Source organism: Felis catus, chromosome B3 (assembly GCF_018350175.1).
Source record: "Felis catus isolate Fca126 chromosome B3, F.catus_Fca126_mat1.0, whole genome shotgun sequence".
Taxonomy (NCBI): Eukaryota; Metazoa; Chordata; class Mammalia; order Carnivora; family Felidae; genus Felis; species Felis catus.
In genome coordinates, this window is record NC_058373.1 from 72628034 (window position 1) to 72700122 (window position 72089).

At 40.9% G+C, this 72089-nt stretch overlaps 1 protein-coding gene and 2 gene segments (V, D, J or C); 2 read left to right on the plus strand and 1 right to left on the minus strand.

The window, feature by feature from the left end:
• Window positions 1-6297: 6297 nt before the first annotated feature.
• LOC105260635 lies at window positions 6298-7870 on the plus strand. The segment is given in 2 exon segments: window positions 6298-6594; window positions 6727-7870. Coding segments are annotated over 2 exon segments (600 nt in total).
• A 21302-nt stretch (window positions 7871-29172) lies between these two features.
• On the minus strand, window positions 29173-31401 carry LOC123386004. 2 transcript variants are annotated; one of them, XR_006599387.1, is made up of 3 exons: window positions 31288-31401; window positions 30332-31029; window positions 29173-30126 (listed from the first exon to the last, which is right to left on the minus strand). XR_006599387.1 is itself a non-coding variant. In XM_045059664.1 (2 exons), exons 1-2 carry the CDS (start codon window positions 31399-31401, stop codon window positions 30532-30534), a joined length of 612 nt encoding a protein of 203 aa, XP_044915599.1. In that variant the 3' UTR covers window positions 29175-30531. The 2 variants fall into 2 exon arrangements, 1 of the variants encoding a protein (XP_044915599.1); XM_045059664.1 differs by having other exon boundaries at window positions 29175-31029.
• Window positions 31402-31514: 113 nt separating this feature from the next.
• On the plus strand, window positions 31515-48850 carry LOC109500744. The segment is given in 4 exon segments: window positions 31515-31652; window positions 34851-35030; window positions 35293-35381; window positions 47999-48850. Coding segments are annotated over 3 exon segments (579 nt in total).
• Window positions 48851-72089: the final 23239 nt, after the last annotated feature.

Genomic DNA, 72089 nt, shown 5'->3' on the forward strand with positions numbered 1-72089 from the left:
TGAGGGACAAAGTCTTCTTGTTAAGTTGAAAATGTACCAGAAAGTCAGGGAAGGAAATGTAAACAGCAGAGAGTGAACATACAGTGACTAATGTCTGGCATTTGGCTTTCTGTTTCTGCCTAGGGGTGAACAGCCAACAGGAACAGGATCATCAGACCCTAAGTATCCAGGAGGGTGAAAAGGCCACCATGAACTGCAGTTATAAAACTAGTATAAACTACTTACAGTGGTATAAACAAGACTCGGGTAGAGGCCTTGTCCTACTGATTTTAATACGTTTAAATGAAAGAGAGAAAAACAGTGGAAGACTACGAGTCACGCTGAACACCTCCCTCAAAAGCAGTTCATTGTCCATCACGGCTTCCCAGACAGCAGACACTGCCACATACTTCTGTGCAACGGACGCACAGTGTTCACCAAGCACCTGCAGCCTCTCCACAAACTCCCCCAGAGCTGCCTTTTAGCAGCCCTATAGTGGGTAGCATTAGTGGTTATGTCTTCCCAAGAAGGAGAGTCTACAAAGAGCAGCCCTATAGTGGGTAGCATTAGTGGTTATGTCTTCCCAAGGAGGAGAGTCTACAAAGAGCAGGCAAGATGCAAGGTGAACCCTCTCACATTCATGATTTTTTGGGAGGGAAACATTTTGTACCAGGGCAAAGGGTATGAAGTTTAGAATGAGAAACTGAAATGCCAGGTTCAGATCTGCCAATCCAGGCTATATGGCTTTGGGCACATCATCGGCGTAGCAGCCTTCAATTTCCTTTACTTGAAAAGAAGGATTTGGATAGATGAGCCCAAAAGACCCTTCAAGTTCCAATTTTATTAGGGAAAAAGCTAAGCACTGCACACTTGTGGAGGATGAAGAAGGACTTCTCAGTATTAGAAGGTCTTATACGGGCAACCTCCTGGTGACAAAGCTAAGCACTGCACACTTGTGGAGGATGAAGAAGGACTTCTCAGTATTAGAAGGTCTTATATGGGCAACCTCCTGGTGACCTACATGGGTGTTTGAGATGCGTGAGATGATTTTTACATTCCTCTAATTCCTGCAGAGAAAAGAGAATCAGAAAGGATCTTAGAACTCTTTCAGCCAAACTTTTCATTTTAAAGCTGAGGACTGATAGAGACAAAGATCCAAATCTCATTCTGCCATTTATTAGTTGTGTGATTTCCAAGCTTCAATCTCTCCATTAATAAAATGAGAACATATAAGAAAGTCATAATTTTTCCCCATCCAAGTGAGAGATGTATGTTCAGGCTCTGAAATTTTGTTTTTAAAAAGTATCAAAAATACACAGTAGCTTTTCATTCATTTATATCTTGTTCCTAGAAAGGTAAAGAAATGTTGAATATAGTTTTCAAGTACAATTCAAGTACAGGAACATACAGTGTTGCATTAGTTTCAGGTGTACAATATAGTAATTCAGTGATTCTATGCATAACTTAGTGCTTATCATGATAAGGGTACTCTTAATCCCCTCCACCTATTTCCTCCATTACCCCACCCTCCTCCTCTCTGGTAACCATCAGTTTGTTCTCTATAGTTAAATATGGTTTTATTTATCTATTTTTTCTTCATTTGTTTTCTTTTGAAAATTCCAAATATGAGTGAAATCATATGGTATTTGTCTTTCTCTGACTGACTTATTTCACTTAGCACAATACCCTCTAGATCCATCCATGGTATTGCAAATGGCAAGATTTCATTCTTTTTTATGGCTGAGTAATATTCCATTGTGTATATTTATATCTCTATCTATAGGTACACATCTATATCACATCTTCTTTATCCACTCATCAATTGATGGACACTTGGGCTGCTTCTATATTTTAGCTATCGTAAATAATGCCACTGTAAACATAAGGTGCATGTATCTTTTCAAATTAGTGTTTTCTTTTCCTTTGGGTGAATACCCAGTAATGGAAGTACGGGATCATATGGTGTGAATGTAGTTTTCTTAATGAAGTTTGATACTGCTGAAAATGTGTTTGTGGGGACTATTGGGGCATTTGTACTTGTATACATGTTTGGTGAAAAAGGTGGGGGATGGTAGGGGAAAAGTTATACAAGGCAGTGGTTCTCAAATGCCACACCTTAAACTACTAACACCACCTGTATCAGAATCATCTAGAGCACCTCTGAAGATCTGCATTATTGGCTCTATCCCGGCTTACTCACTCAATCTGAAAAAACAATGAATTTGTATTTTTAATGAACATGATCTGGATTAGTTTAGGGATTGGTTACAGAAAATTCAAATTATCATCTTTTTAACAGGATGGAATTTATTGCCTCTTATAGAAAGAAGCTCTAGTATATGAAAGGTTGGCATGCTAGCTTCATCATGTTGTGAAGGACCGAGGGTCTTTGTAGCTCACTGTCTCTCATCCTTAAGGTGTCACTGTTGGTTTTATACTTTAAAGAAACTGTTAGGAATCTGTCCACTCTATACATCTTCCACGCAGAAACAAAGAGAAAGTCAATAGGGTAAATGGGCACATGATGGCCGAGTCAGCGTTTTCCAGAAACTACAGCCAATGGCTTCTACTTGCATTTCATTTACCTCAGTGTTATTTAATGTCTCAACCTCTCTCCCACCTGCAAATGAGGCTGAGATATCGGGGCTATTTTTTATCTTAACATGTTGCCACCCTTGTTAAAATTGGGATTCTATTAGTAAGAAAGAGGAGACAATGGGCATCATATTGGGACCTAGCAGTTTCTGCCACACCCTCACTTTAGGGTATATTAGAACTCACATGCTTTTAAACTATTCACTGTTATTTATTTTTGAAATACCAAATCCAATCTATCTCCCAGGTCTGTTGAATTTGGCTCCTCAAAGTCTTCCAGAAGACATCACAATGCCCACAACCCAGTTTACAGCCGCAATCCTAATGGAAAATCCACCTTAGGGGTGACTTGGTGACTCAGTCAGTTAAGTGTCTGACTCTCGCTTTGATCTCAGATGGCTCCTGGGTTTGAGCTCCCACTGGGCTCTGGGCTGATGGCATGGAGCCTGCTCTGCTCTCTCCTCTCTCTCTGCGCCTCCCCTACTTTCTCTTTCTCTCAAAATAAGTAAACAAACTTAAAAAAAATCCACCTTAATCCCTTGCTCCTCTGCTTCTGGCACATTTGACGTTTGACCTCATGACTCAATGCAGTCCTTTGTCCTATCTTGTCAGAGCGAAAATTTGACCGTGTCAATCACCTGGAACCCCATTTGCTCCTAGAGTAAAGAAAAATTCTTTATTCTTGACAAGACCTACAAAACCTTGCATAACTTAGGATCTTGCTACCTCTCCAGCCTCATTCCACAATATGCTCTCATCTCTCTCCCTTCCTTTCATACTCTCTCTCTTTTTCTGTCTGTCTCTGTCTTCACGAATACTTGTCTTATTTAAGTCCCATAAAAGCACTTTGTTTCTCCTCTATGACCCTTCCAAAGCAATTTTGGGTGATACTCTTATTCTTTTTACCTTTCTTAAAATTCTTTTCCCTCCCTTCAAAAGAGTAAAAACCAGCACATGCCTGCTCTTTCTTGTACATCTACCGAAGGGTCATTACCTGAGGAAAGCTCAATGTGTACTTTCAGAATCACAGTCCTCTGACTTTACAGACTTGCAGTTTTTCCTTTATTTCTTTGATTAGTTGATTAAAAGCCATTTCCACGACTACTCCATGAGGTCCTTAACAGCAGGGGCCATAGCTGTGTTTCTCACTCCTGAATCTGCAGCACCAAAACATCTTAGGCATCAAGGTCATCAACTCTCCTTCGTCCTCCTTTCTATCCATTAACTTATTTAATATTCTTCCTTTATTTTAAGCCTCCTCAAAGATAATATTGATAATATTGCAGTGAAGGCACAAATAAGAACATGTGGCTGAGTGTTTCAGACTGTAATCCGTGGATCTTTGCAAGTTTATGGGTAAATGCCTGGGATGTAGCAGGGGTTGGCATAGCCCATGGGTCAAAGCTGTCTACCACCTGTCTTTGTAAATGAAGTTTTATTGGAAAAACAGCCATGCCCACTTATGTATGCATTGGCTATGGCTGTTTGTACTAGAACAGCAAAGTTGAGCTGAGATATGACTTCAAAGCCTAAAGTAGTTACTATTTGACCCTTTACAGGAAGAAGTTTGCCAACCCCTGGGAGATAGGAGTTACGTGAGAATTTTTAGATTTCGAGATCTCTGTTTGATGAAAACAAAACAATAATGGCATATTTCTAATAATCTGTGTGACCAGCTTAGAATACTCCCTTTGGTTTTGATACTTTTGTGCTCTTTATGTCACTTGCACTACATGAAAGACAAATGGACTAATGGCATTCTACAAATAAAGGCACCACAGTTGTTTAAATGGAGAAAACTATTTAGGAAAGTTTGGTTATGATATGGCACATGGTACTGCAGACAGGCCCAACTCCCAAGAACCTGTTCCCACAGTTACGGCAATGTTTCCATTGGAAGAGGCTGTATCAGTCACATTTCTTGTTTAGATGTATCAACACACAATACAGTAGATGTAAGAGTAGCAGTAAATGCAAATATTTTTTTTTCAGCGCTGATTTTTTGGGGGTGTTTTATTACATTCAGTCATTTTACATTGGTAAAATGGCAGGTTAAACGGATATTTTGAATAGAAAAGTAAATATACTAGTAATATCTAAACATAATAATTTAGACAATAGTATATTAAGCTCCAAATCATTTCAATCAAGTAAGTTATTGAACTACACAATCTATAGTATTCTTTTAATCAGCCTCCAGCAACCCTTTAGTTTTGGGCAAATATGATCCTTCACATTCTTTTAATTTGAATTTGATCAATTGTATATTTTGCTTGCATTTTTTTTTGTTTGGTGTTGTAATCGTGAGACCTAGGAGCCTAAAACATTTGTATTTAATTTAATTTTGCTTTATATTAAGCCATCCTAATATTAAAAAAATAGTATAAGAGTGGTTCCTTAAATTTTTTTTTTCAACGTTTATTTATTTTTGGGACAGAGAGAGACAGAGCATGAACAGGCGAGGGGCAGAGAGAGAGGGAGACACAGAATCGGAAACAGGCTCCAGGCTCTGAGCCATCAGCCCAGAGCCCGACGCGGGGCTCGAACCCATGGACACCAAGATCGTGACGTGGCTGAAGTCAGACGCTTAACCGACTGTGCCACCCAGGCGCCCCAAGAGTGGTTCCTTATATGAAAAACTGTACTTTACTCAACGTTGAGAAATACTGAGAACCTGTTTTTCAGGTCTGGGGTCTGACTCTGGAAGAAGCTGATCACACCAGAGGACTGAGTCATATGCCCTCATAGAGACTATACTTCATAGTAAAGTGTATCTCCCGAACATATCCACACATTCATTTATTCGTTCGTTCTTCAGATATTTTTTGAGCATCTCCTAATGGCCTGTATAGTTTGAGAAACTGGCTGCTGAGACTAATAAGATTAAGTTCGTGACCTCAGGAGCACCAAGTCTAGTTTGAAAAAAAAAAAAAAAACACGCAAATGATTCTAATCTGGTGCAGTAATGACAGTGTAGATATGTGTGCAAGGTACAGTGGGAAAAGAAGGGGGCACTAAGAGTGCCCTAGCAGATCCAGGGGAGTCCTTTCCCGGGGAGATGGTGTGTAAATTGGTTCTTTAAAAAAAAACTTAAAATCCATTTTAAAAAAATTCATTTTTGAGGGAGAGAGAGAGAGAGACAGAGGGGGAGACACAGAATCTGTAGCAGGCTCCAGGCTCTGAGCTGTCAGCCTGCCACGGGGCTCAAACTCACAGACCGTGAGATCATGACCTGAATCAAAGTCGGATGCTTAACCTACTGAGCTACCCACCCCTCCCTGTGAACTGGTTCTTAAAGAATGAATAGAAGTTACTTACGCAAAGGTAGGAGAGAGAAGGGAGGACATGCTCGGCTGAGAATCCCTTGGTTCGAGGGGAACAGCGGAGGAATATGTCAAGCAAACATCTCAAATCATGCTCTTTTATATGCTTTCAGGATACCCTAAACCTGGCTTAATACTCAGCAAGAACAGACATTAGATGCTGGGATTAGGGAGATTTAAGGAGCCATATTGCCCTGTGTCTTAAAGAGGGTGACAGAGGATTACCCACTGTCTCAGACTCAGGCACCACCTTGAAGTCTACAAAAAGTGTTTGGTGTTTGCTTCCTGGAGGCCTACCCCTCACCCCAGACACCTATTTCCCTTCTATGCCTGCAGCTCAAACTCCATTCCAGGGTAAATACCAGTTCAGCTGTAAAGCAGCCTGCAGGGTCAGAGAGGAACCACAGGGAGGCGCTGCTCCCTTCAGTTAGTCATTTGACACAAATTCATCACACATTCGTCGTGTGTTTCTGAGTACGTATGTCTTTCCTTAGAGCCTGTGATATGACCTTGCAGGGCCGTTTGGCTTGCTTCACACGAGAGTCAAGATTTCCTAGGCGATTCCACCAAAGGATCAAGAAACTGGAGGAACAACCCTCTCAGCTTTGGGTGTATTCCCAAATGAAACCTTCCACTGCTTCTCCACAGGCCATGCCGTCTGCTTCCTACTTAGGACTTTCACTCTTGCTGATATTGAGTAAGTAACATTTATTCAAAATTCCTAAGATGTTCTAGTCCTTGATTATAGGATGACTTTTAACCCCTGCCAAACTGGAGACTATCCTTACATTATCAATATAACAAAGTCTTTAACTTTTTTTTTTTCCAGGAGGGATCAATGGAGACTCAGTGACCCAGACAGAAGGTTCTGTTACCCTCTTTGAGGGGACACCTTTGACCCTGAATTGCACTTACCAGAGTAGCTACACAGTTTTTGTTTTCTGGTATGTCCAGTACCAAAACAAAGCTCCTCAATTGCTCCTGAAAAGCTTATCAGAAAACCAGAGGGCAGAGCATCACGGTTTTCACGCCAGTCTTGTTAAGAGCGACGGCTCCTTCCACCTGCAGAAACGCTCCGTGAGAATGTCAGACTCCGCTGTGTACTACTGCGTCCTAGGAGGCACAGTGAGATCGCCTGCAGGGGGAGCCGAGCACAAACCCAGAGGGGGGCAGGAGGGCCCTGGATGTGAGCAGCCTGGGAGGGGAGAATGATGATTTCTCTCTAGTTAGAGTCTTGTGCTGGGCGCGGGCCCCCAGGGAACAGATACCTGATGCCTCCGCCCTCAGGCACCCCGAGTTTTACTTCGAGCTAGGAATGGAAGGAGGCAATGGAGGTGAAAACTTAGATTATCATTATGCCTATACATAGAATCCTATAGTCAATGGCCTTTTGTGTCTGGTTTCTTTCACACAGCATCACCTTTTCAAGGTGTATCCAGGTATCAGTACTTTAGTACTTCTGTGGCTGCGCAATAATCCATTGTATGGATACCCTATATTTTCTTTGTCCATTCATCAGTTGATGGGCATTTTGGTTGTTTCCACTTTTTGTGAAAACACTCATGTACAGGAGCTCTGCTCTTTCAAACTTGAATATATTTTAAGTTAGAGATTTCTGGGTATTTTTTCGTTTTGTTTTTTGCTTTATTTGGGACTAACGTTTCTTTGTGGATATGCAATTGAATAAATATGAGAAAATGCTCCTTACAAATAATGACTTATACTAAAGTAAGATATTATTCTGAGCTATATATATATTCATTCAAGAAAATTTGGCACCTACTCATATGTGCCAGTCATTTTAATAAGTATTGGGAATATATTTTAGGTAACAGAGTCTCCTCCTTTAGGATTTTATAACATAGTGCATTAAAATACCACACAAGTCTTAAAATTATGCTTTTTTTTTTTTAACAAATCATTTTATTCATTTATTGAACTGTGTTTGTTCCTAAATATTTGTGGTGCTTACAGTTTTGCTTTTTGGGTTTTTGTTGGTGGTGGTGTTGTTGCTGTTGTTGTTTTTTAGGGCAAGAGTGACTGGGGGAGAGAGACACAAAGAGAGAGAGAAAGAGAAAGAGAGAGAGAGAGAGAGAGAGAGAGAGAGGAATCTTAAGCAGTCTCCACACTTAGTGCAGAGCCTGACATGGGGCTCAATCTCATGACCCTGGGATCATGACCTGAGCCAAAATCAAGAGTCGGTCACTCAGCCAACTGAGCTGCCCAAGCGCCCCTATGGTGCTTATAGTTTTATGGGCACTGGGCTAAGCACTTTAAATTCCCCCCTCCTAGATATTACCAAATTCTCATTTGACAGATGACGAAATTGAGGTTTAGTGATGTTAAGTGACTTATTCAAGGTTACATAACCAGCTGGGAGCAGAAGTTGGCCAGACCCAAATCTGACGTGTGACCAATATTTTAACTATTTGGTTGAACATTCTAGAAATCTGTCTTCTTTTTTTTACCAGAATTCAACTGTAATCTTAGATTTCATAATTGTTGATGTTTTCATTTGAAGAACCCAATGCAATATTAAAAGCTGCAGTTTACTCATTTGGCAACCACAGAAGTCTCTCTCTCTCTCTCTCTCTCTCTCTCTCTCTCTCTCTATATATATATATATATATATATATATATATATATATATATATCTACATATTGAAGCCAAAAAACCCAGTCACCATCTTTTATGTTCTTGAACCCTGAAGTTGCTCATATGCTCTCTGATTGAATACAGCTCTCATATTTGAAGAGCCACAGCTGAGCCCCAGTGGCTGTTTCAGGAGACATACAGGTACTTGCCATCGAAATGGGGATTATATTTTCCAAATACAAACAAAAATTTTTCATATAGCAAATATGTCTACTCACTGAGAGTGCAGGACACAACATTTTTGGTTTTGCTACAGCATATATCTCATTAAAACAAACTCTTTTCATGTATTTAGTAAATACCAGTATAATGTCAATATGATGTGGAAGTTTTATTTATTCTCATGGATTTTTCTAAGCACCTTAATAATAATTTCAAATCAAAGAACTATTGGGGACAAATTTCTCACTATAAAAAAAGCCTCAGCTCTACTTTAGTGTTAGCCGAGTTTGTTTTAGTGGCTTCAAGAATTTCTAGGGTTTTCAAGGTAAAGCTACCTGATGACACTGAGAGTGAGGATAAAAAGATTATGCGGCTGTCTTTGCCTCTCCTGCTGATTTATGAAGAATAATGGCATTAAAAATATTGGTGAACCTGATCTTACCGGCAACACATGTTCTCATGGACCTATATCTAGAGAGGCAAAACACAAGTCCCAATATTTAAGGCTTCAAAGAATTTCCTGAGTGTGATGAAAAGGGCAAGTGCTAACGGGTACTGCACTCTGCTGGTATTTTTTTAATGGGATTCCTATTGTTTTGGGTAATGCTTTGACTAGAGTTGTACTTTTTAGGGTTTTCCCTATTTCCACCGTAATTAATGTATGTGGTTTGGAAGAGCAGGAGGTATTTCAGAAATATGTGTATTGAGTCACAACGGAAATTCCTATACTTAGGGACTGAGTAGAACTTTCTGGACAGTAGCTCCTATGTCTACTCAGGGGTAGGCAGGGCCACTTTATCCCCCTACCTAAACAATTTCAGGTATATTTTGTCGCATTTGCTGACACCCAAAGAAGAAATTCTGTAAGACATGAGCAATAGTCACACCAGCCTTCAAACTGATTTGGTTTCAACCTTGAGAGCTACTGGAATGAACAGCCAGAAAACTTCCACATGTCAAGATAAAAGCTAACAAGAAAATGGCATTTTTTTCCTCTGAGCAAATATGCAGCTAACAGATAAGTTGTGAGGCACTAAATCTCTACAGGTTGTGGTGGGTTTTTTTCCCCCTCTTATTTTAAGAGTATGTAAATACCTTTTGATATACCTAAAATATGACTGGTGGATGAATTTTCCCTGAGATGAGGTCATTGTTAGCAAACAGGATGCTCTCATCCTGTATCCAGTTAAAATGCAAGCTTTCTTGAGAGCGGGATGAGCTTTCTAATCTGCTCCAAGAAACTAGGAGAAAGTATCACCCACTCCCAAAGCACGAGACACCCTTTTTCTCCTCTGCTCATCAACAGGAATATGGATGCTACTTTGGTCACTGATCCATTGTTGCAATTGCACAGGGCATCTGCTCTGCATCTCTGTGGCTGGCAACCTGGCTATACCTCCTGTGATCATATTTTCTGGAAGGAAAATGGGGAGCACAGCAGGTGAGAAAGAGATCTATTTTGCTGCTGGGAGATGTGGCCTAGGCACCGAGTCATTGCTATTTCATAATTTCTCAGCACGATTATTAAAATGTAGAGTGGTCCTGGAGAATATATAGTCATCATTCTGAACTTACAAGGCCTTGCTCTCCTACCAAACACAATAGATGTAATCTCTCCTCTAAACTTTCCAGTCACTCTTTAACCCTTCCTGGCTCTTGCCACTTGATACCTTGTGTTGTGGTCCTGAAAATTCATACCTATAACAACACCAGACAACAGAATGGGTAAAATGAAGAAGACAGATGACACCAAGTGTCTGTAAGAACGTGGGGCAACGTTCTCAGGTACCACCAGAGGCCATGTAAATTGGTGAACTGAAAACATTTGGCAATAGCTCCTAAAGCTGAGCATATGCATAACCTAAGGTCCAGCAATTATACTTGCAGGTATATACCCCCGCCCAAAATGTGACCCCTGCGCATTCACAAGGAATGTACAAGAGTAAGAACATGTATAGCATCAGGAATTGTAATACCCTAAAGGTAGAAAGCAACCCAAATATCCATCCTCAATTTCAAGGATAAATTCTGATAACAGACTACACAGCAAGAGAATGAATAAACTTGCCATATTCGCTGTATAGAAGGAATCCCACAAATACGACTGAGTGAAATATGGCAGACACAAAAGGAGTTCAAAAATAAATAAGACTAATCTATGAAATCCTAAATTGAGAGAGAGTAGAGATAGTGGTTATCTTTACGAGTAGATAGTGACGGGAGATTGAACAAGGGAGATTTCTGGGATGTTGATAATGCTCTATTTCTCAATGAAGGTGCTAGTAATATGGGTGAGTTCACTTTGAGAGAATTCACCAAGTTCTACACTTAATTTTTATATATTTATGTGTATCATACCTTAATAAGGTTTTAAAAATTATACATTATTTACCCCATTAACTGAATTCTGAGAACACAACTCACAATCTATTTTCATATCCCCATTGTCCCTCACACTGTGCCCTCATTTAACAGAGTCTTCATAAATATTTGCTCAATAAAGGACTTAGCTATTTCTGATACATAATTGCAATATTCTCTGCTCCCGGTTCCAGGAATACAACATGCTACCAGGTGGCCTTGAACGTCCTTCTAGTGCTTGCTTCTCTCTACAACTGCCCCAAGATGAGACCCTCAGCGTCTCACATCTGGTTTTCTGTAACAGCCTTTTAACTAGCCTCCTTACTACCAACGTCTCCTCTCTGGATCCTACTCCATACCCCAGTGAAGAATTTCTTTAAAACAAAACAAAACAAAAACAGCATCAATCACATCAATCCACTGTTTAACAACCTTCAGTGACCACCCTTTGTTTATGGTAATAAGGTTAAAGCTCTTTTTGTGGATCTCAATGGCCTCTACAGTTTTCTCAGGAACTTTCTGCTTCAGCAGATTAAGTCTGACTCAAGAATGAAGTTGGGCGGGCATCTGGGTGGCTCAGTCGGTTAAGTGTCCGGTCAAGTGTCCGACTTCGGCTCAGGTCATGATCTCACAGTTTGTGAGTTCGAGCCCCGCATTGGGCTCTGTGCTGACAGCTCAGAGCCTGGAGCCTGCTTCACATTCTGTGTCTACCTCTCTCTCTGCCCCTTCCCTGCTCATGCTGTGTCTCTCTCTGTCTCAAAAATAAATAAACATTAAAAAAAAAAATTTTAAGAATGAAGTTGGGGAGGAATCGCTGTCCTCCTTAAATAGCCCTGCCTACAGCCCGTTGCTCCCATAATCACCTCGACCTGAGTACTTAGCGTCATTTCTCCTCCCAATCCTGGAGACCATCTCAGACCATTCCTCCTGAAGAATGTCCTGGTCATTCCAGCCCACAGTGATCTCTCCCTTTCTGTGAAAAGCCCCGCCACTAATTATTGCCTTTGATAAGTTACCTAACATTTTTCAAAGTATTTCAGTTGTACCACCTAATTTTGCAATGCACTTTCATATGCGTTATCCCATTTGCTCCTCATCATCATGTGAGCAAGCCAAGATACAGAGAGTTAATCTCACTTCATAGATGAAAACCCCAAAGGTTCAGAGAGGTGAGGTGACTTAAACCAGTGCACTTGGCAAAGGGTACAGCCCAGGCTCATCCAAGCTTTCTACACAGAATTAATTATCTGGCTATGAGGAATGGCTATATTACCACCCCCCAAAAGATTATACATTTTTAAAATGTGCTTACACTTTGTATCCCTCAAGTACTGGACAAGGTGTTTAGGGCACTCTGCAAAGCTAAGTTATTTTATTTCTACATTGTCCCCACTCAGCTCAAGGACTGATAAAGGCATATTACTTTGGCTCTATGAGACTCCTGTAGTAAAAGCTGAAGAAACACATCACTTCACCTCCAAACTTTACCTTGGGGAGTAGGGAGAAAAGAGCCCTTCCAAGGCCAGGGCGGCCTTAATTTGACCTTCATACCCTAGCCTCAAAATTGAAAAAAAAAGACAAAAAGAAAAAAAGGTTCAAAGGAAGCCAGCAGAGGCAGTGGCAATGAGCTTCAAGAACCTCCATTTAATTAATCACAGTAAAATAAATTTCAATTTGGTCACATTCCAGAGATCATTTCTCAAATAACTCAAATGTCAGGCAAAATGGAGAACTTTTTGATTCTGAAACTCAGTGTATAAGATTTAAGACATATCAATAAAGAACTTAATTTTATTTATTCCAAGGCTAGATAATACTAAATCTTTCTTGAAGCAAGTCAGAGAACTAATGTGATGAAATGAGAAAGGAGAAAGTTCTAGGCGAATGTCTGGACACCCAACCCTGAAGGTAAATACTGCCTTCTTCCTTAACATTTTGGACTCCTTCACACCGGGTGTTAGATACCTGAGCAGTGCAGGTTAAACATCTCGATAAACAGGTCTAAGAAAGGGAGAGGGAGATGGAACAGCAAAAATAAATCTAAACACTAGAAATAAGATATTCAAACAGGGTTTATTTGCTCAATGATAAATGCCTCAGCTATCTATTTCCTGTCTGATTCCTAATTCCACCTGCCTGGGCCTGGGCTACAGGGAGTACAGGCAGGAAATGGAATTTGCTCCACTTATCTGATCCTTGCCAACTGAAAGCAATTTGAGATAGAAATCATATCTTGTTTTGGTTTATGTGCTTTTTACAGAGTTTTGCACATCATAGATAACTGTAGATTTCCAGAATGACTGCTTGAGCTTAGGGATTCCTGAACATGCCCAGTAGTTTAAGGGCAGCTAGGTAATGTGCTTAGCTGGAGAACCTTGCCAGCCTATCTCTACTCAAGACGCTAATTTTAATAAGAGTTAAAACAAAGTTCGTTGCAATAGGTGGGAAAATCTATTCAAGGTGACTTTGTGTCATCAGAAGATGATTCTTGTGTTCAGCTGATTTGGTCATAGCAATTGTCACTGTATTGAAGACACTATCCTTCAGAGCCTACATAAGAAAATGTCACAGCTGTCTGTAATAACAACATCCCAACGCTTTAAAATTATAACGTTTTGACTTCTTACTACAACACAATCTTACTTTGCATAAAGTAAACCCAATCTAGACAAACAGAGAAATAACAAGCTATGGAAATGACCCTTTTACATCTGTGCTGTTTCACCAGCACAAATAATTACAAAGGAAACTAGACAAACAAGCCAACCAACACGGAACCCTTAACTGAGATTCCTGAATTCTCTAATAAAACAATACAACAGGAGGCAGCTAAATACCAACATGCCTCTGGAATGAAGAGAACCTGGCTAAGCATGTTAAGCATCTAAATCTGGCTTTCTAGAAGAAAATACTTAGCTGGATTAAAACAATGATGTGACAAGAATTAGAAGGGTGGTATTTCAGGAACCAAGTTACATAAATAAGTGTGCCTTTTGTGGAACATGTGACTCTTGATCTCAGGGTCATGAGTTCAAGCCCCCACACTGGGTGTGGAACTCACTTAAAAAAATATATCTTCCAAATCTGCACAAATCCAAATTAAAAAAAAACATTATTTTACTATCACATCACTCTCACATTGTTATAAAAAATATGAATTGTATTATGGAATAATAACAATATTTCCTAGTTATTAAACTTTCTAAGCACTAACACATACCAGGCACGTGCCCTTATATTTTTCTGTTATAGTACTGCCTTACGGCAAGTACTACTATTATTCTCATGAAAACTGAGATTTGGAGAGGCCGTTGATGGTTAATATTAGATTAGAAATTTGATCCCTCTGATTTAAAAAAAAGTAAAACTTGTTATTAATGTAAAATACATATGTGAATCTCTGCTTCCAATTAGCTTAAAACAAATAACTGTCAGAAAGTTGAGGATGCAAAGAAACCTAAATGAACTCAATTCCAGAAAGTGGCAACTGTCATCACTGTTGAAATAGCGGAAGAAGAAGGAATCTTTTATAGAGAGGGACAAGGGGAAATTAGTCAAATGTTTAAGGAACCTCTAAGGGCCATGTGGTGGCTGCTAAGACATATCAGAATTCTGAAGAGCCCCAGCTACTGCTAAGTGTACACCCATCCACCAATCCTTCTCCATGGGTCTTCACAGGGTGCATAGGTAACGTGCTGAAGCCATGGGAAAAAGCTGAGAGTGGGGAGAAAATCCTCTGAGACGTTTTGGGCTTTTATATAGTATAGATCAAGAGCTCTCTGAAGACTGGAACAGGCAGCAGGGGAGAAAGAATTTGCTCAGGGAGCAAAAAGCCAAGTCCAGGGCTGGGAATCAGTAAGAAGTCCCTAGGGGCACCTGGGTGGCTCAGTCAGTTAAGCATCTGACTTCAGGCTATGACTGAGTGCAGCATCGAGCTCTGCACTGTCAGTGCAGCGCCTGCCTAGGATTCTCCCTCTCTCTCCCCCTCTCTTTCTGCCCCTCCCCATCTCAAAATAAGTAAACAAACAAACAAACAAACAAACATAAAGAACTCCCTGGTGACTCAAAAGCAGGCCCCCAGACTATAAAGCAAGAAAGAGACTTCCAATAGGTGAGAAAGTAGGCAGATCTGGTAGGAAAGCATGAAGAGATATCTGGAATTTTTCCAGTGTGCTGATACCAAACCCTTTGATGGAAAGTCCTGACCTTACCCTGAATGAAACTAATGCTGCAACAAATACCAAACCTGAAGCTACAAAAGTTTTCAAACATAAGTTGGATTCTATTTTCTTTAAGACTCTGAACCATAAATCAGATTGATTCAGACTCTACCCCTACCACACATACACCTTAACAGCAGGAAGAAGAAGGGCATGAATTTGGGGGGAGAAATTTTATTTATTTCAGTTTCTATTTCTAGTTTATATAAATCATCTGGAATATAATAAAATATTATGAGATACCCAAAGAAGCAGCAAATAAACATATAAACAAACAATAATGTGACCCATGGTCAAAAAGATAATAGTTAATAGAAGCAGACACAAAAAGACGACCCAGGTGTTGGAATTGTCAGACATGTACTATAAAATACTATGGTAAAAATGCCAAAGGACTTAACAGAAAATGTAAACAATATGCATGCCAAGATGTAGAAGTTTAGGAGAGATTAGGGAACTTATATATATAATGTATTATATAATTAAGTTTTATATATATATATATATATATATATACACACACACACACTTATATATAACTTTTATATATATAAATTATATATAATTTTATAAAGATTATATATAAAATTATATTTAAAATTTTATAAAAATTTTATATATACAAGTTATATATATAAGTTATATATATAATATATATAAGTTATATATATATATATATATATATATATATATATATATATATATATGTAAAGGAAGTGATAAAAATAAGCTAAAGAGAAACCTGGTGATAATAGAGGAAAAGATCAGTGAAGCTGAAGGCAGGTCAACAGAATTATCTCAACTTCAATAAAAGAGGTAAAATGGTAAGAATAAACAAACAGAACAAGTTTTTGAGATCTGAGGGACAATAACAAATGGTCTAACATATTAATGATTGAAAATTCCCATAAGGAAGGGGAAAAATGGATATATATATATATATATATATATATATATATATATGGTGTATATACACACACACACGCACATATATCTATATACACACACAAAAAGAGATAATGGCTAAGAACTTTCACATTTGAAGAAAATTCTTAATGGACAGATTAAACAAGTTCAGAGAATCCCAAGGATGATAAACACAAAGGAGGCCCCATCTAGTCACGTCACAGTCAAAATTCTGAAAAAAAAAAAAAATTAAATAAAGATCAGCTTTTAAAAAGTGGTCCAAGGAGGGGCGCCTGGGTGGCGCAGTCGGTTAAGCGTCCGACTTCAGCCAGGTCACGATCACACGGTCCGTGAGTTCGAGCCCCAGGTCAGGCTCTGGGCTGATGGCTCAGAGCCTGGAGCCTGTTTCCGATTCTGTGTCCCCCTCTCTCTCTGGCCCTCCCCCGTTCATGCTCTGTCTCTCTCTGTCCCAAAAATAAATTAAAAAAAAAAAAAAAAGTTGAAAAAAAAAAAAAGCGGTCCAAGGAAAGGGCTCCTGGGTGGCTTAGTCAGTTAAGTATCCAACTCTAGATTTTGGTTCGGGTCACAATCTCAGAGTTTGTAAGTTCAAACCCTACATCAGTCTCCACACTGGCAGTGTGGAGCCTGCTTGGGATTCTTCCTCTCTCCCTCTCTCTGCCCCTCCCCAGATTGCTCTCTCTCTCTGTCTCTCTCTCTCTCTAAGTAAATACATAAACTTAATTTAAAAAATTTTAAAAAGCAGTCAAAGGAAAAAGATAGCCACACTACATGCACGCAGGAATAAAAATACAAATGATAACTGACTTACTACCAAAAACAGTAGTAAGAAGAAGACAATAAAACACTTTCAAAATACTGAAAGAACAAAAATATGACAACCTAGCATTCCATCACTTGCCAAAATACCCTTAAATAAAAGCAATATAAATATATTTTCTTTAAAAAATTTTTTGTAATGTTTATTTACTTTTTTTGAGAGAGGAAGAGAGGCAAAGCACTAGTGGGTAAGGGGCAGAGAGAGAGGGAGACACAGAATCCGAAGCAGGTTCCAGGCTCTGAGCTGTCAGCACAGAGCCCGATGCGGGACTTGAATTCACAAACCATAAGATCATGACCTGAGCTTAAGTCGGACACTTAACTGACTGACCCGCCCAGGTGCCCCTAAATATATTTTCAAAGAGACAAAATCAAAGATTATTTGTCTCCACCTGACTTGCAGTACAAGAGATGCTGAAAGTCTTCATGCTATCGGGAAATAATATCACATAGAAACTCAGATTCACAAAAAGACACAAAGAATACCAGAAAGGGTAGATGCCTGAGTGGACATTTTTAAGTTTTGTTAGTAATTTTAATAACTTCACTTACTTTAAAAAGCCACTGTTTCTTTAAGGCAACATAAAAACAATGTGTTGTGGTATTACAGCATATCCAGATGCAATAAAAAACATTTTCTTCATAAAGGGAAATAATATTATTTGAAATCAAGCTAGGATAAATTAAGATGCTTAATTTAATTTCAGATGCTACTACTAAAAATAGCCCAAAACAGTGGAGAATATCTTTGAGACCTCAGAGTAGGAAGAGAGTTCTTGACATGGTACAAAATGTACTAACCATAAAAGAAAATTAATAAATAGGACATGAGCAACATTTAAGATTTCTACTCATCAAAAAACAATTTTAAGAAAACCAATAAGCAATCTTGGGGCACCTGGGTGGCTCACCTGGTTAACTGTCCAACTTTGGCTCAGGTCATGAACTCACATTTCCTGAGTTCGAGCCCGGAGCCTGCTTCAGATTCTGTGTCTCCCTCTTTCTCTGCCCCTCCCTTGCTCACGCTCTGTCTCTCTCAAAAATAAATAAACATTAAAAAAAGAAAGAAAGAAAATCAATAAGCAATCTAAAGTCTAGGCAGAAGTATGCTAGAAAGGAATATTTGGAAAAGGATTGTTTCCAGAAAATATAAAGAACTCTCATAAGCCAACAATAGAAAGATAAAACAATAATAAAATACTTAAATAGGATGACTAATAAGTATATAAAATACACTCAACACTATTAATCATTAGGGAGATGCTAATTAAATTCACATTCAGATGTCATTCACCTCCACTAGAAGGCCTACAAACAAATCAGGTAACAACCTCAAATATCGGCAAATACATGGAGCAACTGGACCTTCCGTGCCCTGCTGGTAAAAGGGAAACTGGTGCCATCACTTTGGGAAACTGCTGTGGCCTACCAAGTCCATGAATAGGTATTTACCGAAGAGAAATGAAAATACAGACCCACAAATGACACACAAACATGTTTGTAGCAGGTGTACTCATATTTACCACAAACTGGAAACGACCCAAAATGTCCACAAACGGGAGAGTATGTAAATAATTAATGGTATATAAGGAATATCACTCTGCAATCAAAAGGAACGAACCACCAACCAATATGTACAATAATAGGATGGATCTCTAAAATCTCTGGTAACTGACAGAAGCCAGACCCTTCCTGCCAAATGCAGTATGATTTCATTAGTATGAAATTCAAGAACAGAAAAAACTAAGCTTAGTTAAAAGTAGAAAGGGTTCCTTCTGGGGACGAAGATTTGACTGGAGAGGGTCACAAGGGGACTCCTGGGGTTAGGTAAATGTTCTTGATTTTGTTTGGGTGGTGATTACACAAGTACATAAAATACTTAAGCTCACTGAAATGAACATATAGGGACCCTGCATTGTATTGCAGATAAATTATACTTCAATAAAAAGGAACCAAAATAAATGAAATAACTTACAGGTAGAGAATGTGGACCTGAATAATTACAGAGCTAGATGAACTGCCACATATTGGAGCCAGCACCCACATTGAAAAGCAGGACATTACCCCTGTGCCAGGCCACTCTTGTACCTGCTTCCTGTGTCTACCACCCCCAGTAATCACTATGCTGACATCAACTCACAGAATAGTTTTCTCTGCTTTTGTACTGTATGTAAACGGAATCATTTAGCATGTACTTTCGTAGCTGGTTTCTTTTAGACAATCTTACCTTTGCGAGATTTATTCGTAAAATTATGTGTAGCTGTGTGGACCTTGATTCTGAGAGCTGTATGGTATTCCATTTTGTTTAATCATTTCTTTTGTGTATATTTAGCCTCTCAGCATATTAATGTCCCGCTAGTCTTTGTTGCTTCCTGGTCTCAAGTGGTTGTCAGAAGGGTTGGAATTGGGCTGTGATCACAGCAGACTACAGCTCTTCCGTAGCAATTAAAAAGTATAAATAAATTTCTGCAACACCTACAGAAAGCTGGACGAATTAATTTTCTCTGTATATTTTATTTTATTGTGGTTCACTTTTTTATTGAGGTATCATTTTTTTCTACAATGAAATGCAAGATCTTACATGTTCTGTTCAGTGTGTCTTGAAATTATCCTTCACCTCAGAAGTCCCCTCGTGCCTCTTTCCAGTCAAATCCCTCCTCTTAGAGACAACATTTTTCTGATAGTTGAACCATCCTGGACTTCTAAAAAATTCTGTTTTCTCATTATATAACATGGACGTCAGATGCCAGTAAATTGATATATTCACTTAGGGATGAGAAAATAAATAGGCAATTAAAAGCTGCAGTCAACTGAATCACAGTCATAAATCAGCACATTGATGCCAAGCAAATCAGACACCAACTTCCGTGTTGCTAAGTCATGAAGCTATTGAGGGACTGAGTCCAGTGAGAGCCTCTGAGCCACAGCTGCTGCAACAGAGAGAAGTGATATTTGCAATTTTTGAAAGGCTACACTTTTGATATAAGAAAATAAGAATGCATGACCTGGTGAATTTGACCTTATTATGACTGGAGGGGGCAATATTCAAAAGCAAGATTTTTCTTTTTTTTCTTTTAAAAAAATGGTTATTTATTTTTGAGAGAGATAGAAAGAGAGAGAGAGAGAGAGAGAGAGAGAGAGAACAAGTGGGAGAGGGGCAGAAAGAGGGAGACAGAATCTGAAGCAGGCTCCAGGCTCTGAGCTGTCACCACCAACCCTGAGATCATGACCTGAGCCGAAGTCAAGACCGTGACCTTAGCTGAAATCAGATGCTTAACCGATTGAGCCACCCAGGCACCTCCAAAGCAAGAGTTTTCTAACAGACTTACTATTGATTGCTATTAGGCATGTGCAGTTAGCCAAATTTTGTCAATCAGGAAACTTGCTGTGGTAGCATTAAACAGACAAAGAGCTTTATCCAATGGAAAATTCCTCAGAAACCAATGCCTTGCAGTGTGAGAAGAAAAGTTATGATGACTGAGAATGAATAGTTTTATCTTCTTGTCCAGAAGAAAAATCTGTGAGTATATTTCACTGTAGATTTTGGCTGGGGACAAAAAGAAGCATACACTGCGCAAAAAGATGGATGACTATTTGCTCTCAGAAGTCACCATAATCATAATAAATTGTATTTCTTTTCAGATTTACCAGTCCATCGTAGATGCATTGGCTGAATATGGCAAATGGTTCTATCATCAGTGTCCTACAATTCAGCTTAACTCCTATACATATCATTGTTGTGAATTAAATTAGAAAAAGACTTAATAGGCAAGTTAGACTTTCCCACCATGTCAACAAAGCCACAGCTCAACACAAGCAAACTGATAGCAAACTACATTTCCTGTTCTGGCACGTTAGCATCTTACAGCTTAGTCACTGTGTGTGTGTGTATGTGTGTGTGTGTGTGTGTGTGTGTGTGTGTGTGTGTGTGTGCGCGCGCTCTCTGAGGCACAGGGCAGGCATTTAGACCTGAATTTGAGACGGAACACGGCACATTTCACTCACAGGAAGAGCCTCCAACATGCTGCTCCCCAGCCTGCTGAGAATAGTCACAGCCTCCATCTGCCTTGGTAGGGCTAGTAAGGACAGCCACAAGCACAGACAGGCTGTGCCGAGTCCCAAGTTCAGGGGTAGACACAGGTTATCATTGTCTGCTGGGGTTTAGGAGAGTAGAATAATGGGCAGGGGAATCAGAACTCTCAGTCCTACCTGAGTTCCCTAAGACCCTAGGGCCACTACCAGGAGAATCAGCCTAATTCTCTCTTCTCTTTTTGCAGGAGCCAGCATGGCACAGAAGGTAACTCAAGCCCAACCTGCAATTTCTATGCCAGAGAAGGAGGCTGTGACCTTGGATTGTGTATACGAAGCCAGTGGTTATACTTATTATCTATTCTGGTACAAACAACCACCAAGTGGGGAAATGATTCTCCTTATTTATCAGGAGTCCTACAGTGAGCAGAATGCAACAGAGGGGCGGTATTCTCTGAACTTCCAGAAACCAGACAGATCCATCAGCCTCACCATCACAGCATTACAACTCACGGACTCAGCAGTGTATTTCTGTGCTCTGAGAGACACCACAGTGATGCGGCACCTGTGGGAGCCCCACAAAAACCTCAGATCTCAGGCATCCCCCAGCTATGGACACCAGGGAGAGCGGCGGTGTGGAAGGAAGAAGCGGGGGGCTGTGCCTGAGGCAGTGGGGGTTTTCAGGTGGATGCTTCACTCTAAGGAAAATGCTATTTCTCTGGCTCAGAGAACATATCAAACAGTGTCATTCATCAAAAGCATCTTTATCTTCAATTCTTTACCTCGCAGTAGACATTTCACAAAAGATTTTTTTTAAGTGGTTTGTGATGATTACATTAAAGCGGAAGACCCAAAATCTAAATGGCTTCCCTGTGTTGACCTGTAGTGCCAAAGTTGCTTCAGCCTGTAGCGTCAAAGCCCAGATCTGTCCTGGTGTAAAAGGGACTCTTAGGAGGCTTCCTTTAAAGGATTTAGTATCTTCCAGAGACTGAAGCTACGTCTGCTGCTCTGTCATGTATGGCCGTCCCGTATGTCCCCTTCTGGTCACTACCTGCTCTTCCGGGGAAACCACAATCCCATAGATAGATTCGTTTTGCCTGTTTGCCTGTTCATTTGTAGTGTTGCATAAATATTCTTTTTTTTAGGTGTATTTATTTATTTTGAGAGAGAGAGAGAGAGAGAGAGAGAGAGAGCACGCACAAATAGGGGAGAGGCAGAAAGAGAGGGAAAGAGAGGATCCCAAGCAGGCTCAGCACTGTCAGCACAGAGCCCGCTGCAGAGCTCGAACCCATGAACCATGGGATCGTGACCTGAGCTGAAATAGTCAGTCGCTCAACCTGCTGAGCCACCCAGGTGCCCTGCATGAATATTCTTATACATGTTCTTTGGTGAATGTAATTATACACTGCTATTGTGCTTATCCATTGGAATTTCTGGATTAAAGAGTATAGATCGATCTGGCTTGAATTCCTCCACTAGTTAAGCCCTCAAAAAGACTACTAATGACCTCTGTGTTGTAGATCAACAGAAATTTTCAGGTATCCCCATAGTTGACCTCTCAGAAACTTTTGACACATTAGTTGTGACCACTTACTCTTAAAGCTCTCTTTTCCTTTCCCCTGATGAGCCACCTTGACTCCTGTGCACACTCTCATCTCCCTTCCAGTCACTAGCTGTTGGAAGTCCTCGAGGGTTAGCTAGCCCTGGGCCAAGTCCTCTCTGTAGCCTCACACTTAAGAGAAAGTTCTCAGACACTTAGACTGAGTGGACACGCAGGACTGCCTCTGGCAGCAAAACAGCAGTAGCAGCAAACCGCACATAGTCTTTGTTTCATGTTCGCCAGGCATAAACATCAAAGAATGTTAAAGCATGGGAGGAATACACAAGGAGCCTCCAGACATAGACCAAACACACATCTGGTGTTTATGGGAAAGCCTGTAGGGAAGATGTACAGTTTCAAGGGCTGCTAAACAGTTACAGTGGGTCTGTTCCCTAACAGGCTCCTGGGAGATCATGGGGTTCTGTTCTCATAGTGCTATCACATTCAACAGTCTTGAGAACAGAACTTCACTGACATTTCAACAATGATTCCATTCACTTTCCTAGGGCTTACTATACCTTCTCTAGAAATAACTCCACACCTCTCCTTATGTTTTTCCTCCTCTCTATATGACATTTTATTCATGCCTATATGACTCACATAGTTATATCTCTGTGCCAGGCCTCACGATCTACTTTCTGTGAGTTTTTTTTTTCTTTCAAGATTTTATTTAAATTCAAGTTAGTTGACATATACTTTTCTTACTTCTACTCAATTAAAAAAGTATGTCACCTGGTGGCCATGTCCATACACAGGTAAAAATAACACAATAGTCAGCATTCGATACATAAACATAGCAAAGTGAGAGAAAGTGTCATGCAACCTAGCGTGATTTCTAACTCCTCCGAACTCCGTGATGCTCACTGCAGACTCTCTGCGCAGACTGGAAACACCACAACACCACAGACTCACTCCTGTGATCTCCAGCTCCTTAGAGAATTTCTCAGTTTTCTCAGATATCTTTATCTCCTATATCTCATGCGTCTGGGTAATAGGCCAAGGAAAGTTTAAAAGTTGGGTTTTATATATGTTTTGTGAGCATCCCCAAGCACGTGTTGTTGTTTCTCTATACATGTTCTTGTGTATTCAGGGCTTTTTCCAAAGACCAAGACAAAAAGAAACAGTGTAACTAATATACTTCTACATATTGACATCTGTATCTATATTTATGTATAATTTTTTTAAAAATGCCTGATATGTCTATAACTGTAAGCTCCACAGGGTCAGGAAACCTGTATGTATTATTCATTACACAGTATTTGGCACACAGTGGTTGCACATTGAATATTTGTTGATTGAAGAATACATTGATAACATCAACAGATACTGAACTTCAATCCTTTGGATGTTGTAAGATAAGTATGGATCAATTATTTCTTGTATTTGCCCTTTCCTCACGACCATGGGAATACTCTTTCTGTTTGCATGTGCCATAGATTCCTTTTCTGTTTCTACAGATTTTCCTTGTATGGTGCTATTTCCAGGTTTGCAATTTAGATGGTGTCTATCTTGTTGGTATAGATGGAGGCATCTTCATCACCTGAGTGAGACTATAAGGTTTATGTCTGATTCAGTTTCTTGTGAATTTGGATGTCCCTCATGTATGTATGCTGATTCCTCTTGGTTTCAGGTACTGATGACATCCCTCTGTTTTATATCTTTTCTGGTTTGATCTCCAGGATTTTTGTCTTAGGATTTGAGCCTCAAGTATTTACTGTGGCTGGAGATATGAATCCTGTAAAGTTAGGGGTGATAATGGCAGAGCGCGAGGTCATCCAGGTTGAAAGAAAATCAGTTAACTGAGTTCTCTCTGTACCCCCACACTTCTCCATTTAATACTAATTTCTGAAACACAAATTAAATGACCTTTACACAGTAGATTTTCTCCATACACTAGATGCTGCCCCTATGTATAGCTGGATACGGTCAAACTATCCATTGCCTTGTGTCTTTACCATTGTCATTGATTGCACTGCTTCTTTGTATCTTTTCCTTCAAGTCCAGTGACTTAGTTGATTTACTTAGCTTTTGGGTAGATATTCCTATTGTTGGAAGTCCTAGCCTGAGACTTAAGGAAAATGAGACTGTTTTTCTAATTTCCTGATTCTAGTTCCAAGGCCTGAATTATTTCAGTCAAGAATCTTTTAAAGCTCCTGGATTCTTAGCCCTTAAGAAAACTTTTAAGTTCAATTTAACTTTTTTAACTAACTTTTTAGTTCAATTTAAAGTTCAGATTTAAAGATTGTGGATGGGAATTTTTCTCAGAGAATTTTAAAGTTTAAAAGAATGTCTGGGGCACCTGGGTGGCTCAGTCGGTTGGGCGGCCAACTTCGGCTCAGGTCATGATCTTGCAGTCCGTGCCCGTCGGGCTCTGTGCTGACCGCTCAGAGCCTGGAGCCTGTTTCAGATTCTGTGTCTCCCTCTCTCTGCCCCTCCCCCGTTCATGCTCTGTCTCTCTCTGTCTCAAAAATAAATAAACGTTAAAAATTTAAAATAAATAAATAAATAAATAAATAAATAAATAAATAAATAAATGTGAATGTTAGGAAATATTACAGTTATCCTTTGTCATAACATAGATGTAATCACTTTGTAAATCTATACTAGAAAACATTCCTGAGACTGATGAGTTGAGAAGATTTTGGTTTGGGTACCATGTTTTTAAATTTACTTTTTAGGTAGAGAAATCACAGTAAGTACAAAAATTTGCAGGCTCACTCCTCTGTAAGAAGTCTTCAGCTTACGTTTTGGTTGTGCTGTTTTGAGCTAGTTACCTGATCACAGCAAATAGGTAAAGCTTAAGACAAAGATAATACACATTCCTCTTTTTAAAAAAAATCTTTAAAGACAATTATAAAAAATTAACTCAACATGAATTGTGGACTTAAACACAAAAAATAAAACTATAAACCTTTTAAAAGAAAACATAGGAGAAAATCTTCATGACCTGGAGCTAAATTTGACACTAAAGTTCTTAGATTTGACACTAAAAGCATTGCACAAGCACAAGCACGCGCGTGCACGTGCGCACACACACACACACACACACACACACACACACACACACACCGGACTACTTCAAAATTAAAAACTTGCCCTCTGCAAAAGACCCTGTTAAAAATGAAAAGATAAGCTTATCTTTCAAATATGCACATGAAAAGATGTTCAATGTGATTATTCATCAGACAAATGCAAATTAAAACCACAATGAAGGGGACCTAGGTGGTTCAGTCAGTTGAGCGTCTGACTCTTGATCTTGGCTCAGGTCATGATCTTACAGTTTGTGAGATCAAGCCTCATGCTGTGCTCTGCACTGACTGTGTGGAGTCTGCTTGGGATTCTCCCACTCCCTTTCTCTCTACCATTCCCCTCTCTTAAAATAAATAAGCATTAAACAAATAAAACCACAATGAAATATCATTACACACCTATCACAATGGCTAAAATAAAAATTAGTGATAATACCAAACGCTGACAAACCTGTGGGGAAACTGGATCATTTACAAATCACAAGTGATGATGTAAAATGGTAAAGCACTTTGGAAAATAGTTTGGTAGTTTCTTAAAAACTAGATATGCCTTACCATATGATCCAGCAATTGCATACTTGGGCACTTATCCTAGAGAAATGAAAGTTTATATTCACACAAAAACCTGTATGTGAATATTCATAGCAGCTTTATTCCTAACAAAGTCTGGAAAGAACCCAAATGTGCTTCAATGAGTGACTGATTAAGCAAACTGTGGCACATCCATACCATGGAATACTACTCAGAAATAAAAAAGAACCAACAGATTATATATATATCCAATAATTTGGAGAGATTTTATGCTTTTGTACTCATGTGGAATGAAAAAAAAAACAATCTCAATATGCTCTCACTATACAATTCTATTTACACAGGATTATTGAAATAAAATAGTAGATATGAAGAACAGATTAGTGATTGTCAGAGCTTAATGATAGCATGCTACAAAGGGGTAGCATGAGGAAGCTTTGGTTTTGCATCTTGATTGTGACAGAGGATCTATACATATAATGCACATGAATTCATGTCTCTGTACATATATAAAATTGCACAGTACACACACACACACACACACACACACACACAAGTACACACAATACCGTGGAAATCTAAGTAGGCTCTGTGGATTGTACCAATGTTAGTTTCCTGATTTAGGTATCATTGGAGTAGACTGGGTAATGAGTATGTGTGACCTCCCTGAAAGGGCGGGCCTACACCGGCAGACTCCATCTTGTTCTGTGTTCTCCACCTTGAGTGACTATGTCCCCGACATGAACCCTTTTCCGGGAAAATCACAGAAACCTCAGACCCGGCCTCCTCCCCTTGAGTAACCTCCTGCTCACCCATTCAAACTTCCTGATCAAAACACGCCCAGCGACCTGCGTAACAGGACTCCAACCCTTCCCTAGCCAATCGGCCGAGGCCACGACCCTTCCCCAGCCAATCGGCTGAGGCCACAGCCATTACCTCACCAACTGCTCCTAGACCCCTATAAAACCTTTGTGCTTTTGCAACTCGCTCTCTCTCCGTGGTATCTCACTGCTGCGACAGTGCAGGTAGGGGATTGAGCTTGAGCTAGCTCGAATAAAGGCTCTTTTGCTTTTGCATTGGACTCTGCTCCCTAGTGGTCTTTGGGGATCGCGAATTCTGGGCATAACACTCCCTATATGTTTTTTTGAAGCTTCCATGAATCTATAATCATTTCAAATTAAAAGTATTTTTAAAATTGAACTCATCAAAGTTAAAATTCTCATCAAACTCACAACTGAGTTGTCTCCTTTGGCTCTGTTACACATCACCAATTCAGCTGCTCCATTCTCGTAGTTCCTTTCCTGCACAGAGCTCCTGCACTAATCTTGCAGTTACCTTTCTCACCTTCTTTCTGAGATACACACACTCAGTGACAGAGAAAAACTGCCTGTGAAATATGATTTATAGCAGTCAGAGTTTGCTAAGTGTGGCTAGAATAAATCATATCAGTAAATAATAAATAGTATACAAGTTAGCACAATGATTTTTAGATCACTGAGAAATTACCTAATTCTCAAAGAAAAAGCCAAAAAGCAATGAACGTTGTACTGTTAGTACTACAAATTCTGGGTAGCTTATATTTTCTGGTTACTATGTAAGAGAATGGATGGAGTAACAACATCAAAGCTGTGCATCTGAGAGTTGATGCTTTTCTTTCTGGGTTGTAGCTAACAGAGAGCAAAGCATGCTGTTTGGACAAGTCTGAGGACAACTCACACAAATGGTGGTAACTCACCAAGGTAAACACATCTTCAATGACAAAATCCAATGGAGTGTCATAGAATCAAACAAATTAGGCAATACTAGTTTTGCCATAGATACCTTACTCTAGTGTTAGTAATTTCAATATCAGTATTGAAATATTATTAGCTACTCTCTAAATTCAATAGCTCTTATTTTTGTAGTAATATGAGACTGTCTATAATATGATACTTTGAAACTTTTACATATTTATTTGTGAAATTTGAAACAAGACATGCTATTTCTAAAATTCAAGTGAAGACAAATATGCAGAAAATCAGAAACAATTTGGAAACAGAAGAATAATGGGAGTGTGGTGACGTCAAAGCTGTATCACACAGCAAATAATGTTACAAAGCTGGAATAATTAAAAACAGTACTAGCAAATGTAGAACAAGAGAGACTATGGAGGAGAAGAGAGAAGACAGAAATAGAAGCAAATTCTGAATGGGAAATTACTATACCACAAAGGTAATTTGTATCAAGTAGAAGACAACGGATCAGCAGATAATGTTGGGGCAATTGACCAGCCATTTGAAAAAAAAACCTGACCCCTAACCTTACTCCCTAGATCAAAGTAATCCCAAGAGGTAGCCTGAAAATAGTAAAATTTAAACATAATAGAAAATTTCAGGACTTTTAAAAAACAATTTTGGCATGAATCAAGACTTTCTAAGCGTGACTCAAATTTCAAATTTCAGGCAAAATGATAAGTAAGCAATAAATAAGAGCACATCAAAGCAAACATTTCTACATGGGAAAAACACCATTAAAAAGCCAAATGCAAATGCCAAAATGGAATAAAAAGATTCAAAAACAGGGAAAATGTAACTTTAAAATATAGAGCTTTTTAAAATCAGTAAGAAGATTAACTTGCCAAAAGAAAATTGCACCAATAATAGCTAATATTAATCAACTATTTGCTATGTTCTAGCTGTTAGGGTCAGGCGTAAGGTAGGGTAAAGATAGGAGTCAGAGGCTAAAAAATTTTAGCAGTCAAAGGCTGTATTTGGGAACTAAGGTCTCAGGCGAGGTTCTATGATTCAGGGAGAGAGAGAGAGAGGAGTCAGGGAAGTCGCCCCCAGGTGTGGTGGGGTGGGGTTTTTAAGTTCCGGGTTTAGGTGCGGGGGGGGGGGGGGGGGGGGGGAGGGGGGGGGGGGGGGGGGGGCCTTTTTTTGTGTCAGGCCGTGCTGTTGCTCGGCGCTTTTCATTGGCTTGACCTAGCAAGATGGCCGTCCCCTCTACTGTGGTTCCAAGGACATCCTAACATTCTAACCTCTTATTGGTGATAATGGGCGATGGATCTGATCTGGCTGCTTCCTGCGGGTGTAAGGGCGACGTCATGGTATGTGGGGTCTGAGGTTGGAATGCGGGAATATGGCTGGAACACCTGGGACACTTCATGAATTTGTTTTTGTACAAAACGGAGAAAACAAGCTAAGAGCATAAGTATTATACAGATAGCAACTAGTGGAGTGACTATGGTGAGGAGCCAAGTTAGGAGGGGTGATTGCCACCAGGAGGTTAGGGGGTCTGAGGATCCTGGGTGGGTGGATAGAGTTTTTTGGATTTCCTTTAGGTGTTCTATATTGGTTTCCACTAAGGCCTGATTCATTGAGGTAGTAGCAACATTCCTCCCTCAGGAACAGGCATGTTCCCCTTTTTTCTGCTGTCAGGAGATCTAGGGCTCGTCGGTTTTGTAGAGTGACCTGTGCTAGGGAGTTGATCTGCCTTTGTAAGGAGGATAGGGAGGTGGCTGAGGCTTCTAATTTATTGAGGATGTCTCAGCCCAACAAGGGGATGGGGCAGGAGGGGATGACTAGGAAGGAGTGGGAGAAGTGGAAGCCATCCAGGCAGCAGGTGAGTACCGGTGTGCATGGGGGAACGGAGGGGGTGCCATTTATGCCCATGACCGAAACGGAGGACGGCGTGGTGGGGCCGGAATAGCTCGGCAGGACGGAATAGGTAACCCCCGTGTCCAACAGAAAGGAGATGGACTTATCCGCTACCTGGAGTTTTACCCTGGGCTCAGCGTGGGTCACCGGAGTTACTGAGTCTGGGCCTCGTCACTCGTCATCCTCCATCTCCAGCAGTTGGAAGGCAGAGTCCAATTGGGGTGAAGCCTCGCCACGTGGGGGCCTTGCGAGTCTGTCGTCCCCTGGGTGAGGACAATCGGATTTCCAATGGCCCATTTGCCGGCACAATGGGCATGGACTGGTAGGCTTTTTGGGATGGGGACACTGACGAGACCAATGGCCTTCTTGGCCACATTTAAAGCATGGCCCCGGAGGGGGCCGTGGTCCGGAGGGCTTTATTGTGGCTGGCCTCAGGGCAGCTACCAAGGCTTGGGTCTGTAATTGTACCTTTTGTTGGAGACCGGCCTGTCGCCCTTGTTCTTGAGCTTCCTCTCGGCCATTAAAAACTTTAAAAGCCATCTTTACCAGGTCGGCCATAGGGGTTTGAGGACCATCTTCGGCCTTTTTTAGTTCTTTTTGAATATCAGGGGCCGATTGGGAAATAAAATAGGTGGCCAATGCTGTGGCCCCGGCGGGGGTGGTAGGGCCTAGTCTGGTATACTGGGTAAGTGCCTCTGTGAGCCGGCTGAGGAAGGCTGCGGGGTTTTCATCGGGGTCCTGCATATTTCTTGAAGTTTGTTAAAATTTACTGATTTGTTTGAGGTTGCCCTCATGCCTGCTAGTAGGCACTGGATCATCTGGTCCCAGCGCCAGTGACCATTGCCTGCAAGTTGGTAGTTCCAGTTGGGGTCGGCCGCCGGGACAGCATCGGCCCCTACAGCCATAGTGGGGTCGGTCATGTGGGTTTGGTCTGCATGTTCCCTGGCTGCGGCCTGGATGCGCTCCCTCTCCTCAGGGGTGAGGGTAGAGGTGAGGATTACATGGATGTCATGCCATGTGAGACTGTAGGCTTGGGCAAGGTATTGGAATTCCTTAGTGTATTGGGTGGGGTCAGCCGAGAATGACCCTAGCCGCTTTTCAATGGCGGATAAGTCTTGGAGGGAGAAGGGGACGTGAACTCGAACTAGGCCTTCAGGTCCTGCCACCTAGGAGAAGGTAAGATGGCCACTGGGGTCTGTTCGCTGGGAGGGGCCTGAGCACGAGTCCAGGATGATATGGGAAGCGAGGGCGGGACAGCTGGGGGTTGGGAGTACGGAGGGGGGCGAGGGCCGGTGGGCGGCGTGGCTAGATCCTCTAAGGGGTTGGAGATCGGGGAAGTTGGTGAGGTGGGGTCGTTGGGGGGTTGTGGGCGGGCAAGGAGCACGCATGCAGAGGGGCAGGAGGACCATAGGTTGGGGCGAGACCTGAGATCCCAAAAGGCCATGACGTAGGGTATTTCTCCCCATCTTCCCAGCTGATAGCAGAAATTGTCCAGATCGGTTAAGATTTGGTATTGTAAAGACCCCTCGGGAGGCCATTGAGGATCATTATCTAATTTGTATCGAGGCGAGACTACAGTGCAAAGGCAGATGAGTCGGTTACAACAAGCTCAGGAACCGGAAGTTTTTTAACAGACATTGGGGGAGGGTAAGAGACCGAGGAGGTTTAGACTCGTTACTCGCCATTGGCGTGGCAGGGCGAGGCGTCCCTCGCGCTGCAATAAGGGCCTATTGGCGTGCAGGCCTTGAGGCGTGCGGAGGAATGGAGACTGACTTGCGAGACGTCTCTCGTGGGTGTCAGCCGTGGTTGGAGGAGGGAAGGAGGGGTCTCTCCTACTTACCGGCTCCTGTAGGCGCTTGAGAGTAGGATGGTTGGCCTCTGGCTTGCCAAGGAGGGAGCTCAGCCAAGGGAGGCGAGCTACTACCTGCCCCCGGGTTTCGGCACCAAATGTTAGGGTCAGGCGTAAGGCAGGGTAAAGAGAGGAGTCAGAGGCTAAAAAATTTTAGCAGTCGAAGGCTTTATTTGGGAACTAAGGTCTCGGGCGAGGTTCCCTGACTGAGAGAGAGAGAGAGAGAGAGAGAGAGAGAGAGAGAGAGAGAGAGAGAGGAGTCAGGGAAGTCGCCCCCAGGTGTGGTGGGGTGGGGTTTTTAAGCTGCAGCGGTTCCGGGTTTAGGTCCAGGTGGGCCTTTTTCACGTCAGGTCGTGCTGTCGCTCCGTGATTGGTTGACCTCCAATTCGTTCTGGCAGCTACTAGGGGCTTTTTGTTGGGTTGCCCTGGCAAGATGGCCATCCCCTCTACTGTGGTTCCAAGGACATCCTAACACTAGCCATTATTTGATTTTATATGTTTATAACTGTATAAACATATATGTAATCTATTTATATCAATGCATATGATACAGCAATTCTAGAAGGTATGACTATTGTTTCTCCATTTTTCAGTTGAGAAAACTAAGTAACAGAGTCAGTAAGAAACGTGTTCAAAATCTCACAGCAAATAAAGCATAGACCTGGAGTTTGATTCCTGTTGTTCTGACTTCAGAAGGAACAAATTTTGACTAGAGTTTTCAAAGTCAGACATGCGAACAGATTTTAAAATTATTTTGAAAATCCCAGTTTCACTAATAATAGAGCAATTAAAGATGGTACTCTGAATTAGCATTTTTCACTTATTAAATTAAGAAAGATAAAACAGTTTAGTTATATAAGGTGCTGGCAAGGGAATGGAGAAACAGATGCTGATACATTGTAACTATGTAAATTACTACTGCTTATTTAAAGGCGTCTTGGCAATACTTACTAAATGAAAGATGCATGGATTTTTTTTCGTAGCTTTTATAACTTTCAATAATTTTTATTGATATACTAGATCATGCTGGCAAACCTCTTTGAGGAAATTCATTTCAGCAAAATCTGTGACAGTAAAAGACTGGAAATCATCTAAACTTGCAAAAATACAAAACTGCTTAAGTAAAATATGATTTGTCTGTGCAAGGGTATGCTACGTAGCCATTTTGCATGGGAGAAAATGCTGGAAGCCGAGCTATCCAACCAGCCTGATGGCAGGGCCCGGGCGGTGGACGGATCGGGACTGCAGGGTGGCCCACGGACAGTGAAGCTTCTTGTACTCCCGCTTTTATGTAACTTGGCCTTAATAAAAGTACCTGGGGAGTTGTCTGTTGGGGAATTGCCCTCGGCAGGCCCCCGGGAAAAGAACCATTGGGGAAAGAAATAAGGTTCCACAAGGAAATTGTGCGGCCCTACATTTAGCCTTTGCCACCCCCTATGAAGACTCCTCTACCTAAAGGAAGGATAGTGTCATATGTTTCCCAGCCAAGGAAGGAACAAATGGATTTGAAAGCCCCACTCTGGTAACTAAGGAGTGTATCTATGGGCACAGGTCACTCCAACCCCTAGGCCCACTTGGCCCCCAGGAGGCATTCCAGATGATGATTGAACCTAGTCAGTTAAGGTACAGAATGGTTCATTAGTTCCTAGGTGCATTGTCTCTCTGAGAATGTATAAGGTATGGGTTTCCAAGGCCCTCTTGGCCCCCTCCTGGAACCTCAGACAGAGGCGAACACTTTTGTTCTTCAAACCACGAATGGTTCAGGGAAACAACTAAGAGGTCATGTCCCTGCAACTGTTCCACTTGAGGTGTTGAGAGATAAATGACCTTTCATGAAAACAGCAAAGCAGATGCTTTATAGATTGTAGATAAAGGTAGGTACATAATGAAAACAATGAGAGAAGTTAATCAATAAGCAAAGGGCAAGAGGGAACATTACAAGAAAACAATCATGTTATTCCTTAATGGGTGATTACACAAAGGAACAATTTTAGAATTAGGCAATGCCAGAAAACATAGATGACACACACTATAAGGAAATTGCTAGCAAATATAATGCCACGTTTGCCAAAATAAAGCAGGCAGTCCAACACACTCGTGTTGTCTGTGTCCATTTTTATTTTTGTTTTAGTTTATTTTCACTTTTTCGCCCACGCTGTTCATCCTTCGGGAAACCCTGGACCTGCTGGAGCTGGACTCCGGCAGGAAAATAAACAAAGCAGGGCATGGAGTATATAGGTTTTTCTAAAAATAGTGAATGCATGTGTATCATAGGAATACCCACCTGTATGGATGAACTGTGGTACTGAAAGATAAGTGAGGAAGGAAGAGTTACTTTTACTGTATGTTATTTACTTATATAAAATGTGCTGTACATAAATAATAGTTACTCTCTCCCAACACACACGCAGTGACTTTCTGATCCCTTTGAGGTCTAGAAGTGGAGAGGTCTTTTTTCCCCATGTTACGCTTTTCCTTCCCACCCTCCAAAGATCTACCATGTTTGTGACCATGAATTTTGGTCACACCTGGTCCCTGTAATTGGGAATAAAGTTATTTGAAGACGTGGATTTCTTATATTCCCCATTTCCATTCAGTGGGGTTTCCAGATGAAGCTACACCCTATTTGATCTCCCTCTTTTCGAGCTCTAGTCCTTTTAAAGTGTCACCTGCTGAGTTTCTTGTGTATGTTAAAGAGAAACACAATCTGTTACATGTAGGACCAACTCTTTTATAACCTCTGGTACCAGTTTAGCTTTAAAGGCCATTCAAGAAACAATGAAACAATTAAAAGTGTAAACAAGAGGAGCGTCTTGAGTGGTTCAGTTGGTTAAGCCACTGGATTCTTGGTTTCAGCTCAGGTCACATTCTCACAGTTCCTGAGTTCAAGCCCTGAGTTGGGCTCCGTGTTGACAGCCTGGAGCCTGCTCGGGATTCTCTCTCAGCCTCTCTCTCTGTCCCTCCCCAACTCTTGTGCTCCCACGCACACGCTCTCTCTCTCTCACAAAATAAATAAAAATAAACATTAAAAAATCTTTTAAAAGTGTAAATAAGAGATGGCTTTTCTGACTATAACTTTGAACCTCATAGACACTATGCCCGTTGAATATAATCTTTCCGTCAATCTTTTCTTTGTAGGGCGGTATGAGGCGGGTACTGTGAGATTCTGTCTGTGACCAGGAGGCGGCGGTGGTTCCATTCTTCTCATTTCCTGAATTCTTGAAACTTCAAAAGCATGAAACTGAGTTTTGATTGGCTAAGCCACCAACAGAAAGGCTCTCTCCTGCATCAAGACCCAGAGACAGCACCTCAGAGAAGGTTTGGAATCGTTACGGATTGTACCAAGACTCAGATAGATGTCAGGATGGGGAACGTGCTGGAGTGTGCATTCATAGTTTTGTGGCTTCAGCTTGGCTGTAAGTTGGAGGGCAAGAGGCGAGAACCACAGGGACACGTTTATCCAAAGCCGGGGGGAAGGGATAGGGGTTCAGTCTCAGCTCACACAGGTGTCTTGTCGGAATTTTTCAAAACTACTGTACCAAAGGCATTGCATCGCTTCTGATTTTGTTTTCCTGAACAGGGTTGCGTGGAGAAGACCGGGTGAAGCAGAGCCCTCAGACCTTGAGACTTCGGGAGGGAGACAGTGTCAGCCTCAACTGCAGTTACACGGTCAGCTTGTTTACAGGGCTCCCATGGCCTAGGCAGAATCCTGGGAAAGGCCCTGAACTCCTCTTCCTCCTGTATTCAGTTAGCGAGAAAAAGCAGAAAGAAAGATTAAAAGCCACAGTATTAAAGCAGGGAAGTTCTCTGCACATCACAGCCTCTAAACCTGAAGCTTCAGCCACTTACCTCTGTGCTGTGGAGACACCATGCTCCCAGGCACCTGCAGCCTGAACCAGAAACCTGCAGTTGGGCTCTGGACAATCAACAACATCTCTGTTGTTTTTCTTCCTCGAAGAAGTACCTACTTAGAACTCACAGCCTTTCCAAGTGGTCCTATGGAGAACAAAATCTCTTGATGTAGCCAGATGGCACAGATGACTGTTCATTCTGTCCTGGTATCCTGGACAGTCCCCTTTGTGTGTTCCTGGGTCTGTCTGCTCTTTATAACAGCCTGAAGCTTCCCTCACATGGATACAGAAGGGACAGCTGTGATATGGATGGCCTTGGTTTCCAGTCTTGGGTCACTTGAAAAGAACCTGCCCAGGAATACACACTCTTCCCCCAAATTAAAAAAAAAAGTTTTATATTCTCTTATAATAATTTGGTCAATCTCTATTAGCGAATCTTTTCCTTTTAGTTTCTTTAAGTTTATTTACTGAGAGATCGAGAGAGAGTGAGAGAGGGAAAGTGCATGTGTATGAGCAGGGGAGGGGCAGAGAGAGGGAGAGAGAATCCCAAGCAGGCTTCTCAATGGCAGCACTGGGCCCCACGCGGAGCTCAAACTCCAGGACCCTGAGATCATGAGCCAAAATCAAAAGTCAAGCATTCAACTGACTGAACCACCCAGGCGCCCCATATCTTTCCCATTTTAATATAGTTTTCTTGAAGGCCACATCTCCACCAGCCACATTTCTACATTTCTCTTCTCCTTAATAACCAACTTAATGGAAAGAATTGTTTGTACTGACTACGTCCATTTCCTCAATGCCAATTCTTCACCTCCACTTGAATCTGGCCTCTGTTAGCATCACTCCAAGAGAAACTCTTGCTTTCATGTCCAAGGCTTTGATATTGATAAAACCAGTGGTTGGTTTCCAGTCCTCATCTTGTCTGAAATTCTCAGCAGTCTCTCTTCCCTTATTTTTAAAAATAAGTGTTATTTTTTTAAACAAAATCATACTTCATATATTTACGAAATCAAAAGCACTCCTCCACATACTTCAGTCCTGCCTCCTTGATGGACCTTTTAATTCTCAAGGGCTGGTACTGACATTTACTTCAATATTTTAAAATGCTGTTACTTTGTTCTCTCTCTCTCTCTCTCTCTCTCTCTCTCTCTCTCTGTAATTGAGGTGTAACACATATAATAAAGTGCACAAAACTCCAACCTATAGCTCAAGGAGACTTTACACTTGTTTATATCTATGTAATACCATCCAGATCTACATATCAAACATTGCTGTTACTCCAGAAGATTTTCACCTGCCCTTTGCAAATTCAACAGCCCTTCTTCCTACTCTCTGCCCTGGGTAACCACTATTCTGTCATCTATTCCTGAACTTCACATGACTCGAATCATACAGCATCATGCAGTATATGTTCTCAAATCTGGTTTCCTTCACTCAACATAATGTCTTTGCAATTCATTGATGTTGCCCTGCGTGCCCAGTTGTTTGTTCTTTTTTATTGATGGGTAGCTTCTTTGTATGAATATACAACAATGTATTTATCCATTCTCCTTGAAATAGACATTCGGGTTGTTTGGACTGTCTATACTTTGGTGCCATTATGAAAAAGTCTGCTAGAAATATTCATTTATTTTTTTAATTTTTAAGTTTTCTTTGTTTTAGAGAGAGAAATAGAGTGAGTGGGGGAGAGGGCAGAAGGAGAATCTTAAGCAGGCTCCATGCTCAGCCTGCAGCCCAATGTGGGACTCGATCCCATGACCCTGGGATTGTGACCTGAGCCAAAATCAATACTCGGATGCTCAACCGACTGAGCCACCCAGGCACACCTAGAAATACTCATTTAAATGTCTTTTGGTGGACATTTGAACTTATTATTTTTGTGTAATTCCACTGGAATGGACTTACTGGGTCATAGAGTAGGCATATAATTAGCTTCAGTGTTGGCAAACATTTTTCCAAAGGACTGAAGCAACTTAAAATCTTATGAGTGAAGTATGAAGTATGAAAGTTCTAGGTTCTCCATATTCTCACCAAGAAGTGGTATGAGTTTTCTTTATATGTTTAATTTAAGTCATTCTGGTGATATATAGTGATATCTCATAAAAATGTGGTTTTAATTTGCTTTTCCTGAAGAATGACGCTAAGCACTTTTTATATGCTCATTGGCCATCTGGATGTTCTTTTCTGTCCAGTATCTATCCAAGTCTTTTGCTCATTTGTATGTTTATTATCCATGTACATGCATTCTTTATATAGTCTGGCTATGAGCTCCTGTCAGAATTATATACCTTGGATTCTCTCCTAACCCACTGCTTGATTATTCACTTTCATAATGATGTCCTTTAATGTACAGAAGTTCCTAATTTCTTTTTTTTTTAATTTTTTTCAACGTTTATTTATTTTTGAGACAGAGAGAGAGAGAGACAGAGCATGAACGGGGGAGGGGCAGAGAGAGAGGGAGACACAGAATCGGAAGCAGGCTCCAGGCTCTGGGCCATCAGCCCAGAGCCCGACGCGGGGCTCGAACTCACGGACCGCGAGATCGTGACCTGAGCTGAAGTCGGACGCTTAACCGACTGAGCCACCCAGGTGCCCCCAGAAGTTCCTAATTTCAATAAAGTCCAGCTAATCATTTTTTCTTATATTGGTTAGTATTTTTTTGTGTGTGCCCTGTTGAAAAATCTTTGCCTATTTCAAGGCATGGACATTTTTTTTAAGTTCATTTATTTATTTTGAGAGACAGAGAGAGAGAGAGAGAGAGAGAGAGAGAGAAGGAGTGGGGGAGGGGCAGAGACAAAGGGAGACAGAGGATCTGAGGTGGGTTCTGTGCTGACACCAGAGAGCCTGATGTGGGGCTCAAACTCACGAACTGTGAGATCATGATCCTAGGCTGAAGTCAGAGGCTTAACCGACTGAGCCACCCAGGTGCCCCTGGACATGTTTTTTTCATTTAGGTACCTATTCCAACTCAAATCAATATTTGTAATAATATGCAATAGGTGTCAAGGTTCCTACTGCTTCATAACCATTAAGTGAAAAGATCATCCTTTCTCTTAATAGAACTGCAGTCGCATTTTTGTCACATATCAAGTGACCATACATGTTTAGGTCTATTCCTGCACTGTCTATCATCATTCTACCTATATGATAATGTGTTTATTAGTGTAGTTTTATGGGAAGATTTGAAGCTCGTTGTGTTTTCCCGTCATCTTTGTTCTTCTCCACATTATTTTATCTATTCTGGGTCCTTTGCAATTCCACACAAACTTTAGAATCAATTCCTATATTCTAACTCCTTTTCAATTTCCACAAAATTTCTGTTGCAATTTTGGTTGGTATTGCATTAAATTCTATGAGATCAATTTGGGGAGAATTGATATCTTAGCCATATTGAGTTTCATGTCATAAATATAGACTATCAATTTATTTTGGTCAACTTCAATTTCTCTAAGCAATGGTTTTAATTTTTAATGCCGTGATCTTGCACTTCCTATGTCAGATTTACACTCAGGTATAAAAGATTCCATGCAATTTAAAAAATTTTATTTTCCAATTGTTGATAATGTATAGAAATACAGCTGGTTTTTATGCATTGACCCTAGATTCACTGAACTTGCTAAATGAAGTAGTTAATTCTAATCATTTCTGAATTTGTTTGGATTTTCTACATCCATAATCATGCTGCCTCCAAGAAGAAAGTTTTCTTTCTTTCTTTCTTTCTTTCTTTCTTTCTTTCTTTCTTTCTTTCTTTCTTTCTTTCTTTCTTTCTTTCTTTTCTTTCTTCTTTCTTTCTTTCTTTCTTTCTTTCTTTCTTTCTTTCTTTCTTTCTTTCTTTCTTTCTTTCTTTCTTTCTTTTACAGTCTTTATTATTTACTTTCCTTGCCTTATTTGCCAGCCTTAGGGGCAGGGCTGGGTTCCTGGGAATACTTACATCTGTTTATTATTACTGGTAGGCAAAGATTTAAAAATGCAAGGGACATAAACAGAATGAGTGGAGTTTGGGGGCCTGCCTTTTAAGTTAGACCGATGATGGGGTGCCTAGGTGGCCCAGTCGCTTGAGTGATTGACTCTTGATTTTGGCTCAGGTCATGATCCCACCAGGGTCATGAGATTGAGCCCCATATCCCACTCCACAGTGAGCATGGAGCCTGCTTAGGATTTTCTCTCTCTCTCTCTCTGCCCCTCTCCCCAATTCACACACTCTCTCTCCCTCTCTCTCTCTCTAAAAATAAAATAAAAATTAAAAAATTAAAAAAAGTAAGCTAGAGCAATGACTAATGTCCTTCTCATAAATGGACCGTGAATGACAGAATTAGCTCCTTTGTGTGGAGGGGATGAGGGAAGGCCCAGAAACAAGGGAGGCAGAAGTGGAAGCTTCCTGATCTAGGGAGACAGAAGTGTTCTTTTATCCACATCACCTGGTTTTGTTCAATTTTAGCCTGAGGTATTTATAGCTTTCCAGTTTGCCCAACGTATTCAGGTAAAGAAATCAGGAAAGTACGACGGGATTCTTGTTTCAACCTGCCCTCATTTTGTCATCCCCATTGTCACCAGCGTCTTAATTATCACTTATTGAATGCTTAACATATGCCAAGTCCATTGCCTAGCACTCTACTTACTCATTTAATAATCCAAAACCCATGAAGTAAAATGAATGCATCCTTGGATGAAGAAACTGAGGCTTAGGTATGTTTAAAGATGAAGAAATTTCTGATATAAAGTAAATGTTTCAGGCCTCATAAAATGAGATGAAAAAATAACAAAGTAAAAGCTCCCTGTTGACCAACTGGACAGTACTTCTCAAATCTTCTGTACATTTAAGAATCACACGGAGACTCTATTTCAAAAATGCAGATCTGGAGGCACGTGGGTGGCTCAGTTGGTTGAGCAGCCGACTCTTGATTTCGGCCCAGGTCATGATCTCTCAGTTCATGCAGATCTGATTCTGATCAATAGATTTGGAGTAAATAGGTCTGGCATGAGGTTGGGGGCCACTTTTTTTAGGGAGTCACAGATGATTTGGGTTCAAATGACTGGAGATCTTGCTTTGAAAAACACTGCAGTTGGGTGACTGCTGGATTTCAGGAGGATCGGTGATGCAGACCTGCAAGTATTGGGGGTTAACTTAGAGGAGAGGTGCTTAGGGAACATCGAACCCCACCTTGGAATGCCTGAATGCAGCTAACACCTTATTTCTGATGAAACCGTATCCTATTTTAGTTAGCAGATCATCTCTTTTTTAATGATAAAAAAAGTAGTAACTTTTTGCAACAACAAAAGGAAATTCATCCATGGTTTGAAAAGCAGCAGAGAAGAGTTAAGAGATAGACAAGCCTTTGGTTGTAGACTCAACCAGAAAAAAAGGCCACAACTTATTCCACTCTCCATCATGGATAAAAGTTTATTCATTCTTTCTTTTTAATTAAAAATTAAAATCCTTCTATATCTTAAAGGCCATAATTCCTTAATATTTTCTCCTTTGTTCCAAAATTTAAATATATTTTATTTATTCTAATCATTTTACTCTCTCAGGATTCTTTACAACATTTTAACTTCTTATTGAAGAAAGCTGGTTACAACACTGATAAAGACATGCTTATTACCAAACATAGCACAATAGTTCTCTAATGTCTGCCTTTCGAGTTCTCCTAACAATTTCCAGTAGAGACCACAAAATGACTCATAATCATTTCATGACCATGTTTAATCTTCTGCTATATCCTCTTAGCCTGGCTTTCCTTTCTGATATTCATGGTGAATTTTGGTTGGTGTGAGGCCTATTATTTAATTTTGTCCCTGAAACTTACCTAATAGTAATGGAACATTCTTACTATTCCTAATATTATTGGAATATATAATATATATTTATATATTTATAATCTATAGGTTAAATATTATATATTTATATAAAATATAATTATAGGACTATATGAGTATATATTTTCATGTTGTCTTTTGAAGAATGAGAAATCTTTATTTGGAGTCACCTATAGAATTAAATATCCTTTTTCCAGTTAGAGGAATGTAGGGCATTCTCCATTGTCACGAATTTGGCAACTAGGACCCAAAACTAAGGACCAAGGGGGGGCACCCAGGTGGCTCAGTCGCTTAAGCATCTGACTTCAGCTTAGGTCATGATCTCATGGCTCATGAGTTCCAGCCCCACATTGGGCTCTGTGCTGACAGCTCAGAGCCTGGAGCCTGCTTCGGATTCTATGTCTCCCTCTCTCTCTGCCCCTCCCCCACTCGCGTTCTGTCTCTCTCTCTTCTTCTCAAAAATAAATAAACATTAAAAAAATTAAACAACAACTAAGGACCAAGAAGCATTGGGGCGCGTGGGTGGCTCAGTCAGTTAAGCGTCCGACTTCGACTCAGGTCATGATCTCACGGTTTGTGAGTTTGAGCCCCGCGTCGGGCTCTGTGCTGACAGCTCAGAGCCTAGAGTTTGCTTCAGATTCTGTGTCTCCCCCTCTCTCTGCCCCTCCCCTGCTCAGGCTCTGTGTCTGTCTGTCTCTCAATAATAAACATTAAAAAAATTAAATTAAAAAAAAGCACTACGCATCCACCACCATTTTCTATTAAGAAAGGCTTGCAGCCATACACTCCCTCTAGGATTTAAGAAGAAAGCGAACGGTCTGTGTACCCTCCAACCCCCAATCTTCCCCCACTTAGCTGATGTGAAGAATGGGAAGAGCCAAGACGAGAAAAAGTGTTCCCCTTTCCCCAAAAGTCACTTGAGGAGTCAAGATCCCCGCCTAAAATGACTTTTAAAAACAAAGTCACCCGAAAAATAAAAAAGAAAAAAGAAAATTGCATGACATTCTGTCTTTGGATATCTGCTTCTGAAGCAGATTGTGATCTATTTTTACACCTGCCTAAATAGAAGATAAGGAAATTGGAGAAAGATGGTGGACTGAGGAGGAGCGTCAATGGGGCTACCTGAGTTTCTCCATTAGGCACGGTAAGGAGGAGTGAGTGTTCTCCTGAGCAAGTAACGCTGCTGAAGGCAGCAGGGCCTGAGCTGTCCTGCCAGTGCTCCAGCCAGGAGAGAAGAGAGAGCAAGAGGCTACTGAGAGCGCCTCTGAGTGGGGACCCTCAGGGAGGGGAGAGCCCCGCCTTGAGGAGGCCCCTCGGGGTTCCCTGGTGCTCTCCATCCAGATGCCTGCCCACCCCCCATGGAGGGCATCTGGAAAAAGCAGGAGGAAGTGAACAGAGCAGGCCAAGCTGACCTTCTGGTAGCCAGGGGTCAAGACTCAAGTTCAGAGAGCAAAGGAGAGATGACAATGGAAGATATAAACAAGGCTGCACTTTGATTTGTTTAATATCTGAAAATGGCCCAGAGGCTTTGCTGGGTTATTTCCATGATGTCTTTAAGGGAATAAGGTCCAGCGTCCCTCCAAAGCACCCGTCCAGATTTAAGCCTCTTTATTAGTCTTTGATACTCTTTCCTCTCCCCTTAGAAAAATGTTTGCTCCACCTAGAAAATGTTGATTTTGTCTCACTAGGTAAACTTGTGTTATATCATCGTATCATCCCCTAAATCTACAGTTGATGCCAGATCCTTTCACATGCCTATAGGGCTGAAACTGTTGCAATTAAGTGGCAAGAAAGGCATCTTTATTTTCTTTTTCCAGCTGTGTGTCCTGTTCTTGACGTGATGAGCCAGTCACCCCACTGCCTGAATGGAGGAAAGATCATGTGGTTTTTTAAAAACGAAAAAAGGCAAAAACTCTGTTAATATTGCAAAAATCGTCCTTTCCCACGTGGAGATCATTCTGAAACCACAAATGACCAAAACTGAAGTTCTTCTGTGACGTCATAAGCACATCTAAGCAATCCTCGTCCACGTCTGTAAAGTGACTTTACTAGAGCAGATTGGTGGACTTGCCCGGCATGGGAAGAAGGCCTTCATGTCTTTAGTCACAAGAGGAGGATGTTCCATTGTCAATAACATCCCTGATCAGTTGGGGCAGAAAGCGGTTGGTTAGCATTCAGTACTGAGGCTCTGCAAAAACTGTGACAAATGATATATTTTATTCTTTTCATTAGAAGCAGAACAGTCTGTGCATAGCCTCCAACGTTCAGCGATTCCTGGCTTTGTCCCAACCCATTATGAAACGTTTTCTTTCCACTCAAAATAGGATGACAGAGGACAGGAAAGTGGCTGTGCCATTTTCAAGCCTAAATAATCTATTTTTGACCATTTTTTACAGTGATAGAGAAAAGTAGAATTTATTTATTTATTTGGTGGGAAGGAAATTATCTTACTCAATCTGTTTCATTCAGTTCTCTTAAAGTTGAGAAGATAACAGGAAAAAGTTATCAAGGTCATTCTCTCCTTTCTTACAGAGCCTTTATTCTTTTTTCTTCTTCCTGTTCTTCTCTGAGGTCAACTCTGTCAGTGACCAGAGACATACACACAGAGAAGGGGGGGGGGGTTGAGCAGGGTTTGTGGAATATAAAGATGGGTGCCATTCCATGTGTCTTGTTTTGTTTATACCAACATGTGAAGTCTCTAAATGCCGCCCCCGCCCCCTACAGATACATGATCCCTGGAAGTATTTGAGGAGACTAGAGAATCAGAAAAGTTGGCTTCTAGATCAGGCTCTGATCTTACACCTGTCCAGTCACTTTGAGCATGTCACTTTCTGCATCAGAGTCTAATTTACTCATTCTTGTCATTTAGATGAACTTTCTCGGTCCTCTCATAACTAGTTATTACTTGGTGGCTTTCCTGAATGTAAAGAAAACTCTTTGAGCTCCCCAGCTCATCAGATCAGTGGTAAAACATACTCTTTCTCTTGGAGTGTGAAAACGCAGTAAGAAAAGCATTCTGGGTGGATGCTGTCCTTACAGTTCTTATTTTCCTCTTTCTGACTCATCCTTTTAGAGTTGAAAATTCATAACTACTTCTCAAGGGAAACCCTGGGTGAGAGTGGATGCCTGTGTCATGTTTTCACCCTTATTCCAGGGACATAACTAAACCAGGGAAGTGTATCAACCAAGCTACTTTCTCACTGGCTGACCAATGGTCTGGGATTCATCAGTGTGACACCTGCTAAGTGTCTGTCCTCCTATCTCCCCCAGTCCAGGTTCCAATACAGAGGCTGAACTCTAGGCCCTGGACTCTCATGTCCGCTTGAAGTTTGAGGATGATGGAGGTGTCTATGCTGCAGATCCTGAACCTAGGAAAGAATGGTCTTTGAAACCAAGGAATTAGAAGAGGGCCTGCCGCCTTCACTTGTCTTCCTGTCCTTCACTCAACCATACTTAGAGCAGGAGTCAGATCACATCTGTATACTCTGTAAGGAAGTCACATCCTTAGTATGAGGGGCTAGGTCATATCAAGCATATCAGTTTGCTAGGACGGTCATAACAAGGACCACAGATGACCTACACAACAGAGATGTGTTGCTTCACAGTTTTGGAGGCTAGAAGTCTGAAAGCAAGGTGTATCCTGGGTTGGTTCCTTCTGAGGCCTGTTGGGAAAGGGTCCATTTTAACGTTTATTTATTTTTGGGACAGAGAGAGACAGAGCATGAACGGGCGAGGGGCAGAGAGAGAGGGAGACACAGAATCGGAAACAGGCTCCAGGCTCTGAGCCATCAGCCCAGAGCCCGACGCGGGGCCCAAACTCACGGACCGCGAGATCGTGACCTGGCTGAAGTCGGACGCTCAACCGACTGCGCCACCCAGGCGCCCCGAAAGGGTCCATTTTAGATCTCTCTTCATGGCTTGTAGATGGCCACCTTCTCTCTGTGTCTCTTCACGTTTATCTTTCCCCTATGAAGTCTTCACGTACAATTTCCCCTTTTCTAAAAATACCAGCCATACTGGGTTAGAGCTCATCTTGATGACCTTATTCTAATTTGATTACCTCTGAAAAGACCCTAAGTAAAATCACATGTTGAGGTTCTGTGGATTAAGACTTCAACATATGAATTTTGACACAATTCAACCCATAACCCTCTGTGATCACATAAGAGATTTCTTTGCTGTAAAGAATTTCTTATATTCAGTGAGCCCAAAGGAAAATGGGAGAAAGCAATGGCATCCTGGCTCTTGACAAGTGAGTCTAGATAATTCCTGCCACATTTTGCTCTTTCTGTAGGATGGAAAGGAGAGAAAGTTGAAGTAGAGAATGGGGTTCATAGAGGAAACTTCTAAGAGGTACCATACCTGGACCTTAAAAGTCTGCCTTGGGGGTGTGGAGACAATCTTATGTTTTTCCACTCCTAGGGATTACGTAATGTTACGACCACGGAGCCCAACTCCTTGGAAAGTGCTGAAAGACAAGAAGTAAGCATACTCTGTTCCCACCCCACCATTAGAGGAAAAGAGTACATCATCTGATATTTACAATTTTAGAACCAAGGCCCATAGTATCTGATTTCAGGTTTAAAGAACAATGTGACTAATAAAGTAGCTTTACCACCCATCCCTGTGGACAGAAATTCCAGTCCCCTGAACCTGCACCAGGTTACCCTGGAAGATACCACTGTGGATTACTGCATTGTGAGAGATGCACAGTGGGACAGAATGCTGTATACCTGTTTCTCTGGCAGGGGAGGGGAGATAACCTCTATTTAAAGAGGACGTTACACATAAAACATGAGCTTCATGGAGGAAAATGGAAAAGAAAAGAAGAAGGAAAGGAGAAAAAATAAGGAAAAAGAAGGGTTCTGGGTTCCCTCAATTTTCCAACTGTAGCATATGCATTTCAGAAATGAATGAATTTTGAAAGTTTGCTAGAAAGAAACAATTAGTGTATTTATTTCAATGTTTTCCTTGTTTGTCTAGACGGCTGTTATGGTCTCTATTTTTATGATTAAATAAGTTATAAATGAAGATTTAATAGTTTAAAATATTAAAGCAACTTGGGTGCCTGGGTGGCTCAGTTGGTTAAGCCTCTGACTTGGTTTCAGCTCAGGTCACAATCTTGTGGTTTTCAAGTTTGAGCCCCACATGGGGCTTTGCGCTGACAGCACGGAGCCTGCTTGGGATTCTCTCTCCCTCTCACTCTGCCCTTCCCCTGCTCATGCTCTCTCTCTCTCTCTCTCTCTCTCTCTTTCTCTCTCTCAAAATAAATAAATAAACTATAAAAAAATATTAAAGCAACTTTATGCATTTAGAATAGAAAGTGACCCTCCTTGATTTGTCCCTCACAAGTTCTCAATTACTGTGAACATTTTGTGAGCACATTTCAACTGCTTCGACTCATTTAAATACATATTCATAATAAACATACTGTTTAAAAACATAAATGGGACCACACTTAGATGTAAAATACTCTCATTTGACTGAACGTCAGAGAATTCTCTGCAAGTCAGAAAATTTAAGTTTAATCCCTTTCCATAACTGTATAGTATCCTAATATAGATGTGCCATAATGTATTGACTAGTTGTAGTGAAGGATATTTAAATTTTTCTACTTTTTTTGCTGCTGCATACAACTTTATACATATTTTCTAAGGGTGATTCTGGAAAAAAATTCTCAGGCAGGTGGAATTTCTGGGATCCAGTAATAGGTAAATAACCCTTGTAAACCTTAATTAGTTTACAGTTCTGCTATGAGAGATGAGTACCCATCTCCTGACATTATCACACACACGAAATATTAATATTATTCATCATTCTTAACTCTTTGCCATCTGATGGGCGAGAAACGATATAAAAGGATTTTTCAAGAAAGTGTGAGTTAGGGGCAACCAGCACTTCTGGACTAAAGTGGCAAGAGGAGGGAGCAGTTATAGGAATCTGAAGAAAGCAGCTACAACTATAGAGTAAAAACTTAGATCTCTTCTTTTCTGGTATAAGCATTTATACTCTACACTTTTCTCTATGCGTGGATTTTGCTGCAGTCGATGCATTTGATATTTAAAACATTGTTGTCATTTCAGGAAGAGGAGGAGAAATGACTATTTCCCTGGCAATGCTGGGGTGGCTCCTGAGATGGCACTGTTTCCATTTCCACCTCCTACTCTTGGCAGATCTGTGCGTGTGAGTGTGTGTGTGCGTGCGGGTGAGTGTGTGTGCATGTGAGCATATGACTTGTCTCTGATTGGCTGGGCTCACCCTGTTTCCTACAGATGCTTGAACATATAAGGTAGCAAAGCAGATTCTTTATCTTCTGAGCCCTTGTCAGTATTACAGACCCAAGAACGAGTTCTCAGTGGCTCTAAGTGACAGAAGGAATGGACAAATCCTTGAGTTTGCTCATCCTTTGGTTACAACTGGACTGTGAGTGAAAGGGATTTGGAAATGGGCCAAGAACAGATAGATCCTGAGCCGTTTCTCCTCAGGGAAGAGAAAGAAAGATAGGCGGCTGTACTGGTGTGATGTTCCATGTAGACTGAAAAAGTAAATTGGGAAGTAATTTCCCAGGAATAGTTAGCCGCCAACCCGTCCCTCTCTCTGTGTTCTCTTTCTGAACAGGGGTGAGCAGTAAACAGAAGGTGATGCAGAGTCCGGAAGCTCTGAATGTCCAAGAGGGAGACAGCGTGGTTCTCAACTGCAGTTACACCGGTAGCACTTTTTATTCCCTTCAGTGGTTTAGGCAGGACCCTGGCAAAGGACTCACAGTTCTGTTGTTGATTCAGTCAGCTCAGAGAGAAGAAACAAGTGGAAGAATTAAAGCCTCGCTGGATAAACCGTCAAAACACAGTACTTTATACATTGCAGCTTCTCAGCCCAGCGACTCGGCCACCTACCTCTGTGCTATAGAGGCACAGTGCACAACAGGATCCTGGCACCAATACCCAAACTCTGCAGCTGGGGCTCCACCCACGTGCCCTATCTTGAAGCTGAGGAATCTTTCTCCATCGAGGGGCTTTCTAAATTGACTCTTTTCCCAGATAGAAGCAATTAACTATGCAAAACCTGATCTATATATGTACACACACATATGTATGTGTATATATGCGCATCTATGCATATGTATACATATATATGCACATATACGTATCTGCACATATGTATCTGAAGTTACATTTGATCTTTAGATTTTTATCAACTTCAACTTCAGTAATAGCTTTGTCGAGATTAATTCACAGGCCAAACAATTCATTCTTTTAAAATGAATAATTAAGTGGCATCTAGTACATCCACTATGTTGTACAACCACCACCTCTATCTAGTTTCAAAACCTTGTCATCACCCGGAAAGGAAACCACATACCCATTAAGCAGTTGCTTACCATTCTCCCCTCCCCCAGCCCCTGGTCACCTGCAGTCTGTCTCTATGGGTTTATTTATTCTGTTCATTTCACATAAATGGAATTGTACAGCCCTTCATACTTGGCTTCTTTCACTTAGCACCGTGTTCTGGAAGCCCATCCAACACGAGACCAACCGGAAAAAGGCAGATATTCGCCCCTAACCAATCACATAGGATGCCCTATCTTTAGTCAACCTGTTCATGTCTTCTCCATTTTTTTCCTTGTTTTGCTAGAAGGCTGTCAGTTTTGCTGATCTTTTTAAAGAACCAGCTCTTTGTTTTATTGATTTTTTTTTTTTACTGTTTTTCCATTTTCAATTTCACTAATTTTTGCCTTTATTATTTCCTTCCTTATGCTTGTTTTGGATTAGTTTTTCTCTTCTTTTTCTGGGTTTTTGAGGTGAGTGCTTAGGTGGTTGATTTGAGACTTTTATTCTTTTCTAATATTTGCATTTAGTGCTATCAATTTCCCTCTTGGCACTACTTGGGCCACATCCCACAGATTTTGATGTGCTGTAGTTTCATTTTCATTCAATTCAGTATACACTTGATTTTCTTTGAGACATTCTCTGTGACCCTTAGATTACTAAGAAGTGTGTTGTAGGGCCCCTGGGTGGCTCAGTCAGTTAAGCGTCCAACTCTTGATTTCAGCTCAGGTCATGATTTTGCAATTTGTGAGATCAAGCCCTGAGTCCAGCTCTACGTTGATATTTGGAGCCTGCTTGGGATTCTCTCTCTCCCTCTTTCTCTGCTCCTCCCATGCACAGGCTCATGCACTTTCACTCTCTCTCTCTCTCCCAAAATAAATAAATAAACATTAAAAAGTAAAAGAAGTATGCTGTTTAGTTACCAAGTATTCGGAAATTTTCCTATTATCTTTCTGTTATTTATTTACAGTTTTATTTCACTGTGGTCAGAGAACATGCTCTTTATGATTTTAATTCTTCTACATCATGTTTGTTGAGGTTTGCTTTATGGCTCAAGATACAGTCTTACTTGGTATGTACTTCATGGGCACTTGAAACCAATGTGTATTCTGCCATCATTGGCTAGGGTGTTGATGGTTAGAGCTGGCTACTAGATATGGCTGGTTGTGGTGTTATTGAGTTCTTCTACATGCTTGCTGATTTTCTGGCTAGTTGTTCTCTCACTTGTGGAGAGAGGGTATTAAAGTCTCTAACTACAATTGTAGATTTGTCTATTTCTCCCTTTGGTCCTGTCAGTTTTTGTTCCACTCATTCTTCAGCTCTGTTGGTTGGTGCATACACATTTAGGACTGCTATGTCCTCTTGGAAATTTATCCTTTTTATCAGTATGTAAGGCTCCTCTCTGTTTCTGGTAATTTTCTTTGTTCAGAAGTCCATCCACTTTATCTGGTACCGATGTAGCCATTTTTCCTTTGACTAATGTTCACATGATATATCTTTCTATCCTTTTACTTTCTTTTTTTTTGGGGGGTGTGGGCATGTGATTTGCAGTTTTATTTTATTTTATTTTATTTTCAATATATGAAATTTATTGTCAAATTGGTTTCCATGCAACACCCAGTGCTCATCCCAAAAGGTGCCCTCCTCAATACCCATCACCCACCCTCCCCTCCCTCCCATCCCCCATGAACCCTCAGTTTGTTCTCAGTTTTTAAGAGTCTCTTCTGCTTTGGCTCTCTCCCACTCTAACCTCTTTTTTTTTTCCTTCCCCTTCCCCATGGATTTCTGTTAAGTTTCTCAGGATCCACGTAAGAGTGAAAACATATGGTATCTGTCTTTCTCTGTATGGCTTATTTCACTTAGCATCACACTCTCCAGTTCCATCCACGTTGCTACAAAGGGCCATATTTCATTCTTTCTCATTGCCCTGTAGTACTCCATTGTGTATATAAACCACAATTTCTTTATCCATTCATCAGTTGATGGACATTTAGGCTCTTTCCATATTTTGGCTATTGTTGAGAGTGCTGCTATAAACATTGGGGTACAAGTGCCCCTATGCATCAGTACTCCTATATCCCTTGGATAAATTCCTAGCAGTGCTATTGCTGGGTCATAGGGTAGGTCTATTTTTAATTTTCTGAGGAACCTCCACACTGTTTTCCAGAGTGGCTGCACCAATTTGCATTCCCACCAACAGTGCAAGAGGGTTCCCGTTTCTCTACATCCTCTCCAGTATGTATAGTCTCCTGATTTGCTCATTTTGGCGACTCTGACTGGCGTGAGGTGATATCTGAGTGTGGTTTTGATTTATATTTCCCTGATGAGGAACGACATTGAGCATCTTTTCATGTGCCTGTTGGCCATCCGGATGTCTTCTTTACAGAAGTGTCTATTCATGTTTTCTGCCCATTTCTTCACTGGGTTATTTGTTTTTCGGGTGTGGCGTTTGGTGAGCTCTTTATAGATTTTGGATACTAGTCCTTTGTCCAATATGTCATTTGCAAATATCTTTTCCCATTCCGTTGGTTGCCTTTTAGTTTTGTTGGTTGTTTCCTTTGCTGTGCAGAAGCTTTTTATCTTCATAAGGTCCCAGTAATTCATTTTTGCTTTTAATTCCCTTGCCTTTGGGGATGTGTCAAGTAAGAGATTGCTACGGCTGAGGTCAGAGAGGTCTTTTCCTGCTTTCTCCTCTAGGGTTTTGATGGTTTCCTGTCTCACATTCAGGTCCTTTATCCATTTTGAGTTTATTTTTGTGAATGGTGTGAGAAAGTGGTCTAGTTTCAACCTTCTGCATGTTGCTGTCCAGTTCTCCCAGCACCATTTGTTAAAGAGACTGTCTTTTTTCCATTGGATGTTCTTTCCTGCTTTGTCAAAGATGAGTTGGCCATACGTTTGTGGGTCTAGTTCTGGGGTTTCTATTCTATTCCATTGGTCTATGTGTCTGTTTTTGTGCCAATACCATGCTGTCTTGATGATGACAGCTGTGTAGTAGAGGCTAAAGTCTGGGATTGTGATGCCTCCTGCTTTGGTCTTCTTCCTCAAAATTACTTTGGCTACTCAGGGCCTTTTGTGGTTCCATATGAATTTTAGGATTGCTCATTCTAGTTTCGAGAAGAATGCTGGTGCAATTTTGATTGGGATTGCATTGAATGTGTAGATAGCTTTGGGTAGTGTTGACATTTTGACAATATTTATTCTTCCAATCCATGAGCAGGGAATGTCTTTCCATTTCTTTATATCTTCTTCAATTACCTTCATAAGCTTTCTATAGTTTTCAGCATACAGATCTTTTACATCTTTGGTTAGATTTATTCCTAGGTATTTTATGCTTCTTGGTGCACTTGTGAATGGGATCAGTTTCTTTATTTGTCTTTCTGTTGCTTCATTGTTAGTGTATAAGAATGCAACTGATTTCTGTACATTGATTTTGTATCCTGCAACTTTGCTAAATTCATGTATCAGTTCTAGCAGACTTTTGGTGGAGTCTATCGGATTTTCCTTGTATAGTATCATGTCATCTGCAAAAAGTGAAAGCTTGACTTCATCTTTGCCAATTTTGATGCCTTTGATTTCCTTTTGTCGTCAAAAAGGACAAGAACAAAAAGTTCTTGCTGATACTAGAACTTCCAACACTATGTTAAACAGCGGTGAGAGTGGGCATCCCTGTCGTGTTCCTGATCTCAGGGAAAAAGCTCTCAGTTTTTGCCCATTGAGGATGATGTTAGCTGTGGGCTTTTCATAAATGGCTTTTATGATGTTTAAGTATGTTCCTTCTATCCCGACTTTGTCAAGGGTTTTTATTAAGAAAGGTTGCTGAATTTTGTCAACGGCCTTTTCTGCATCGATTGACAGGATCATATGGTTCTTATCTTTTCTTTTATTAATATGATGTTTCACGTTGATTGATTTGCGAATGTTGAACCAGCCCTGCATCCCAGGAATGAATCCCACTTGATCATGGTGAATAATTCTTTTTATATGCTGTTGAATTCGATTTGCTAGTATCTTATTGAGAATTTTTGCATCCATATTCATCAGGGATATTGGCCTGTAGTTCTCTTTTTTTACTGGGTCTCTCTCTGGTTTGGGAATCAAAGTAATACTGGCTTCATAGAATGAGTCTGGCAGTTTTCCTTCCCTTTCTATTTCTTGGAATAGCTTGAGAAGGATAGGTATTATCTCTGCTTTAAACGTTTGGTAGAACTCCCCTGGGAAGCCATCTGGTCCTGGACTCTTATTTGTTGGGAGATTTTTGATAACCGATTCAATTTCTTCACTGGTTATGGGTCTGTTCAAGCTTTCTATTTCCTCCTGGTTGAGTTTGGGAAGAGTGTGGGTGTTTAGGAATTTGTCCATTTCTTCCAGGTTGTCCAATTTGTTGGCATATAATTTTTCATAGTATTCCCTGATAATTGTTTGTATCTCTGAGGGATTGGTTGTAATAATTCCATTTTCATTCATGATTTTATCTATTTGGGTCATCTCCCTTTTCTTTTTGAGAAGCCTGGCTAGAGGTTTGTCAATTTTGTTTATTTTTCAAAAAACCAACTCTTGGTTTTGTTGATCTGCTCTACAGTTTTTTTAGATTCTATATTGTTTATTTCTGCTCTGATCTTTATTATTTCTCTTCTGCTGGGTTTAGGCTGCCTTTGCTGTTCTGCTTCTATTTCATTTAGGTGTGCTGTTAGATTTTGTATTTGGGATTTTTCTTGTTTCTTGAGATAGGCCTGGATTGCAATGTATTTTCCTCTCAGGACTGCCTTTGCTGCATCCCAAAGCGTTTGGGTTGTTGTATTTTCATTTTCATTTGTTTCCATATATTTTTTAATTTCTTCTCTAATTGCCTGGCTGACCCACTCATTCTTTAGTAGGGTGTTCTTTAACCTCCATGCTTTTGGAGGTTTTCCAGACTTTTTCCTGTGGTTGATTTCAAGCTTCATAGCATTGTGGTCTGAAAGTATGCATGGTATAATTTAAATTCTTGTATACTTATGAAGGGCTGTTTTGTGACCCAGTATATGATCTGTCTTGGAGAATGTTCCATGTGCACTCAAGAAGAAAGCATATTCTGTTGCTTTGGGATGCAGAGTTCTAAATATATCTGTCAAGTCCATCTGACCCAATGTATCATTCAGGGCCCTTGTTTCTTTATTGACTGTGTGTCTAGATGATCTATCCATTTCTTTAAGTGGAGTGTTAAAGTCCCCTGCAATTACCACATTCTTATCCATAAGGTTGCTTATGTTTATGAGTAATTGTTTTATATATTTGGGGGCTTCCGTATTCGGTGCATAGACATTTATAACTGCTAGCTCTTCCTGATGGATAGACCCTGTAATTATTATATAATGTCCTTCTTCATCTCTTGTTACAGCCTTTAATTTGAAGTCTAGTTTGTCTGATATAAGTATGGCTACTCCAGCTTTCTTTTGGCTTCCAGTAGCATGATAAATAGTTCTCCATCCCCTCACTCTCAATCTAAAGGTGTCCTCAGATCTAAAATGAGTCTCTCGTAGACAGCAAATAGATGGGTCTTGTTTTTTTATCCATTCTGATACCCTATGTCTTTTGGTTAGTGCGTTTAGTCCATTTATGTTCAGTGTTATTATAGAAAGATACGGGTTTAGAATCATTGTGATGTCTGTATGTTTTATGCTTGTAGCGATGTCTCTGGTACTTTGTCTCACAGGATTCCCCTTAGGATCTCTTGTACGGCTGGTTTAGTGGTGACGAATTCCTTCAGTTTTTGTTTGTTTGGGAAGACCTTTATCTCTCCTTCTATTCTAAATGACAGACTTGCTGGATAAAGGATTCTCGGCTTCATATTTTTTTCTGTTCATCACATTGAAGATCTCCTGCCATGCCTTTCTGGCCTGCCAAGTTTCAAAAGAGAGATCAGTCACGAGTCTTATAGGTCTCCCTTTATATGTTAGGGCACGTTTATCCCTTGCTGCTTTCAGAATTTTCTCTTTATCCTTGTATTTTGCCAGTTTCACTATGATATGTCGTGCAGAAGATAGATTCAAGGTACGTCTGAAGGGAGTTCTCTGTGCCTCTTGGATTTCAATGCCTTTTTCCTTCCCCAGTTCAGGAAGGTTCTCAGCTATTATTTCTTCAAGTACACCTTCAGCACCTTTCCCTCTCTCTTCCTCCTCTGGGATACCAATATGCGTATTATATTTCTTTTTAGTGTATCACTTAGTTCTCTAATTTTCCCCTCATACTCCTGGATTTTTTTTATCTCTTTTTTTCTCAGCTTCCTCTTTTTCCATAATTTTATCTTCTAGTTCATCTATTCTCTCCTCTGCCTCTTCAATCCGAGCCGTGGACGTTTCCATTTTATTTTGCATCTCGTTTAAAGCGTTTTTCAGCTCCTCCTGACTGTTCCTTAGTCCCTTGATCTCTGTAGCAAGAGATTCTCTGCTGTCCTCTATACTGTTTTCAAGCCCAGCGATTAATTTTATGACTATTATTCTAAATTCACTTTCTGTTATATTGTTTAAATCATTTTTGATCAGTTCATTAGCTTTTGTTATTTCCTGGAGATTCTTCTGAGGGGAATTCTTCTGCTTGGTCATTTTGGATAGTCCCTGGAGTGATGAGGACCTGCAGGGCACTTCCCCTGTGCTGTGGTGTATAACTGGAGTTGGTGGGTGGGGCCACAGTCAGACCTGATGTCTGCCCCCAGCCCACTGCTGGGGCCACAGTCAGACTGGTGTATGCCTTCTCTTTCCCTCTCCTAGGGGCGGGATTCTCTGTGGGGTGGGGTGGCCTGTCTGGGCTACTTGCACACTGCCAGGCTTGTGGTGCTGGGGATCTGGCCTTATTAGCTGGGGTGGGTAGGCAAGGTGCACGGGGGCAGGAGGGGCAGTCTTAGCTCGCTTCTCCTTAGGTCCTTAGGTGATCCACTTCAGGAGGGGCCCTGTGGCAGCAGGAGGGAGTCAGACCCGCTGCCGGAGGGGTGGCTCCGCAGAAGCACAGCGCTGGGTGTTTGCACAGAGCGAGCAAGTTCCCTAGCAGGAACCGGTTCCCTTTGGGATTTTGGCTGGGGGATGGGCGAGGGAGATGGCGCTGGCGAGCGCCTTTGTTCCCCGCCAAACTGAGCTCTGTCATCCTGGGGCTCAGCAACTCTCCCTCCCTTTGTCCTCCAGCCTTCCCGCTTTCCGAGCAGAGCTGTTAACTTATGACCTCCCAGATGCTAAGTCCCGCTTGCTGTCGGAACACACTCCGTCCGGCCCCTCCGCTTTTGCCAGCCAGACTTGGGGGCTCTGCTTGGCCGGCGAGCCGCCCCTCCACCCCGGCTCCCTCCCGCCAGTCCGTGGAGCGCGCACCGCCTCGCCGCCCTTCCTACCCTCTTCCGTGGGCCTCTCGTCTGCGTTTGGCTCCGGCGACTCCGTTCTGCTAATCCTCTGGCGGTTTTCTGGGTTATTTAGGCAGGTGTAGGTGGAATCTAAGTGATCAGCAGGACGCGCGGTGAGCCCAGCCTCCTCCTACGCCGCCATCTTCCTAGTCCTCTATCCTTTTACTTTCAATATGCCTATGTAATTTAAAATGAGTTTAAAAAAAATAATAAAATAAAATGAGTTGCCTGTAGACAGTTATAGTTGGGTAATGTTTTTTAATCCACTTCCTATTTTAACTGTCTTTTCATGGATAGAACAATCTCTGTATCATAACTGATGTATTTATACAATTTGCATTTAATGTCATTGATGTTTTGTGGCTTAATCTTCCAGTCTATTTATTTATTCTTTTGTTCTCACTGTTTTTTTGTTTTCCTGTGTTTTTTCCTTTTAATCTCTGTGAGTCATTTGGCATTTTTCTAGAATTCAATTTTAATTTATCTATGGTGTTTCTGATGTATCTCCCTGTATAGCTTTTTAAAAGGATTGTCCTGGGTATTACACTGTCATATACATAACACAGTCTACTAGTGATGTCATGTCACCAATTTGAATGAAGTATAAAAACAGCGCCTCCTTTTTACATCCACTTATCTTCCCATATTCATAATATAATTTTCTTTAATATTTCCCCTATATATGCTTAGAATATCATTAAACAGTGTTATAATTTTTCCCTGACCCATTAAACTTAATTTAGGAAACTCAAGAGAAAAAGGAAAACTTTATGTATTTATCCTTCTTTTTGATTACTGTGTTCTTTCTTCCCTCCTGATGTTTTAAGATTCCCTCTTTCACCATTTTTGTAAATCTGTTCTGGATTTGACAGCTCTTCTCTTCTCTTTCAGCCATTCAGCCTTCTTGATACTTCTTGATACAGTGCACCTCATTATTGCTAGGTGGGAGTTGCAGCTCCCATGGTCTCCACGGACGCTAGGCAGGGGTGGCCTTGTAACTACTGGGCAATAGTGAACTAGGCCTGAACTAAGTTGCTACTAGACCACTCCGGTGGGGAAGAAGAAAGGCTCTCCATTGTTCCCAGTGGTGGTGGAAGTCCAGCCTCCCCACAGAGTTGCCCTCACACTCAGGGAACATAGTAAAACTCATTACCAGAAGGCAGGAGTTACAGTTCCCATTCTCTACTTGGCCTTCTCTGACACTATATCAGGAGAGATGCTAAAGGTGCCTCTGTGTTTGCAGGGCAGTAGTCTAGGCTCCCCACCTGGCATTTGATTGTGTTAGTGTGCATGGGGCTGCAGTTTTTTTCTGGGATGTGTGTCGGGAATACAACGATTATTGCCTAACCATGCTCTGTCTTGCTAAACAAGACCGTTTACTGATCCTTTGAGTAGAGAGAGCAGCAGAGTTTTTTGGAGGGTCTTTTCAAAGTAGTGTTCTCTATAATATTTAGACCTTTTCACCTGAAAGAGCCACGAAGCTCCCTTTAGGGTGTTGAGAATTTGGCAAGGTTTGCAACAGGATGATCGGCAGTGTGAAGATAAGGTGTGTGGCCCATATAGAAGATTTCTGTTTTGCCAGCTAGGATTCATCCCTGCTTTTCTTTTTGGTAACTATACCTCATATTTGTTTTGAGGCACAGCTCCTCTTCCCTTCTTAGTACACATTATTTAGGTGAGGTTCTAATTTTGGGTCTAGTGATGGAGTCCAGGCTGATCAGTGGACTGAGTCTCTCTTGACCCGGATTCTCAACCTGAAAGCCCATTGGAACAGCTTTGGGGCTTAAAAGAGCACTGATACCTGGGTCCATCCCAGGCAATTAAATCAGACCTCCTCGGGCCTGAAACACTGAAACATTGGGTTTCTTTCTTTCTTTCTTTCTTTCTTTCTTTCTTTCTTTCTTTCTTTCTTTCTTTCTTCCTTCCTTCCTTTTTCCTTCCTTCCTTCCTTCCTTCCTTCCTTCCTTCCTTCCTTCCTTCCTTCCTTTTTCTCTTTCTCTTTCTTTCTTTCTTTCTTTCTTTCTTTCTTTCTTTCTTTCTTTTTCTTTCTTTTTCTTTCTTTTCTTTCTTTTCTTTCTTTTCTTTCTTTCTTTCTTTTTCTTTCTTTCTTTCTTTCTTTCTTTCTTTCTTTCTTTCTTTCTTTCTTTCTTTCTTTCTTTCTTTCTTTCTTTCTTTCTTTCTTTCTTTCTTTCTTTTCCGTTGTCCCAGATTCTAATGTGCAACAATGTTGACAGCTAGATTCAGATACAGTTATTGGTGCAGGTGAAGGCTGTGGCTCAAGACTTGATAATTAGCATAATTCCATATATCTAACGGCCTGTGTGTGTGTGTGTGTGTGTGTGTGTGTAACACAAGCTGGAAAGCTTTTTTTAAAGCTTTTTTTTTCATGTTTATTTAGAAAGAGAGAGAGAGCAGAGAAGGGACACCAAGGAGGACAGAGGATCTAAAGCAGGCTCCATGCTGACAGCCGGGAGCTGATAAGGGGCTCGAACTCATGAACTGTGAGATCATAACCTGAGCCAGAAGTTGGACACTCAACAGACTGAGCCACCCAGGTGCCCCAAGCTGGGAAGCTTTTTAAAGTGAGAAGCACAATCTCAAGATAGGAGAGCAAGTGAGCCCGAGCCGGAGAGACCGTGTTTCCTTGTTGTCAACTTCCTCAACTCCAAATCCGGAAGGAGACAAAAAGAAAACCCGGTAAACTCACCGTGTTGTTCTTTCTAAGTTCTCAAAGTCCCTAGCTGTTCTGACTTTTCTCCACCTTTTGGTTTTGTTTTGTTTTATACATAATGTCCATGGATTTTAATTGTATAGTACTTAGAGAAAAGTATAACTCTTCCATGTTCCCAATAGTGAAAGCGCATGCCTTTAATTTTTGGAACAAGTTTGTAACATTGTGTAATTGTCTGAGCTTGCTTTTCATGCAGGTCATATTTCTAAACCTATCGCGTTATATATTTCTGCATTCAAACATAGATTTGAAACAAACAATAATAGTACAATGGTTGTGGAGAGAAACATAATATTGAGTTATTCTATTTTGTTATTTTATGAGACCATTGATAGTTTCTATTTGTGTTTAAAATATAAAACAGAGAGTGAACACTATAAGGGATAATATATTTTTTTAATGTTTATTTTTGAGAGACAGAGCGAGAGAGCACAAGCAGGGATGGGACAGAGAGAGAGGGAAAAGAGAACCCCAAGCAGGTTCTGCACTGCCAGTACAGAGCCCAAGGTGGGGTTCGATCCCAGGAACCATGAGATCATGACCTGAACCAAAGTCAACAGTCGGATGCTTAACCGACTGAGCCACTGAGGTGCCCCAGAAGGGGTAATATTTTTAAGTGCCAATTTAAGTCATAAATAAATGATTTATTGAATTTGAGTAATATTCTAAACACTGAAATATCTTCTTTATTAAGTTGTTCATTATTTACATTAAAAACTAAAGAATGCACCAAGAAAATATGTCTTTTCCTAAATATACCATGATAATTATGAAACATTTTTGTGTATAGTGAAAAAGAGTCTTAAACTTTATTTGATCCAGATGTCAAATAAGCTAGTCATGCCACTAGTCATTAACCAGAACTTTTCCATCTCTGAAGCCCTACCTTCTCAGATGACAATCGTCTGTTTTGATTGTCCTCCTGAAGTTACTCTCACCAAATCTGTTCTTTAATAACATCTGTTCCTCCAGTTCCTTCATAGTCTTCTGTCTCATCTGCTATTTTCTCTTCCTTCTCATCCAACATTCTCCAGGACATATTTCTTCAACTGCTTCGTGCTGGTGTTCTCATCTCACTCTGTCCACCTGTTATTCTACGACACTTGTATTAGTCATGGTTCTCCAGAGAAATGAAATTAATAGGAAATTGATAGATAGATAGATAGATAGACTCATTATAGGAATTGGCTCACCCATTCGAGAGGCCAAGAAGTCCCAAAGTCTGCCATCTGCAAGCTGGAAGACCAAGAAAGCCGGTGGTATAATTCCCTCCATGTCCAAAGGCCTGAGAACCAGGATCTCCATGGTCTGACAGCAGAAGAAGATGGATGTTCCAGCTCATGAAGAGAGAAAAGGGTAAGAGGGAGACAATTTGTTCTTTCTCCATCTTTCTGTTCCATTCAGACCCCCAGTGGACCAGACAATACCTGCCCACACTAGTGAGAGGAGATCTCTTTGGTCATTCCACTCAGTCAAATAATCTCACTCTATAATCTTATTTTTTTCTGCCACTGATTCCTTTTCATCATTTCAAATATTTAAGCTTTCTCATCTTAAAAAATAATTTAACACTCTCCAAACCCATACGTGCCTCTCCTGCCTCCAATCCACTAAACTTGCCTGGAAATTCTCACAGACATGCAGAAAGAATGTTTTACCAGCTATCTGGGCATCCCTCAGGCCAGTTAAGTTGACACAAAATTAACCATCACAACACATCTGGTAAATTCCACTTCTGGACCAATCTTCCCTCTTAGTCATATTGCTTGACTGATGAGCATAGCTGGTAAAAATCACATAGCTATACTGAAGATTGTCTCCATATAGTCACAGCTTTTAACATCAATTGTACATGAAACAGTGCATGAAACTTTTGTTTCTATAATCTGTTATCATTCCATACTCTACAATATCTCCCTTGAAGCTCTACTCTGCCAAAACAGCATATCCACCACCTTTTGATTATCCATGGTAGGTGACCATAAAGATAATTAATATCATTAAATGATATCATTGATATTATCTTCAACTTTCTGCATCCCAACTAAAACTTTGCTTTTATACATATAATTTACCTTACTTCCTGTAATGATGTAAAAGGTATCCTTCTTACTTTTAAACAGTATCCTGTGCCCAAACTCTTCTCCCATATCATTCTGTCTCACTTCTCTGGCACCTCAGCCCACTGATTACCCAAACTCCATAATCTTATTTTTTTTTTTTTTTGCCACCGATTCCTTTCCATCCATTAAAATATTTAAGCTTTCTCATCTTAAAAAATAATTTAACACTCGCCCCCAAGCCCATACACGTCTCTCCTGCCACCAATCCACTTCTTGGCTCCCTGTTCCTTTACTGTAGCCTCAATCATAACTGCTTTCACTTTGTCTCCTGTCTTTCACTCCACACCTCCATGCATCTTGGCTTTTGTCCCAACCCTTTTTAAAATCTGTTTTCTCAGAAGTCATCAATGACCTCTTCATCTTTAAATCCAAAAGATATGTTTAAGTTGCATTAAAACACTAGGCCAATATTTCTCAAATTTTAATGTGCACATGAATCATTAAAATGAAGATTCTGGCTTAGGAAGTTTGGGTAGTGTCTGAGATCACGCAATCCAGAACAGCCCCCGGTGATGCCAATGCTGCTTAACCTACAGACCACATTTAGAGCAGCCACTTTCTGCAGTCTTAGCTACTCATTCACTCATTCCTGTTTTGAAATCTTTCTCTCTCTGACCCTCTGCACTCCCATTTAAAAGTTCAAGATCTGGGGGCACCTGTGGCTCAGTTGGCTAAGTGTCTGACTTCATTCAGCTCATGTCATGATCTCACAGTTTGTGAGTTCGAGCCCTGCATCGGGCTCTGTGCTGGCAGCCTGGAGCCTGGAGCCTGCTTGGAATTCTGTGTCTCCCCCTCTCTCTCTGCCCCTCCCCCGCTTGCACTCTCTCTCTCTCTCTCTCTCTCTCTCTCTCTCTCTCAAAAGTAATAAATATTAAATAAACAAATAATAAATAAAAGTAAAAAATAAATTCAAGATCTGGGAAATCTTTTGCAGTATCCTTTTATACTATTCTTTGATTATTCCACATCGTGAGCATTCCTCCTGCTGTAGGCCCTCTTTTCTTCTCAATATGTGCCCTCTCCTTTGGAAATTCCATCTGCCCCTATGGCCTCAATTCTCATTTCAGCAGCCTGACTACTCAGGCTAGACATAAGACTCTGCTAATGGTCCATTAACAAGTCTTTACTTCCTTAAAGACCTGATGGTCTACTGTTGGCAACTTTCTGGAGTTTAAAACTATATTGCACCTTCCTGGCTGGTTCCAATCCATTTTTATGGTTTTACTGCCTACTGTTACCATATCTGTGCCCTCCATTCTATATAAACTTGATTCCTTACCTTTGTGGCGGATGCCTTTGCTTATGCTTTCCTTTGGTGCGAAATGGCTTTACCCAGTTGTATCTATTAAGGTTTTTCTTAACTTCTTGCTGATTGGTCCCAAATTTTTTACATTTATGGGGATAATGTATAACTCATAATACACCAGTAAAATGAAGACATTAACAACTGTGGTAGGCAAATTCTAAGATGGTAACTAAGATTTCTGATCTCTGGTGTACATACCCTATATAATCTCCTCCCCTTGAATGTGGGCAGGACCTACAATATGACGGATGTCACTTGTACGACCAAGTTATGTTAATGGCAAAGGTAAAGAGACTTTGCAGATGTAATTAAAGCCCTTAATCAGTTTGATTTTGAGTTCATCAAAAGACAGAATATCCTTTGGTGGGCTTGTTACAATCAGGTGTGCTTGACACAAGAGGGCTTAGGTTTCCCTGAGATCAGAGAGCTTCTCCTGCTAGGCTTGAAGAAGTAAGCTGCTATGAGTTCTACAACTAGAAGAAAATGAATTCTGCCAACAACTACTTGAGCTTGGAAGAGGGCCCCCACACCTCAGACAAGACAGCAATCTTGGTTGACTTCTTGATTGTAGACTTGTGAGATCTTGCTTAACCGTACCCAGACTTCTGACCCACAGAATTTGTGAGATAAAAAATGGGTTTTGTTCTAAGTCACAGAGCTCATGGTAGTTTGGTACATAGCAATAGAAAAGTAACACAGACTTAATAAACTGGTTAATAAGTATCATCAGTTCATAGTATTTAGGGTTTGTTACAGCATAAGAAAAACTTGAAATGTAATGAAATCTTACAGTACACAGTGACTTAATAGATGTTTTACAAAATTTGACTATAGTCCTAAAAATTTATGTAGCATTATCACAATGCACTGTGAATTAAAATTTGTGTGTGTGTGTGTGATCAACCATGCTGGGAGTAAAGACTGAATTATCTTTATTTTTACTATATAGGAAATATTGCAAATTTATTGTCAAATGAAGAAATAACTAAAAAGTATGGAGTCAAAAGAAAAAGAAACAAAAAGTATTAAATAAATGTATGAGGAAAATACGCAGTTTTCTAGATTTTATGATATTTGTGGCCTTTGTTTAATAAAATTTGTAATTTGTTGTGATTTTCTTTCTCATTCTAAAAAATTATTTTGTGCCCGATTTTTTATTCAAAATTTTCTGTTCTTTTATAAAAATTCTCCATTGTATAAGTTTCAGGGCCTGCAAAACATAAATCCTCTGGACACAACCATAATGCTTTGAAATTCACCTGTAGACGGTCAGGAACAAGTCAGAAAGGTTCACAAAAAAATGTGAATGTCTCCTTAGCTCTGTTTTGCCCCTAGAGGGCACTGTTGCCTAAATTCAAAATGGCTTTTCTGTAAAAGATCAGAATAAGCTCCCAAAAACCTTCTGTCCTTACACTTTAAAGAGGTGTTCTGTCGGCATTTTTTAGACAGTGACATATAAAGAATCTCAGACAACAGGGGCAGACAGTTTTGCCCGGAGAGCATCTCTTCCTAACAATCCCGAAGAAAAAGGAATCTGAATCTATCATTCCTCCTCAACCTCAGAGCAATCTGGATTCAAGTCCCCTCAGTCATCAGATTTTATTTGTGTGTGAGGAACTTCCCAGAAAGAAAACTCTCTGGTTCTTCACTGCTTGGCCATGACCTTGGTGTTCATCTTGACGATTGGGGTGCTTCTGTTCCTGAGTGAGTAACATTCCATTTAATTCCCTTGCCCACAAGTAAAACATTGTTCTGGTTTGATTCTGAATATAGACCTTTTGCTTTAGTGGAGTTCATTGACTCAGCACTAATGTTTCAGGAGGAACTGGAGCCCAGTCACTGACCCAACCTGACGGCCACATCACTGTCTCTGAAGGAGCCCGTCTGGAGCTGAGTTGCAACTATTCCTCCAGTGGAACTACTTATCTCTTCTGGTATGTGCAGCACCCCAACCAAGGACTCCAGCTTCTCCTCAAGTACTTGTCAGGGCCATCAGATGCCCTGGTTCAAGGCATCAAAGGTTTCGAGGCTGAATTTAAGAAGAGTGAAAAGGCCTTCCACCTGAGGAAACACTCAGCCCATTGGAGCGACTCGGCCAAGTACTTCTGTGCTGTGAGTGACACAGCGCCTGGGACTACAGGGGGAGCTGAACACAAACCTTCTGAGACACTGTAACTTAAAGGACTCGGGGTCTCAGCCTGAGTTGTTTTCAGGAAGTTGACATTTTCTGTAAAAGAACATGTCCCCCTGCCTGTTTTTATATTATTTTTGTTTCCCTTCCCTTATGTTCATCTGTTTTGTCTCTTAAAGTCCTCATATGAGTGAAGTCATATGACATTTGTCTTTCTCTGACTGACTAACTTCGCTTAGCATAATACCCTCCAGTTCCATCCCTGTAGTTGCAAATGGCAAGATTTCATTCATTTGATTGCCGAGTAATACTGCATTGTATATATACACCACATCTTCTTTACCCATTCCTCCATCGATGGACATTTGGGCTCTTTGCATACTTTGGCTATTGTCCATAGTGTGCTATAAACATGAGGGTGTATGTGTCCCTTCGAAACAGCACACCTGTATCCCATGGATAAATGCCTAGTAGTGCAGTTGCTGGGTCATAGGGTACTTCTATTTTTAGTTTTTTGAGGAACCTCCATCCTGTTTTCCATAGTGGCTGCACCAGCTTGCATTCCCAGATATTTTCCCTTTTTAAAAAAATGTTTATTTATTTTTGAGAGAGAGAGAGAGAGAGAACAAGCAGAGGAGGGGCAGAGAGAGAGGGAGACCGAGGATCCGAAGCAGGCTCCGTGCTATCAGTGGAGAACTGATTCAGGGCTCTAACTCATGAACTGTGATCACAACTTGAGCCAAAGTTGGATGCTTCACCGACTGAGCCACCCAGGCACCCCTAGATATTTTTCCTTTATTTATTTATTTTTACCATTTTGCAAAGGCGAGACTCCTGTTTTTTGAAGTGCAGCATTTTTATCCTCTAGAGTCAGGCTTCTAGAGGAAATGAAGCTATAGGATTTGATTTTCAACAAGCTGGAAGAAGTTACTTGCTCTCGTGTCATCTGAAATAGTGATGGGTTTAGATGGTCCGGGGTTGGCCATGTGAGTTGGCATAAGGCAAATCAGAGAATTACTCTACCGAAAACCCAGGATAACTGCTTATGTCAAACTGCATTATCTCCAGATTATTTTACTAGTATCCCCAGAGGCTTCTTTCCTTAAAGAACATCAGCGCTTTGACTAAAATATTTGAGAATGGACTTAATTAGAGCTGGCATTTTAAGGATATTGTCAGGTGACCTTTGAAAGACAATTCAAAATGAAGGGAAAAGGGCCTTTTTTATCCACTGGTCCTTGATAACATTCTCAAACACAGGTCATGATGAAGTTCATGTGAAATCTTGGACTTCTTTGTTCTATGAGTGACCAGCCTTTCTTGATCAGCACACCCAGGTTACTGCCTCCCTTTTTCTCTTCTCTAATTCAATTTCTCTCATACCTGTTGAATGGACAATAATAATAAGTGAATCCTTAATCATTTTCTTTTTCTATGCTTTTTCTCACAGTGCCATTGATAAAAATTTGCAATATTCTTGAACAATTCATCAGATATTCAGTGTCTGCAGATCACCTGACTTCAGTAAAAATGTGGAGGCCTTCGTTTTCCATTCCTTGAAACTGCAAATCCATCTGCAGAGGACTCTTGTTATTTATAGAGTCTGAGACAAGGGCACAAACTAAAGCTTTATTCATATGCTTTCAAAAAGTTATTTTCCTTTTAATCTACTAAAGCTAAAAGGCAATATATAAAAAAAGAATAATCAACAGTTTTAGTAACATGTGCTTAAAACTGAAATTTTATTTAAAAATTTTAAACTTAGGGGCACTTGGGTGGCTCAGTTGGTTACGCGTCTGAGTTCTCTGACTTTGGCTCTGGTCACGAACTCACGGTTCCTGGGTTCGAGCCCCACATCAGGCTCTGTGCTGACAGCTCAGAGCCTGGAAACTGCTTCAGATTCTGTGTCTCCCCCTCTCTCTTTCTGCCCCTCTCCCCTTGTGTGCGCTCTCTCTCAAAAATAAATAAATAAATAATACAAAAAATGTTAAGCTTAATTATGGATTTTTTTTATAAAAATAAAGTCATTCAATTTTAGTTTCAAAATCCATCTAGTTGTAAAGTAAATAACACCGGTTTTTAAGCAGGTTTAGTCTAGAATAAATACATATGGTTTTAAAGTAGTATTGTTAAGTCCTGCAAAGCGTTCCAACCATCATGAAAGACTGTTATGAATACCATGCCGATATCCTTTAGAGCCATAGGTGAGTACATAGATAAGCAAGAAAATGGATCCTTAGCATTTCAGGAAATAAAATTTCATGATGCAAGAATCTATTGCACCCATAGCATCTGAAAGGAAAGATTGGGTTAGTGAATTGATTTTTCTTTCCTTTCCCTTAAATCTTCCCAAACTCCAAATCAAAGTCTGGAGTAGCACAGCCCACAAATTTTTCCGATATTCAAATGCAGTTTAAGAGGCAACCCTTAAGGTATGTGAATAAGGCTTTTCCTTGAGCCTAAAATGTATTAGTAGTTACTTAAGGTTATAGACTGTGCCCATATGCGAGTGACAGAGACACCCAAATTTTTAATACATTTATTTGTGTGTGTCTGTGAGATCAGTGGTCCCGTCCACATACTTGCTCATCTTCTCTGTTCTTTGTATTTAAAATAATGGGTCACTTGGGGTGCCTGGGCTGCTAAACCTGCTTAAAAACCAACTTTTGGTTTCAGCTCAGGTCATGATCTCACAGTTTTGTGAGTTCGAGCCCTGCATCGGGCTCTGCACTGGCAGTGTGGAGCCTGCTTGGGATTCTTTCTCTCTGCCCCTCCCCCACTCATTATCTCTAAATAAATAAATAAACTTAAAAAAATTAAAATAATGGGTTGCATTTCAAAGATCATCCATCTTTGCTTTTGTTACTGTCCACTCTTGTCACCTGCATAGAAGGCATACGGTATCACATTTTCCACTAAACTGCCTCCTATAATAGAGGCTTAAAGTAATTGTCTTGGTGTTCAGGTAATATTAATGGCATGTTTTAATTGCTGCACTCTCTAGGACTTGATTACATTTGGAAAGATGTTTGTCTCCCCCACTATTACCATAAGCTCCCTGAATGAAGATCTAGTGTCTAATTCATTTTTTTATTTTCCCAGGTCTAAAACACTCTTAAATATATGAGCTAACCTGTACTGAATCACAGTGAAGGTCTCATTTTTTAATAAGTTCCTGGCTAAGGGCCGCCTGGGTGGCTCAGTTGGTTAAGCATCCGACTTCAGATCTGGTCATGATCTCATGGTCTGTGAGTTCAAGCCCACGTCAGGCTCTGTGCTAACAGCTCAGAGCCTGGAGCCTGGAGCCTGCTTCAGATTCTGTGTCTCCCTCTCTTTCTGCCCCTCCCCCACTTGCACCCTGTCTCTGTCTCTGTCTCTCAAAAATAAACATTAGAAAAATTAATAAAAAAAATAAGTTCATAGCTAAGAATTAGATTGTTTTCATACAATTACCAAAAATTATATTACATGAAAATATTTATTTTCATTAAAAGGCACTGGGGGGCGGGGGACTCATAGTCCAATTCATGGTATTCTCTGTCCTGTGGACACTTCCATGGCTTCAAGTCAATCCACAGGTACAGCGCCAGACAAAGATAGCTGGGCTGAGCTATGTGTGCTCTTACTGCTGAGTAAAAGGTGTTTCTTTCTTAAGGTTCTGGTCCATCAGGAGGTACTATAGGCTTTTCTAAAATCAAGACTATCCTGAGCAACCTAGTTGTGAGAAGCTGTTGAAAGACTGGAGAAATTGTCTGAGTGTGAAAATGGGGCTAGTAATAAACAGTAAAGAGGGGAGAATAATTGGGTGGAGGAAAAACTAAATCATTATCAGCATGTACGAAACATGCTTCTTACTGAATATTCCTTTCAATTAGTAGCTTTGCCTTATTCCCTGATTCAAGTACTAGACGTTTCTAGCTGTGATGCATATATCTGTATTTACATTGTTATAATCTTTATCTGTATCATTACCTTGATCTGCCTTTATCAGAGAAGACTTCTAGATCAAACAGAGTCACATAAAGAGAGATGGAAGGTGAAGAATTCCAGAGTTTTCTGGTTTGTTTCATTTTTACTGCCTAAGAATTTTCTGTATCAGGACAAATAGGAACTTTTGTTCACGGATCCAAAATCATTTCTAAATCGTTGTGTATACCACCTTTTCCTTAATATTTTTTTCTGTTTCTTTCCTGTCACTAGAAAACCAAAAGGAGGGAAGGCAGAGAAGCTAAGGGAAAAAAGAAGAAAGGAAGTAGAAGGTGCACTGAGAGGGGAAGGTAGAAGGAAAGAGGAAGATAGAGAAATTAGAGAAAGGATTCACTAAACCGCAAGTGTGAACCACAGGAAACTTTACAGCCAAGAATTAGAAAAACAAAGTATTATGCAGCAAAGTTAATATGTAGAAATAATGTCCAAATTGGTCCTATCTTTTCCTCATAATTTACAGTCTTATTAGGTTCATTTCCCGTAACAATATTTACCACAAGTCTTGGTTATTCTAGGCCATAAATATTTCATACATTCCAATAATAGGAATTCGTTAAGTATATAATATATAACATTTATGTTCTTACTTGGCATGACTGGAATGGCTCTCATATAATTAATTCATGGGTGAGTAAATATCTTTTTGTCAGAAGACTCGCCTGTTTTTCAGATTTTAGAATATGAAAATTCTTTCTATGATTCTCCTCCATTAGCTTAGAAGAAGCCTGGTTCCCTCCCCGGGGGCCTCTCCCTTTCCCTCTCCCACACTACGACTTCCAGGATTATCAGCAAGTGTCCCTGAAGTATCAGATTAATGCCCTCTGTCGCGCCCCCACGCAGCCCATTCTCAGTGAGGTTGAGGCCAGAGGGTGGGGCTTCCTGTCACAGAGCATCTGGGCCCCAACAGTGTTTGTTGGGTGAGGCTGATTGGTTGCAGAAGCAGGAACACTTCCAGATCCAGTTGGTGACGCTCACGCCCCAGGGTTTAGTTTAGTCTATCTTATGGTGAAAATGTCCTGGTCAGCAGGGCAAAGCGTCCTGAAGAGGCTACTGGTCACTGTGCTGGGACTTTTGTGCACCCAGGTTTGCTGTGAGTTGAGACAGTCCCAGGTGGGAATCTGAAAGGATTTAGCAGCTGCAGTGTTGTTGAGGGAGGAGGGGGGGAGCTCACAAGACTGGCAGGCTTTCTGTCCTTCTCATAATCTATGAGACCATTTTCTAGGTTTTGCAGGGGTTGCAGTGACCATAGCCTGTGACCGTGTCTCCGTGTCTCATCAGGTGTGACAGGATTGATGGTGAAGCAGAGTCCCCCAGACCTGAGTCTCCAGGAGGGACTCAGCTGCACGCTGCAGTGCAGTTTTTCCACCTCTGTGACCAGGGTGCAGTGGTTTCGCCAAAATCCTGGGGGCCACCTCATCCACCTGTTTTACATTCCTTCCGGGACAAAGCAGAATGGAAGATTACGCTCTACGACCGTGGTTGAGGATCGCCGCAGCTTGCTCTACATTTCCTCCTCCCGCACCACAGACTCAGCCATTTATTTCTGCGCCGGGGCGGAGTCACAGTGCTCCCCAGGCACCTGCAGCCTGTGCACAAACCCTCAGCAGGACTTGGCTCCTCCTCCAGCCGCAGTCAGGTCCAGAAACCCACCACACGGCGTTGGCACGGCTTAATATTCCTGACTATATCGCTGGAGTTCAAACCACAGGCACTTTTAGGTCCTACCGATTTGAGACTTTTTGGTCTTTATCTTCCCTTCTCAACCTGGGATCTCTTTTTCTGGACTTAAATCTCTGACTTGGAACATGAGTAGCTAATGGGAAGACAGACTTAAAATGAATAGTTAAGCCCAATATGCGGGATTCCAAGAGGGAAAAAAGTGAAAGGAATACAAAGAAAAAAAAATCACTCCAATAAAGATGTTATTAGAGAAGGATCCAGCTTAGCTGGGTGTCTCAAGAGTACAAACCTGCCTCAATCCAATGTGTCTTAATAGACAATTGCAAATGGCTGCATCCCATCCTGATGAGGGAGCAAAAGGCAAGCTGGGGGCAAAGCACAAGCTAACATCCTGCAACCCCTCCCCATCCCCAGGTGGGATGTGTGTGATATTCCTCAGGCACTCCTGGCTGCCCAAGAACAAAGGAAGGGGAAAAGCAAATGGTTAACTGATAGAGATCACAGCCATGCAAGACATGTTTCCATGTTTGCAACTGCGTTAATGATTTATAAGGAAAAAAAAAAAGCAACCTTCAGAAACCTATAGACTCAATTTCCTGGAGCCCTAACATCACCCTTCCCTCCATAGGATAGAAAATCTTTATATAATCAGTCATGCCTCACAACCCCGGGCAGCTCTTTCTGCCCACAGGTTCTGTCCCCATGCTATAATAAAAATACCTCTTATTTATTTATTTATTTATTTATTGGCACTGAAAATGTCTCAAGAGATCTTTCTTGCCCATTGGCTCCCAACCCCTACTTCAAACCACACCACTACTAGTCCGGCAAAGCAAACAAAAAAAAATTTCTTTCTGAATGTTCATATATGAACTTGGTCACTGAACACAAAACAAATTTATCCTCTTATAGTTTTGGATGCCAGAAGTCTGAAATCATTTTCTCTGTCTAGTCAAGGTCTCAGCAGGGTGGAGCCCTTCTAGAGGCTCAAGAGAAAGAATCCATTTCCTGTGCTAGCTGCTGGAGACCAGCTGGATTCCCTGGCCCATGACCCTTTCTTGAATGATTCCAGCCTCTCGCTTCTACCACTGATGGGGTTTTGAGGTGATTGTGGGGTTGGGAGCCGATGGCCAAGAAAGAATTCTTGAATACGTCTTTGGTGCAAAAAGGTGATTTTATTAAAGCACAGAGACAGGACCCATGGGCAGAAAGAGCTGCACTGGGGTTGTGAGGAGTGACTGATTCTGTACCTTCAGGTTGGGAGGGGGTTTGGGACAGTGTAAGTCTCTAAGGAATTTTGGAAGCAAGGTTTCCAGGACCTTGAGGGGTTAGCTGTTGTTAGGAAAACGCCATTTATTACTGTTTAGTTAAACCTCAGTTATGAGACTTCAAATGTATATCGGGGGCATAAGCTTGGAGTATAATTGCCAACATACACTTGAGGGTTAAAGATAAAGGAGAATTTGCAAAGGACTTTTTGTGTGTTTAAAGAGATTCACAGGATCCTGGGGGGGGGGGGGGGTCAGGATAATGTTAAGCCCATATTCCCTTTTGCCTCCAGCAAAGTGCCATCATCCAGGCAGCTGAGCTCCTAGAGGAAGGCCACTCTGTCAGTCTCAGGACTTGACAGTGGGCTATAGGCAGTAAGGAAATTTAATTTTCATTTGCCTTTGTTTCCCACATAAACACTTAAACCTCCTTACATTTTGATGAGGGTGATATTAGGGCTCCAGGAAACGGAGTCTATAGGTTTCTGGAGATTAAGCTATGGATAAGATTGCCTTTTTCTTGCAGTTTACTAAGTTATCCATAAGCTGAAGGAGACTCCTGTCGTGTATGACTGTGATCTCTATCAGTCAACCATTTGCTTTCTTTCCTTTCTTGGGCAGCAAGGAGTGTCCGAGAAATATCACACGTATTCCTTGGACCAGGTGGCAGCAGGGGGTGGGGTGGGTGCTGTTAGCCTGTACTTTGCCCTCAGCTTGCCTTGTGCTCCCTCATCACCACTACATCTCCTTCCTCTTCTGGAGTCAAATCTCCTAATCATTCTCACAAAGACACTT

What these genes read in the sequence shown, in the direction of transcription:
- LOC123386004 (XM_045059664.1), bottom strand. Translation starts at nt 31,401, where the DNA reads ATGGCCTCCCGAGGGGTCTTTACAATACCAAATCTTAACCGATCTGGA. An exon ending in ATGGCCTTTTGGGATCTCAG is followed by an intron (nt 31,030 to 31,287) that starts GTCTCGCCCCAA and finishes ACCTTCTCCTAG; the next exon opens with GTGGCAGGACCTGAAGGCCT.